This window comes from Pleurodeles waltl, chromosome 9 (genome assembly GCF_031143425.1).
Source record: "Pleurodeles waltl isolate 20211129_DDA chromosome 9, aPleWal1.hap1.20221129, whole genome shotgun sequence".
Taxonomy (NCBI): Eukaryota; Metazoa; Chordata; class Amphibia; order Caudata; family Salamandridae; genus Pleurodeles; species Pleurodeles waltl.
This window is the reverse complement of record NC_090448.1, coordinates 572,006,415-572,078,503: the sequence shown is the minus strand read 5'-3', so window position 1 is coordinate 572,078,503 and position 72,089 is coordinate 572,006,415.

Below are 72,089 nucleotides of genomic sequence, written 5' to 3'. Positions count from 1 at the left end.
ACTGCAAATCCCAAAACATACTGCTGACAACTGGTCAGCAGGCAAACACTAGTTCCGCCAAGGAAACAACCCAATGCAGATGGTACCTTCTAGAAGCCTAGGAATCAACAAAATAACACAAAAGAGTCACAGACAACAAGAGACAACTACTGCCATGCAAGGTGATATTAATGGGGCAAGCTACATCAACATGATCCCAATCATTTTCTCTTTCAGCTGATCAGGGGTATGGGATCCAGCAATGGATTATGACACCATTTGGCAACCCAAGCACTGCAGCAGAGCATGCCTACAATGATGCACATGCACCATAGTGGAGAGGACCTTCGGCATCCTCAAGTCGAGATTCATGTGCCTTGACATCACTGGTGGCAGCCTCCTATACTCACCAGAAATGGTCTGCAAGATAATTTTAACATGTGTCATCCTGCACAACATTTGTGTATGAAGGAACATTCCCCTATTAGAACCAGAGCCACAAATGCATGAAGAGGAGGAAGAGAAGGATGCTGGCCTGCAACATGAGGGGAAACAACAAAACACAGCTGCTGGATTGCGTAGGCGCCAACATATTGTGAACAATTTCTTTTGAAACAACTCACCATCACCACTGTATCAACATATATAAATAAACACCAATAATAATCACCATATCATGGTCTCGGTAATCATTTCTGCTCACCTTTATCTCTAACTATCAGAATAAGAGTGTAGCCTCATGGAGCTGACATACCGATCAGGACACAGAAATGTCCAAAGCAATTGTGATGCGTATTATACAACAGTCACATTCACACACACTGTAAATGACATATATCCTGTACATTTCACCTTTGAAGGGCAAAAGCAGAGGACCACACCTATTTCACACATACATGTTGGCAACATGGTTCATCGCAGCATATGGCACACAACTACGACACCATCAGTCAATAAGGGAAAAAAAACCTCATACATGAGGCAGTGGATGTGCTATTGCATTGGTAACAGGAATGTATGACCAGACCCTTGTCAGCAGTAAGTCATACAGCACCTATCTTTGCAAGCACTATCTGTGACTAGAATTCCATCTAAGCAGAACATAGACAGCACAAGTTCCACACATATGACAAGCAATGCGCACATGACATTCCATGTACATGTCAGCCCATGACCTAAGTCCTGACACACCCATGCTCCTGGTCTCACCCCACCTGTCTTAAAAGGTCCCTCGAATGGTAATATGTGTACCCAGATATTCCCTCCTCTACACACATGCAGACTAACAATAACAACAATAGTAATCCAGTGTGCTTCACCCTTTCATATGGTATGCCATAGTCATTGTACATCTGTCTGCATGGACGTCAGGTTAAATTATGCACTCGCTTGTAGCCTCTAAGCCCTGTTATCATCTGTAGTTTGCTTCCCATGTGAAAGGTACTGTTGGCCATTTGAACTAGAATCTCACCTGCAGGACTTGTGAGAAACTTAAGCAGCACACACCTGTGAGCACCTCCGTGCAGACCAGTCATTTGAACATGCTCTGCCCTTGCAGATGCTTGGAATAGCATAGAAGCTGCCATTTTGTTGATTACACTGTTATGCATTTCTAGCCAAATAAGCTGTGTAACACCTTCCAAAACACAGGACAAACACAGTTTTCCATGTCAACTGTCTTGTTCTTCCTCCGACCAGTCTTAGTCAGACCACTGAGTATGTACCTTGTAAAATTGCTGGATCCTGGTTGACCCCGCATCCTGTCAGCCTGACTGGCACCTGTCTGTGCGTTACCCTAAAGATTCCTTGTGGCTGCATATGTATCTTACTTGCTTTCCAAACCCTCACATTCCTCCGGGGGTATTTTGTCAGGTGGTTCTTCAATGCATACTCAAATAAGTTACTTAGCATAATCTGCTTATTTATCGTACCATAATTGGGAACTTGTCTCCAAATACCCAAATCATGGCCTATCACTTGTCTGGGTCTCATGTATGCATGAGCGACAAAGTGTGACAGTGTACCATGGCCGTATGCAGGGATTGAGTATGGTGCCTCCAGCAGAACAAGCAACGTCAGATAATGTGCATGAAAAGTCCACACATGTTAGGACCCTGACAGTTCACACACGGAATCACATTGCTCACAACATATTGATGGGCTGTGCGTGCTGAATAGCTGCAAGATTAATCAACACAGAGGCTATGATGTTAACAGATGCAGTGGGAACTTTACAGGCCAACTTGTGTACAAATGTTGTAATGACACCTGCCGGAACCTGAGATATGATCTCACTCAGCACACCAAGGCTGCCCTGTTGACAGTCTCATAACACGTCTGCAGTGACAGGGTGGGACCATGCCCATGTAGGTTCTTATGTCCTCATCGGCTTTACTTCCATTGATCCCCGAAGGTTACTCAGTAGATACAGGAATAGCCGCCACTGACTCATGATGAGACCTGGACGTAACTGTGACAACATAGACCCCTAAAAATATACAGGATCAACATTGGACCACAAACATGAACCAGACACCTCTGTGCAATTGATCACTGGAAATATGTGGCCACGTGCTGCTTTGTCTGCTGGTCTACCACTGCCACAGGAGAGTTGTGACTCAGTAATATGAACACAACTGTGGCATGATATTACATTTGTGGTTCACCTTTGGCTTTCCGTGTCAATAACATGGCACCCACTTAGTCTGTACATGTGCCTGACTCACGGTGGGTTCACCAACAAGTGCCTAGGAGGCAGTATCCAAATTTCCTGGAAATGTAATGGGCAAGTTTTGGACCATTGACATGAACAAGCGTCTGCCATCTATCCGGTGCATGCTTTGTCATTTGTGGTGTTTATGGTACCCAAAAACTAGGAAGTGCACACAACAGATGTTGCTACATGTATGACTAACACATGTCCTCTCTCATTTCCACACTGACTTGCATCTGAGGGTTTGACACATTGACTTTACATTCATACAAGCATATTTGCAATGATGCATCTTGTGAGGAACACACAGTGGGTCAACAACTACATTAGTAGCCAATGCACACACATTGAGCCATAGGCATTGAGATATTGTACTTATGTGTGTCACCTTGCTATCCTCTCCTGATGCCAAACATGCCAAATTTGTGCAATACAGATATGTAGGCCACACGTTTGGCCATCTAGTGCGTCAGTCAAGAGTGAAAATCCTGTAAATGAAGTAGCGGATCATGGTCCGCAGTAGTATGATGTCTCACATGTGCCCATACACCGTCAGGACCAAAGTGGGTGCAATCAGCCTACCTCAGTTTTGTCACAAATGTAATATAACATTAAAATGGGAAAATGACCCAAACCCAGTTAATGACCTGAAATGTTGACACATATGCGTCAAAAAAATGACACACAAGCGTAAAACAATTACGCTTATGCCGGAAAAACGACTCATAATGCCCTGAAAAAACCATTGCCTCTTCCACACTGTACCTCAGAAAATTGATTAAGTGTAAAACTATTTCCAAACATATGAATGCGGGCTCATTTCTACTCCTGTGCGTTCAAAAAAATGACGCCCAGACTGTATGTGTCAAAATTTGTGGACGCATAACGATAAAAGTGGCCGCCATTTCAGGCAGGAAGTGATGTAATAGGATATCCTGTTTACAGATTATGTACAGTGGGTGTACTTTCACTTTGCAGTCTGTGATGCTTCCTGACAATGTCGCTGTGTTGAGAGTTTTGTCTGGTAAAATTGTGTTTTTGTCTCCTGTGTGGTCTATGTATTGTCTTTTTGTGAATACAAAATTGTTGCTGTATCCTGTCTGAGTGTTTTTTGTGTACAATTGTGTTGTATAGTATTGCCTTTGTTTTGTTGGGAGTCTGTTGTGGGTAGTATTAGTTTGGGGCTAGTTGGGCTGTGTTAGTTGTTTTGTTTAAGTTTTTCCTATTCTACTTTCCTCCTATTCTCCTTTGTTCCCTTTTATCCCCTATTTATCTTTTGCTGCTAAGATGTTGGGTAGGCCTCGTCTTGGCAAGATGGGTGAGGAGGAGCTTGGTGGTCTGCCCACTGTTCAATCCTGGGGAGTGCAAAGCCACAGTCTCTCAAGTCTCTACAGTGGGTGGTCTCCCCACTGTTCAATCCTGGGGAGTGCCTAGCCACAGTCTCACAAGTGGATGACAGTCTCCACTGGTTCTGGAGGGGGCATGGTGCCCAGAGTGCTTCATCCTGTTAAGGACAGAGGTAGTGGATGTCAGTCTCCACTGGTTTCACACTTTCACGACTCTTGGACTTGATCCCCTTCCTTTGCAGGTCCTCAGGTCCAGGAATCCATCTTCAGTGCTTTGCAGTCAGTTGTTGTCTTTGCAGAATCCCCTATCTCAACTTCACTGTCTTTCTGGGGTAGTAGGGTAACTTTACTCCTACTTTTCAGGCTCTTGGGGTGGGGTATCTTGGACACCCTTAGTTTTTTCTTACACTCCCAGCGACCCTCTACACGCTACACTAGGCCTGGGGTCCATTCGTGGTTCGCATTCCACTTCTGGAGTAAATGGTTTGTGTTGCCCCTAGGCCTATTGTCTCCTATAGCATTCTATTGTGTTCTACAGTGTTTGCACTACTTTTCTAAATGTTTACTTACCTGATTTTGGTTTGTGTGTATATTTTGTGTATTTTACTTACCTCCTAAGGGAGTATATCCTCTGAGATACTTTTGTCATATTGTCACTAAAATACCTTTATTTTTAGTAACTCTGAGTATTGTGTTTTCTTGTGATATATTGCTAAGTAATATAAGTGGTATAGTAGGAGCTTTGCATTTCTCCTAGTTCAGCCTAAGCTGCTCTGCTATAGCTACCTTCTATCAGACTAAGCTGCTAGAACACCTCTAATCTACTAATAAGGGATAACTGGACCTGTCACAGGGTGTAAGTACCACAAGATACCCACTATAAGCCAGGCCAGCCTCCTACATTGGTGGTGCAGCGGTGGGATAAGTACTTGCAACTGCTTTACCTCTTTGTCATTTGGTGTTTTTCATAAGAAAATCATATACCAAATAGTTTAGTATAAATACATTGAACCAAAACAGTTTACTTTTCGGCTCTAAAACCTTTTACTAAGTTTCTGAAAAGTTCTGAAAACATTTAAAAGTTTTCCAAAAGTTTGAAAAAGTTTTTCTCTGTACTTTCAAAAGTTGTAAAACTTTTTCTCTCACTATCCTTAAACCTTTTTCTATCATGTCTTTAGTAGAGGTCAATCCCAAAGTTCTTCAGGCAACTTATGAGAGTTTAAACTACAAAAGTTTGAGGGGTTTCTGCCTGGATAGAGGTTTAACCATGGGTAAGAATCCAACAAAAGAGTTTCTCTTTAACCTGCTCTTACAGGATGACCAGAACCAGTCTGGCCCATCTCAGGAGCGGGTAGAAAAGGGGGAGGCTTCCCAGTCAGACTCAGAGGAGTTCCCTGAAGATGCTGGGGAGGGTTCTTACAAAGTCCTGTCCCCTAGCAGGCCACCTAGTGACACTGGTAGTGTTAGAGGGTAACACATCAGTAGGACATATTTCACTCCTAGAGGCCAGGTTACTAGACTCCAGACAGTTAGGGACAGGTCTCTCTCTGCCAATTCCCAAATCTCCTCTGTGTCCAAACATTCCCAAGCCTCCCACCCTGAGGATAACTTAATGGAAAGGGAACTCAGAAAGCTGAAGATGGAAGAGACCAGACTGAAGCTTAAACAGCAGCAGCTGGCCTTAGACAGGGAATCCCTGGATATAGAGAGGGAAAGACAGGGATTGGGGTTAGTTCCCCATGGTGGCGGCAGCAGTGTTTCAGATAGTAATCCTGTTAGAGAGCAAGATTCTAGAAACCTGCATAAGATAGTCCCCCTTACAAGGAGGGGGGTGACATTAATAAGTGGTTTGCTGCACTTGAGAGGGCCTGTATGGTACAGTTGGTCCCTCAAAGGTAGTGGGCTGCTATCTTGTCGCTATCTTTCACTGGAAAGGGTAGGGATAGGCTCCTTACTGTCAGAGAAAGTGATTCCATTGATTACAAAGTTTTGAAGGATGCACTCTTGGAAAGATTTGGCTTAACCACTGAACAATACAGGATTAAGTTCAGAGACACCAGAAAATAGTCCTCTCAAGGCTGGACAGATTTTGCTGACTGTTCAGCGAATGCCTTGGAGGGTTGGTTACATGGCAGTAAAGTATCTGACTATGAAAGCCTGTATAATCTGATCCAGAGAGAGCATATTCTTAACAATTGTGTGTCTGATTGTTGCACCAGCACTTGGTAGACTCAGATCTGACCTCTCCCCAAGAATTGGGAGAGAAGGCAGACAAATGGGTCAGAACAAGAGTGAACAGAAAAGTTCATATAGGAGATGACAAGGATGGCAAGAAGAAAGATGGTGAGAAACCTCAGGATAAACATGGGGATAAAGGTAAAACTAAAGATCCTTCTTCAAATCCTAAACACTCTTCAGGGGGTGGGGATAAATCAACTTCTTCCTCTTCTTCACAACCCACACACATTAAAAGGCCTTGGTGCTAAGTGTGTAAAAATAAAGGCCATAGGCCAGGGGATAAGTCCTACTCGGGTAAACCCCCCTGAGCCTACCACCATTAATACATCAAACTCTAGTGCCCCTATGTAGGAGGCTGGCCTGGCTTGTAGTGGGTAGCAAGGGGTACTTACACTCTGTACCAGGTCCAGTTATCCCTTATTAGTGTAGAAGAGGTGTTTCTAGCAGCTTAGGCTGATAGAAGGTAGCTATAGCAGAGCAGCTTAGGCTGAACTAGGAGACATGCAAAGCTCCTACTATACCACTGGTGTCATATGCACAATATCATAAGAAAACACAATACACAGATATACTAAAAATAAAGGTACTTTATTTTTATGACAATATGCCAAAGTATCTCAGTGAGTACCCTCAGTATGAGGATGAGAAATATACACAAGATATATGTACACAATACCACAAATATGCAGTAATAGCAAAAGGAAGTAATGCAAGCAGTGTAAAGTTACAGTAGATTGCAATAGGAGCACATAGGTATAGGGGCAACACAAACCATATACTCCAAAAGTGGAATGTGAACCACAAATGGACCCCAAACCTATGTGAGCTTGTAGAGGGTCGCTGGGACTGTAAGAAAACAATGAGTGTTAGAAAAATAGCCCACCCCAAGACCCTGTAAGGTAGGTGTAAAGTGCACCTACAACCCCCAGAGAGCAAAGAAGTCGTGATAGGGGGATTCTGCAAGGAAGACCAACACCAGCAAAGCAACAACAGTGGATTTCTGGACCTGAGTACCTGTAAGAGAAGGGGACCAAGTCCAAGAGTCGCAACAGTGTCGAGAGTGGGCAGATGCCCAGGAAATGCCAGCTGAGGGTGCAAGGAAGCTGCCACCGGATGGAAGAAGCTTGGTGTTCTTCAAGAACGAAGAAGACTAGGAACTTCCCCTTTGGAGGATGGATGTCCCACGTCGTGAAGAAGCTTGCAGAGGTGTTCCCACGCAGAAAGACCGCAAACAAGCCTTGCTAGCTGCAAGAGTTGCGGTTAGGGTTTTTTGGATGCTGCTGTAGCCCAGGAGGGACCAGGATGTCGCCACTTGGATGAGGAGACAGAGAGGGCACCCAGCAAGTCAGGGAATCCTCACAGAAGCAGGCAGCATCCGCATAAGTACCAGAACAGGCACTTGTAAGAGGAGTGAACTGGAGTCCACCCAAAGTCAGAAAAGGGAGTCCCACGACACCGGAGGACAACTCAGAAGGTTGTGCACTACAGGTTAGAATGTCGGGGACCAAGGCTTGGCTGTGCATGAAGGAAATCCTGGAAGAGTGCACAGGAGCCGGAGCAGCTGCAAACCACGCGGTACCCAGCAATGCAGTCTAGCATGGGGATGCACGGACTTACCTCCACCAAACTTGGACTGAAGAGTCACTGGACTGTGGGAGTCACTTGGAAAGAGTTGCTGAGTTCCAGGGACCACGCTCGTCATGCTGAGAGAGGACCCAGAGGACCGGTGATTCAGTCTTTTGTTGCCTGCGGTTGCAGGGGGAAGATTCCGTTGACCCACGGGAGATTTCTTCAGAGCTCCTGGTGAAAGAAGGAGGCAGGCTACCCCCAGAGCATGCACCACCAGGAAACAGGTGAGAAAGCCGGCAGGATGAAGCGATACAAGGTCGCAGTAGTCGTCTTTGCTACTTTGTTGTGGTTTTGCAGGCGTCCTGAGCAGTCAGCGGTCGATCCTTTGGCAGAAGGTGAAGAGAGAAATGCAGAGGAACTCTGGTGAGCTCTTGCATTCGGTATCTGAAGAATTCCCCAAAGCAGAGACCCTAAATAGCCAGAAAAGGAGGTTTGGCTACCTAGGAAGGAGGATAGGCTAGTAAGAAAGGTAAGAGCCTATCAGAAGGAGTCTCTGACGTCACCTGGTGGCACTGGCCACTCAGAGTATTCCAGTTTGCCAGCAACACCTCTGTTTCCAAGATGGCAGAGATCTGGGACACACTGGAGGAGCTCTGGGCACCTCCCCTGGGAGGTGCAGATCAGGGGAGTGGTCACTCCCCTTTCCTTTGTCCAGTTTCGCACTAGAGCAGGGCTGGGGGATCCCTGGACCGGTGTAGACTGGCTTATGCAGAGATGGGCAGCACCTGTTCCCATCAAAGCATTTCCAGAGGCTGGGGGAGGCTACTCCTCCCCAGCCTTCACACCTATTTTCAAAGGGAGAGGGTGTCACACCCTCTCTCAGAGGAAATCCTTTGTTCTGCCTTCCTGGGCCAGGGCTGCCTGGACCCCAGGGGGGGCAGAAACCTGTCGGAGGGGTTGGCAGCAGCTGCAGTGCAAACCCTGAAAAGGCAGTTTGGCAGTACCAGGGTTCTGTGCTAGAGGCCCGGGGGATCATGGAATTGTCTCCCCAATGCCAGAATGGCATTTGGGGTGACAATTCCATGATCTTAGACATGTTACATGGCCATGTTCGGAGTTACCATTGTGACGCTATACATAGGTAGTGACCTATGTATAGTGCACGCGTGTAATGGTGTCCCAGCACTCACAAAGTCCGGGGAATTTGCCCTGAACAATGTGGGGGCACCTTGGCGAGTGCCAGGGTGCCCACACACTAAGTAACTTTGCACCCAACCTTCACCAGGTGAAGGTTAGACATATAGGTGACTTATAAGTTACTTAAGTGCAGTGGTAAATGGCTGTGAATTAACGTGGACGTTATTTCACTCAGGCTGCACTGGCAGGCCTGTGTAAGAATTGTCAGATTTCCCTATGGGTGGCAAAAGAAATGCTGCAGCCCATAGGGATCTCCTGGAACCCCAATACCCTGGGTACCTCAGTACCTTATACTAGGGAATTATAAGGGTGTTCCAGTATGCCAATGTGAATTGGTAAAATTGTCACTAGCCTGTTAGTGACAATTTGTAAAGCAGAGAGAGCATAACCACTGAGGTTCTGGTTAGCAGAGCCTCAGTGAGACAGTTAGGCATCACACAGGGAGCACATACATATAGGCCACAAACTTATGAGCACTGGGGTCCTGGCTAGCAGGGTCCCAGTGACACATAACAAACATACTGACAACATAGGGTTTTCACTATGAGCACTGGGTCCTGGCTAGCAGAATCCCAGTGAGACAGTGAAAACACCCTGACATATACTCACAAACAGGCCAAAAGTGGGGGTAACAAGGCTAGAAATAGGCTACTTTCTAACATCCTAGCAGTAGTGGTAATAGTGGTCGGACTGCTGGCAACAGTCAAAACAAGGGTGTAGTTGGGTTCACTTATGGGTCCATCATAGAAACTGGGGTAGTCAGTCCCAAGACAGTTTCTGTCACACCTGGTGGCATTGGCCTGGCTGCTTGTCCCCTTACAATAGATAAGTACAGGCAGACAGTTTCAATAAATGGTGTTGAAGCTCAGGCCTACAGGGACACATGTGCCAGTATCACTTTGGTGACTGAAAACCTAGTGTCTTCTGAACAACACATCATTGGACAACAGTACAGGATTATTGATGTCCATAACTCCACTAAGGGGGTCATTCTGACCCTGGCGGTCATGGACCGCCAGGGCCAACGACCGCGGAAGCACCGCCAACAGGCTGGCGGTGCTTCCCGGGCAATTCTGACCGCGGCGGTAAAGCCGCAGTCAGAAAAGGGAAGCCTGCGGTTTCCCGCCGGCTTCCCGCCGGCTTCCCGCTGCCCCAAGCAAGCAGCGCCGCCATGGGGATTCCGACCCCCTTACCGCCATCCTGTTCCTGGCGGTTTTCACCGCCAGGAACAGGATGGCGGTAACGGGTGTCGTGGGGCCCCTGGGGGCCCCTGCAGTGCCCATGCCAATGGCATGGGCACTGCAGGGGCCCCCTAACAGGGCCCCACATTGATTTTCAGTGTCTGCCTAGCAGACACTGAAAATCGCGACGGGTGCCACTGCACCCGTCGCACACCAGCAACTCGGCCGGCTCCATTCGGAGCCGGCTTCCTCGTTGCTGGTGCTTTCCCGCTGGGCTGGCGGGCGGCCTTTTGGCGGTCGCCCGCCAGCCCAGCGGGAAAGTCAGAATGACCGCTGCGGTCTTTTGACCGCGGTACGGTCTTCTGGCGGTTCCCGTTTGGCTGGCGGCGCCCGCCGCCAGCCAAACTCAGAATCACCCCCTAAGTTCCTTACCTTAGCTATAATTCAGTTTTGGTGGGGTGGAGTTACTGGCCCTAAGCAGGTGGTAGTATCACCTAGCTTACCTGTAGACTGTCTCTTAGGTAATGACCTAGAGGCCTCGGGTTGGGCTTAGGTAGAATTTAATACCCATGCAGCCATGATGGGTATCCCTGAGGAATAGCTTTCTCTCATTTCAGCTGAAATGAAAAAGCAAAGGAGAGAAAAAGGCCTGAAAACTCAGGATCCTTCTCCAACAACAGGTAAAAAGGGCATCAAAGTATTCCCTGCCCACCCTGCCATTCAGGATACCATTCCTGTGGCGGGAGAAACCTCTCCTGGGGTGGCACCTGTACCAAGGAAACCATCAGCTAGCACAGCTGAACTCCCTGAGGTAGAAGTACCTCTGTGTGGGATAACTAATATTGGTGAGAAAAAGTGCACCATTTTGGTTAACATGGAGCATCCCTCCAACCCTCCCAGAGAAACTTTAGTGCAGCAACCCTGCACTGCCTCACAACACTTAGGACAGCAGCCCTGCCCTAGTGTGGAGCTCATAGGACAGCATCCCTGCCCTGCTCCAACTCAAGAGAAACATCAACCATGTTCTCTCTCACAGCCATATGAACAAAGTTTTTGCCCAGCTATGGCTTTACTGAGACAGCATCCCTGTCTGGCATTCTCATCATTTGATATAGGTCCAGTGGACAATTCCCACTGCTTTACACTAAGACATATTAATAGGAACTCTGAGAATATAACTTCACATTGTTGGCTAGCTAAAAAACTTCAAACAGGGTGGTTTACATATCCACAGGGAAGTAACGATATAGTGGATGCTAAAGGGAGTAACCAATCTATTGCAGAGCTACTCTCCACTTATCATCAATTAGACAATAAAGACTCAACTGGCCAAGGTTAGCCTTATTGTCCTTGGTTTGGGGGGTGTTGTCTAGGAAGGTAGCCTTTATCGAGCCTTGTTACCCCCACTTTTGGCCTGTTTGTGAGTATATGTCAGGGTGTTTTTGCTGTCCCACTGGGGTCCTGCTAGCCAGGTGTAGGAAGGTAGCCTCCTTCTAGCCTTGTTGCCCCCACTTTTGGCCTGTTTGTGAGTATATGTCAGGGTGTTTTCACTGTCTCACTGGGTTCCTGCTAGCCAGGGCCCAGTGCTCATAGTGAAACCCTATGTTGTCAGTGTGTTTGTTATTTGTCACTGGGATCCTGCTAGCCAGGACCCCAGTGCTCATAAGTTTGTGGCCTCTATGTGTTCCCTGTGTGGTGCCTAACTGTGCTGCTTGGTAAATCCCAACATGGATTTTGCATCAGGCTTGTATCTCAGAAGTAGAGCAACCTTGATGCATAATCTTAGCAAAGCTAGGCCACAGTCTCTGAAATGGAAATCCCAAGTTTTCAGCAGGACAAGGCCGCAGGCTGTGGCCAAAAATAGCTTCACAAGGTTGAATAGCCTTCGAATTTCAGACTAAGGAGCGTCCTTATTTGGCCCAATACTTTTGACACCTTGGCCTGCTGAAGATTTCTACATTCACATTTAATCAGGATTTGGGAGCTGGGATTTCTCCAGCAGGCAAGGCTGCATGCTGTGGCCAAAGCACGGACCATGAAGCTGGATACCGTCTCTGTGTGGTCCAGCTGAAAAGGATTTGTTGTTGCTGAAAAGCTTTCAGCAGGGGAACTCTTCAGCCGAGCAGCAGTCCTTCTTAGTCAGTGTCTGCTTGGCAGGTTTGTCTAAGTCATTTGTGGGTCTTTGTGTAGAAAGGTTTATAAGTCCCAGGTTTCTCATGATGTCAGGAATAGTACACTTTGGATCAGTCTAGGGTTCAAGGACCACAGTAACAGGGGTTATCATCTCAACTTTTGCATTTCCTGTGTGCCCTACTGCAAACAATCCTACAGTGCCCTTTTTGTTCTGCCTAAATCCAGCATGCTGAAACTCTTCTCCCCTTGTGCAGAGGCAGTGTGCCGACCACAAAGGTGTGGCCAGGGAAATGAGAAACCCCTTCTCTGTGGTCACTTCAAACTCATTTTGTGGGTAGCTCCTTCTCCACTGTGATTGGAGCCTGGCTAATTGGAGATGTAAAGAAGGGTCCTATGCAGGTGTCATCTAAGATCTACCTTTGTCAGGGAACCAATCAATCAATTAATTTGTAGAGCACTGCACTATCACCCATTGAGGTATCTGGGTGCTGGGGTGCAAGGTCTATGTCAAAGAGCCATGTCTTGAGTTCCTGCCTGAAGTCTATTAGGAAGGGTTGTGTGCAAACGTGAAGAAGCGGGGTGTTCCAGGCCTTGGTGGCAGCAGGGGGGGGTGTGAGAGGGCCAGTGAGGAGGAGAGCAGGTATCTGGCAGGTTTGCAGACGTTCAGTCAGTGGTTGATAAGGGTGGTGCCAAGATTGTCAGCATGGTCTGTGGGTGTGGGGGTGGGTCCAAGTTCCAATGGCCACCAACTGTGGTCCCAGATGGATGTGTTTCTCCCACATTTTAGGACTTCTGATTGTCAGAGTTGAGTTGAAGAAGATTGCTTTTATCCAGTTGGCTAAAAGGTCATGATGTCGTGGTAGTGAGCGAGAGGATGATCTGTGTGTCATCCTTGTAGGTTATAATATTGAGACCGTGGTGTCTGCCGATGTCCACCATGGGGGGGCATGTAGATATTGACATTGTTGATCATTTTTATAAAGTGTGCAAATACCAAATGTACCTTGGTGCTAAGTCCACAGATACAGAGAGAGGAAAAGAGAAACAAAGCAGCTAATAATGGCCAAACAAAACGAATGAGAAAAAAACATGTTTTCAGGGGCTTCCTTAAACTGAGATGACTAGGCTGACTTTGAAGTTGAAAAGGCAACTTATTCTAAATTTGGGATGTGACATCAAATAAACTTCTACCTCCTCAGCAGCTTCTTCGGAATTTGGAAACACTACCAAACCTACAATGTGCTGAACGGAGACTTCTTCTGGGAACATACTAGGTACAATGTTGTGTAAAATAGGCTGGGCCTTTCCCATATAGTGATTTGTGTGCTAGGCAAAAGGCTTTAAGAACAACACTCTTCATTGCAGGGAGCCAGTGAAGGTCCTGTAATGCCTCAGACATCTACTCAAACTATGGGATTTTCTTTAAAAGTTGAGCTGCCAAAATTTGCTTTCTCTGAAGTTTTCTTAGGGAGCGCTGCTGAATGCCTAAATGTAGGCATTACAGTAATCCAATCTTGACAATTAAAAAAGTAACAACTGATTTTTGCAAATCATATGGTATGAGAGGAAGAACATTGTTAAGAACATGAAGCAGAAAATAAAAAGAAGAAAGTTTATTAGCCTGTGCTTCAAAAGAAAGACTGCATCAAAGAATATGCCCATATTTCTAACCAAAGGTACTGGGGAAGGAAGAGGGCCAAGCGATTGATTCCAAAATGTAGTATCTTTGCCAAAAAGCAAAATCTCTGTTTTTTCAGAGTTCAGAATGAGACCTTTATTAATCATGAAGCCTACTATGGCACCTAAGTAGTTTTTTAAATGATGTGCCATTTCATCAACGTCCTACAAAATTGATTGAAGATGTTCTGTCTCATCGGCGTTGGGCACCAGGGTAAAACCAAATGAGCGAATGGTACAGTCAAAAGAGTAATGTAAATATTATATGTCGTGGCTGATTTTAAGCAAATTTTGATGACTTAATGGTATGACCAGACTACAGGTAATAAGTCTGTAATGTCAAGATCTGGGTCATTGCGCTTGGTGGTTCTGAGCTCTGGGGTCTACTTGCTGGATTGTCTTGAGGTTATGCTGGTTCTGGCTGGCTTCAGCGGGGCAACTCTCTTGATGCATAGGCGATCCAAATGGAAAAGTTCTATACGGCCTGTTCTGGTGGCACCTGTTGACGGTCTGTTGATTGGCTGAGATGGTGTGGGGGATTCGGTGACCAGCTGAGTGAGCATGATGTTGATCATGTTTTTCAGGAGAGTGGTGGAGTTGGTGTCATTGGCGTCAACAACATGGAAATTGAAGTCGGTGGGTAGGATGTAGTTGTTGGAGTCGATATCTAGAGGCCTCAATGAGGTTGAGGATTGTGTCACAGAAAGCAGACCGGGGTCCTGGGGGTCTGTACATGATGGTGCATCTTGTAGTTGTTTTGGCGTCTGTTTGTAGCTGGAGGTTGAGGTGCTCCATGTAAGGAGAGGGATTGTCGTTGTTGACGATGCATCAGATGGTGTCCTTGAAGATGATGGCAATGCTCTGTTGTGTTTATTGGTAAAATCTTTATGTAACATCTTGTAGCCGTTGGACATGGTGGTGGCTATGTTGGGGTTTGGGCAGGGGTTGAGCCAGGATTTGGTGATGAAGGTTAGTAGGTGGACTCTTGCTCCTAGGCGAGACGTCTGGGTTGGGATGACAGCACTTTTGTTTTGTAAGTGACTAGGCAATTCCTACAACAAATTACAACTGTCAGCCCAACCCTTCCGACTCACAAGCAGTACCTCACCAAGAGTGAGAGTCGTGAATACAAAGACCCTCACAATCTTGCAATAAACATGAGAGATAAAATCCTTAAAATCCTAGCATGGAGAACCTAATCCCTAACCTAACGAGAGCTAGGTATGTTAAACCTAATCTTCCAGTACCAGGTCCATGAGAAGTGCATTCCAACCCTCACTAATTTGGAATGAGGTCTCGAGATCAGACTCTGTGGTGACACGAAGGCTGGGTCTGCATCAAGGTGATGTGCAGCATAGATGGCATTGATAGCATCTGGTAGGAATCCCTCCTATAACCTTGTCTGTGTGAGATGTATTTCTACAGATCTTGCAGGACCCCTGATTCGGGTGTGTTCCTAAATAATAGATAAGGAGGCAGGTTTATGGTGGCAATTATGTAAACAATTCCCACCAAAAGTACATTATGTTCCTGTCACACATACGTGGGAAAGCGACAAGATGTTAATACCTACGTCCATTACTTGGTTTTGATGTGAATAGTGATGCCTTCACAAAGTGGCACTGATAATACAAATCAAAACATTGCTCTAAATCTAAATGAAGGCAGCCACTTTGAAGGAAATAATGAAATAAATGGGCTAAGACAGAGCAGAACATTAAAACTAAATAGGATCCAGTACACTTTCCCCATTGCCGAACAAGGATGACGCCATAATGACAACGCCATAGAAGGTATATGAGTCCAAGCTAAAAGGCTCCAAGCAAAAATCACATTAAAATCTTAATAAAAACGAGTTAGACATAGCTAAAAACATACAAAGAGGTAAAAATGTCGACCATGACAAGCACAGCAGACCAATTTGGCATAATACATTTGAAGCATTGGAATATCAGTTAACACTAGTCGTGATCTTGAAGAATGTCTCCAAAATCATCGAAGGAAAGCGCATCCAAGAATGACTCCACATCATCAGATGTCAGATCAATGACAGGATTGGCAGACGTATCCACGGAGCAGAAGTGTGCAGCACCCTCAAGCGCAGAACCACCCGTGAAGACAGCATCACCCCTAGTGCATGAAGGAGCCAGATAGTTGATAAGGGGTGGCTTATAGGTGGCCTTTGCAAATCAGCCTCAGTCTCATGTGGCATGACTGTGAATTAACCCTCATCAGAAACTTTAGTAGCTCTAGGTCCTTCGGAGGCACTGGCAGAACAGGAAGACACACTGGTGGTAGACACTTGAGGAAGGTTGCACACACCACAAGACTGGTCAAAATGATAGTGACCAATTATGTTTCAATTCTTCCAGCAACGGAGCACCAAAGAACTGCACCATGCAATTAATGCACAGCTAGGCTGATGATAGTAGCTTCATCCTTCTGCTTAGCTTAGAAGGCACAACCACTGCATATTAGGAACAGCAGAAGCAGCAACATACCACCAATCAGCGCCAAAATCACCAGAAAGCTGCCAAACACACTTAAGAAGACTGAATGGATAGCCGATGGAATGACTCCGAAGACAGTCTTGACAATGGAAACAAATCCAGATCCAACAGCCTTAAAGAAGTGCACAATCCTCGAAGCATTGAACATTCTGGAAACCAGCTCTCCAAAGTGCTTGGGGAAGTTGGTACTTTGTAAGGATTGTATCTCGGCTGATGATCTTGCTATCTGGAGAGCATATGTCTCTCTGGCTGATGTCAACGCTACTTGTTTTTAGAACAGTAGTGCCTTTAGTCTGCTCAGCTTGTCTGAATTTACATTAGTAGTATCAATGTGTGGCCACATTTCTGCTACTCTTATCTCATGTGTGGAGGGAATAGAACATGTCCACAACAAATTACAATTTGAGGCAATTCCTAGTCTCATACTGCTGAAGCTCTGTTCATTCAGGACCACATAACTTCTATTCAAAAGTATAGTAAATACCGGATGAATCAAAGGGACAGGAATACCCTTCAGGGAACAGGCGAAGTTTGTGACCCTCGCATTGCAAAGGCTGTGAAGAGACAACAGCATGAAGATCATTGAATAACTAACAGTAGTCTCACATTCGCTTCTGCTCAGAAAGACCTCTGTTTCACTGTTCAGACGTTTGAACTCAAAAGGCAATTCCCACTCTTCTTTAATAAAGCTATCTCCTAGCCTCTCGTATCTTTTCACAGCAGAATGTTTCAAACATTTCAAGAAGTGAAAGGTGGAAATTGGCAGATTAATTACTCCATGTACAAGCCATACTGTTAAAGGACTTTCTGCTACTGTGAAAGGCAGCTTTTCTATTTTTTCTATATTAAGCACAGTGTAACAAGCTTCCTTTTTATCCATTGTCTGTTGCTCACTGGACAGATTAAAAGCAGAGAACAAGTCACTACTGTTAGCTTTCTGAGTGGCCCCAAGATGTCTTTAGCAAACCAGACAGCACTGGTAGGCTTCAACCTCATTTCCTGCAGCCCGAAGACACAGATTGGGACGTAAAGCAGCGGGGAAGAAACAGACGAGGGTGCTGAGATGTCCGAATGTGTTGCCGTTACCGTTCGCTATAGACATCTTGGGGCCACTCAGAAATCTGACCTAGGAATGCATTCCACCCACTGATTACCAACGGCTTTGCGATATCAGCAGTCTCTATAGGACTGGCATGGATTGGATGAAGGATGCCCGGGTTTAATTTTTTTTTTGTTGCTATATTCGTTATATTCGTCAAGTGATAAGATCATTGGTTATGTTTTCCTAGGGGGGAGGTCCCTCCAAAAGAGTCTTTTGAGAAGATTATCCAAATGAGACTGTGGTCTCTTTTCTCTTACTGGCAATACACTGTAACATAATTTGTGTTGCAGGCAATAAGCCATTTGATATATTGCCATTGTGGGTGGAACCTGCGTTTCTCTTTATCATCAATTGGAAATGGAACTGCCCTGAAGAAGGCGGCCTCCATATCCGAGGAATACTGCTGAAACGCGCGTAGGCTTGGTTCCTGCTAACTTATGTGCAAATTTTGAAATAATGTATAATTGTTTTATCTTGTGATTGCACCGTTTGGTTTTTCTTCATTCTATTTGCAAGGACTTTTGCATTAAATGGAGGATCTGTTGAATTGTGTGATTGTATAGAATTTATTGACATCCGTTATTCATACAAAAGATTGTACTAAATTGAATTGTATTGGGGTACAGTCAAAAGTTCAAATGTTTATACTGAACTGTATTTCGATCTAGTTGTAAGATAAAATGTTTTTTATATTTATGTTATGTTGATTATTGTGGTATCACATGTCTATGGTCTTGTGTTAAGTTGCACTGTGTCCTTGTCAATGTCATTGGTGTGTGTTATTTGTGTTTCGGTATGTTTAGTGTATTTTTTAATATTTATAAATAAATTAGCTTTGTATTGATTAGATATATATATTCTTTTGAAACTGTAAATATTGTTGTCTGCAGGTTCTACAACACATAAAAGTTTGTGATATTTTCATTTTTTTCTTGGTTTGACATACACATTTAATAAATATCCTTCTTGAATCTATTACATTGATGTTTTTTTTTCATATATTACCTTTTTAGTATTCGGATTAGGTAGTAGCTCAATATTTGTTCTTGTACTTCAAGTATATTTCCCTGAATGGGCTACTGATTATACCAGGGACCCTCAATAGTTTCTTTCCTTTGACATCAAAGAGGAAGCCAGAGCCTGAAAAGATCTCTGTAGGCCAGACATAGCACCGTGAATGCCTTCCAGGAATGCATTGTATTGCTGCACCTCTGATGCCAGCTCCTGGATGGCATTCACAATGGTCGTCTGACCTACAGAGATGCTTCTCAGGAGGTTAATAGCCTCCTCAGTGAGGGTAGGAGGGCTAACGGGGGCAGGAGATGAGGTGCCTGGGGTGAAGGAGACGCTCACCCGCCAGGGTGAGTGGCACGGGCTACTCGCTGGGGAGCTACTGGGAAGGCGGTGATGGTAGGAAGTGGCAGAAGATGTTAGAAAATGGGTGGGCCAGTAGGGTCCGCCACCACCAGGGAGCTGCCATCGGAGGAGGTGTCGGAGTCACTACCTCCAGTGGTAGTTGCCTCCACTATGGTCCCCTTGGCGTCAGTGGACTCTGCCTCCTGGAAACCGCGGGCTGCAGCATCTCCACTCACCGGTGCCTCAGCTCACTCGCCAGATGATGCTTCAGCACACAAGGACACAGGATCACGGGGGGACAAAACAGGAAAGAAGTATGTCAAATCAATATCAAACATAACTGTTGGCACACATTCATCCGCACCCATCTCAGGAACTAACCTCCAGCAGACACAATATTTCACCTGAATGTGTATCTGACTGCTAGACATGATCCCACAGTACACTACATGACCATCCTGGCCCTCCACTCTGATACACCTTGCAATGAGACACAATGAGAGACAATGCCAAGACAGCAAATCTGCTAATTCATGAGGCTACATCTAAACCACTAGCCCAAACAGGGGACCCCTCATGGGCCTACATTCCCAGCCATATCGTCCTAAGGACACTATCCCACAGACGTAGAGGGGGGCATGACTGCAGAGACACACCTGTTTATGGGCCTGATACTACACTGCATGCACCCCATGGCACCTAACTACACTCAGCATAGTAGCATCACAATAGTGTTGGTACTCACCCCATTGTGTCTGCTGTGCTGCCTTCAAGTACCCATCCAAATTGGGATAGACCACCACCAGTATGCGGGCCATTAGTGGGGTCAGAATTCAACGGACACCTCTCCCACATTGGGAGCCATTCCAAGCTGGGCCTCTCCGGTCTTCCGGGCCCAGCGCCGCAGGTCCTCCCACCACTTCCGGCAGTGGGTGCTCTGCCGGTTGTAGACCCCTAGGGTCTGCACTTCCTTGATGATGGCTTGCCACAATCCTTTCTTGTTATGGGTGCCGACCTGCATGGGACACACAGGGCAAAGAAACAATGTGGGTGCCCCATACACAAATGCCGTACCAGTTAGACCTAACATGGCCCAGGGAGACACACATTTTGACAATAGCCAAGACAACAACTGCCAGACACATCACAGGTAAGCATTCACACAGCCAACAAAATGCCTACAGGCATCCGCCATATTCTCACACATTCATGGAGGTCAAATAGCAACTTACCTGAGCCTCTGGTCGCTCATACAGCTTCGCATACAGGGGTAGGGCCCCGTCCACCAGTTTCTCCAGCTCCTCCGCAGTGAAGGCCCGGGCCCATTCCCGTATAACACATGACATCCTAAGCTCAGAGTTAGGACACAGGAGCTCACGCAGTGGAGTTCGTCCCTCTCGAGGGGCAGGAGTCAAGTGGCAAGGGCATTGCAAAATGGCGGTCTTTACCGCGGCGATGTGCACCGTCACCGCCAGCAGTGATCGTGATTGGCCTTGCTTCCCCATAGAAGGCAATGTTATCCAATGAAGAGGTGCACAGCGGTGTACACCGCCTACCGCCATGATGATTAACGCCAGCGGAATGGAGTCACTTCCTACACTACACTACCTGTAGGGCAGGGGGCTGCCGTTTTGCATCTCACCTTCATAGTCTGTCCGGGGTCCTAATCCATGGCTTCATTCCCGCTCCCCTTCGTTGAGTACGGGTATGATCAGTGATCCATCTCATGGAATCATAGTAGGAAGTGTGGCTACACTGTGATGCACTGAATATACACACCTCACCTGACATTAGCTTGACAGGATTACCAAGTTCTCTGTGTCTGTGTGAGGGACAATAGTGTTGCATGTACAAGATGAATGGTGGAATATTGTCATTGAAGTGTTTGTCGCAATACAATGTGTCTCTCTTCCACCCCCATAGGTACAGACCCATGTGGCGAGGGAGGGCCTTATGTGTTTAGAGACCCCTGGTTGATCTGGCCACCATGGAAGAACGTCACATCATCATCACTTACCAGCTGAATCAAGCCCAATCCTGGAACTCTGTACACAAATGGAACTTCTTCTGATACCAGCTAATATGAATCCACATGCCATCCTTACAACTGTGCAGGTACAATCTGTGCTACATTTTCTGTCCACAGGCTCATTCCATGTGACAGTGGGCATGGCAGCCGGTGTATCTCAGCCATTGTTCAGCCACATCCTGTCTTATGTTTTCAATTCCTTTGTGTAACACCTGCAAAGTTATATCCAGTTTCCCCAAAGGGCTGATTTCACCTCCATCAAATCTGGATTCTATGCTTTTGCTAATATCCCCCATGTGATAGATGCCATTGATGGTACCCACATAGCCTTCATAGCCCCAAGAGTAAACGAACAGGTGTTCAGAAATCGTAAAAGCTTTTACTCCATGAATATCCAATTGGCGTGTACTGCTGATCAGTCCATTACTCATGTCAATGCAATGTTCCCAGGATCAGTCCATCACTCCTTCATCCCGAGAAACAGCAGTGTGCCACATGTGATGGGACAACTACAGGGGAACAGAGCTTGGCTCATAGGTGAGTGTGTGTGACACAGGATCAGTTACATAGCTGACAGGGAGGCTTTATACAAGTAGGTACTGTATGTTTCAACCCTCATTTACCCACTTTTCCAGGGGATTCTGGCTACCCAAACATGCAATGGCTCCTGACACCTGTGAGGAATCCCAGGACAGATGCAGAGATCCATTATCATGAGGTACATTGTTGCACTAGGAGGGTGACAGAGAGAACCTTAGGACTCCTGAAAGCAAGATTGTGTGCCCCCATCTCTCTGGAGGATCCCTGTGCTATGTCCCTGACAAGGTATGCCAGATAGCGGTGGCCTGCTGCATGCTGCACAACTTGGCTTTGAGGAAAGCTATTCCACTACTGGATGAGGAGGATGCTGTCCAACCACCCCAGCCACCTCAGAGGATGGATGAGAGTAATTGGGAAGAGGAGGAGGAAGACATAAACTCCAGGACACAGCTAACCCAGCTATACATCCAGTGACTCTCAGGTACTGTTCTATGGTGCCAATAGGTTTACTGCATTGTTTCAGGGTGACATGGGAAAAGTGCTGTGGTGTCCCTTACCTGTGATGTGTAACCTCCATGAATGAAGAAGGAGATGTGTGTTACAGCAAAGGAATGTACAGTGTGACATACTTCAAACACTACAGTCTGTTAGACCCCCTCATGCAATAAAACAGCATTATGATAGAAACAGGCTAATATATCCATGTTTACATTTGATTGCTCATATTGATGAAGGACAGATATTATGAATGCACAATTGTATTTATTAAAAGTCAAAACATCCATGAGTGATGGGATCGCGGAAGGGAGTGGGCACATGGTGAACAATGTACTCAGGTAGCACAGGGGCATAGTCCATGGGCCCATTGGAAGATGGTGAAATGGCAGTGGCATGTTGACAATGTATCTCAGTGGCTCACAAGGGAGACAGTTCAGGGCAGAGTCACTTCCTGGTGGTGGTCTTGGTCTTGCTGGTGTTGCACAGGGATGTCTGGGTCTGAGGCCACGTTTGCGAGGGGGAAGCTGGGCTGCAGGGGAAGGGGTGCTGGTATCCTGTGCGTTCTTTGACAGTGCCACCAGCCCACTAGCAGCTGCAGATGTGTATCCCCCTCCACCTGTGTCCCCTGCACAGGTATGGCAGTCTCACTTGCACTGGGACATTCATCATCCTGCCTGGTGGTGGGTGGAGAGTCGGGCCTCTGTACTTGTGGGCAGCCAGTCCGTGGCCTGGAGACACTGGTGTTGGGGGGTTCGGCCAGAGCTGATGGTGGTGGCTGAGTTGTAGGGGTGTCAGTAGTGTCCTGAGTGGGGCTTCTGAGGGTGACTGTCCAGGACTGTGGGATGGGCCACAGATTTCCTCTGTGTCCAGACATCCCTCTGCACTTTCCTGAGTGGGGCCTTCATCTTCAGGTGGAGGGCTGGCACGCCTTGGCATCTCTGTCCGGGTGGGATGGGTGGTGGTACCTGTGTTTGAGAGAATAGAGATGTGGGTGTCCTGCACTTACTTGTCCCTTGCAGCACTGCTTATGGGTTATTGGTGGTTCCATTCCCATGTGGTAACCTGCAGGGTCCCTTGATGTTTATTTGGATGCATTTAGTGTGTTGCATTCTAGGTGTTGTAGTGCTCCTGCCATTTCATGCATGGGTTGGTGACTGTGCACAGGCGGCTGGATGGTGATCTGTGAGCGGGTTGTGGGTATGCAGGGAACATGGGTAGGAGTGTCTGGTTGTTGTGGGCTGGGTAGGGGATGGGGCATGGTGGTAGTGAGACGGATGGGGTGATACATGCATTCCAGGTGTAGTTGACTTACCCGAGTCCAGTCCTCCATGGAGTCCAGTGAAGCCATCGGGTGCAGGATAGCCAAGACCCTCTCCTCCCAGTTGGTGTGTGAGGTGCCATGATGCCATGGAAAGCACCTTCCCCCACAGGTCGTTCCATCTCTTCCTGATGTCAGCCATTGTGTGTGGATGGATTCCCACTGTGTTGACCTTGTTGACAATGCTCCGCCATAGCTCCATCTTCTTGACCAGGGCACCTACTGCACCTGTGCCCCAAATAGCTGCGGCTCGACCCTGAGTATTTCATACACCATGGTCCTCAGCTCCCTGTCGGTGAAGCAGGGGTGCTAGGGTGTGTGTTGTGGGTGGGGTGTTGTGTGTGTGACTTGTGTGGTGGTTCTTTGGGTATATGTGTGTTGTGGTGTTGATTTCTTTGGTGCTGTTGGTGTTGCAAAAGATTGTGGGTTGTGTATGTGTGTGTTTTATGGTGGCGTGGATGTGTATCAGGTGTGTGCCTTTCAAATTTGTCACTGTGTGCTTCTGTTGTTGGCGGTTCCCAGTTCTGTCCACGGCAGTCATTACAGCCACTGGTCGTTCGGCATCCACTGTCCACCCCGCTGATTTGTGCATCATTATTTGGTGGGCGGGGGGTTTGTAGGAATGGTGGTGGTGGGTGCTTTGTCCTGCCTTTCCGCCATCATTGGCCCTGGCAGTGAGTGGAGGTTGTCAATTTTTAGGCAGTATGTGTTTTTTGCATCGTTATTCGGCAGTGTGCAGTCCACCGCCACTGGCTGTCTTTTGTTCACAATCACCACGGCGGTCGGCGGTGATTACCGCCAAGTTCATAATGAGGACCTAAGTTATTGAGTGTGTATATTCTGGTGGACACAGTATTCATGCCATAGTCAACGATAGCTGAAGCCTTTTCCATATTCTCTTTATCTGTCTGCCTTAAATATGCAGGCACTTCCATTTGAGAAAACTTCCATATTTAATTATAAATGGCATACAGAAAGCCTTTAGGGTGTGGCTTTCTGGGACCTAGCAAGAAATCTTGCAAGTCTATACACCCCTGATAAGAGATTAAGATGTTCCTTGACTGCTGCTAAGGTGCTAGTCTGTAACCATTGTTGGTGCAGTTTAACCACACTGTGGCCCATATTTATACTTTTTGACGCAAAACTGTGCCAATGCAGTTTTGCGTCAAAAATATTACCACCAGCTAACCCTATTTTTTAGCGCTGTGCGGGCGTCAAATTTATACGTTGACGCACGGCGGCGCAAACCACAGGTGTGAGGCATTTTTTTTTTACTCAAACCGCTGCGTCACGTCGTAAAGGAAAACGACGTTAACGCTGCGGAAATGTCTGTGAGCCGGTTTATGACACCGCAAACCGGATATATGGCGTTTTTTTACGCAAACACAGCAATTTGTGCAGAGGAGAGCCAAAATGGATCCCAGATGCTTGCACAGACCCCAAGAAGATGACAACAGACCAGGAACCAGCCAGGAGGACCCACACAAGGCCCAGGACAGGGAGAAGAAGAAAATAAAGTGTTGCTTCAGTGCAGAGGAACAGGAAATTCTTGTGAAAGAGGTGACGGAACACCAGCACCAACTGTTTGTCACCTCAACGTTGCCAATCAGTAAGAGAGAGGCAATATGGCAACAAATTGTTGACAAGATCCACAGTGTGGCAGAAGTACGCAGAACAGTCATCGAGTGCAAGAAACGCTGGCATGACTGCAAGCGCAGAACCAAGTAAAAGATGGCCAGGAACAGGAAGGCAGCACTGCAGATTGGAGGTGGAAGTCCAGCACCACAGGATCCCCTGGACCACATGGAGGAGATGGTCACAGCCATCATCCCTGAAGGTCGTCACAGGGATTCAAGGACAGGACAGCAGACAACGCACATGCAGGGTAAGTTGCATGGGGAATTAAAATGCACTAATGTTAACTGCAACCGGGGGGTGGACATACCTACTAATACACAATGCATGTCAGCCATGATATTCAGGGAGTGGAATGGGTAAAGGGGTACGGCATGGGGCATGGCCCGTGCTGAGGAAACCTGGGGCACACCACTACACAACACCAACAACCTTTGCATGGGGGTATGCTGCCATGCCAAGGATGTTGCAAAGGTTAAGCCAGGCCAGGAGGGCAGGGAACAACATAAAACTGGCAGCCCGTCACACATCAGCCAGTATACTCCCTACATTACCTAGGGCCCAATTAACAACCTCTGGCCATACCTGCAAGTGGAATGTAACATTGACAACAGTTGCAACTACTACCTCTGCTGTGTGTGCAGTTCAAGTAGCTAATGACATTAACGTCCCCATGGATCAAACACACCCAAATTAGAGGGTTCAGGATGACAACCTTATCAAGCCCCTGAAATCAAGACAAATGTTCCAATCCTGTCAAATGTGATTGCCAAAAGTTGCCACAAACTTCACCCTTTGTCCTGAACATTAGGAGATACACAGCACTAATGTCATACCCACGCTGCACATGTCAGGGTCCACCCTGTGCCTGGGTCGCTATAGCTCCAATGACACCATGCAACATCCCAAATGTCATACTGCTCAGACAAGAGCATTGAGGGGGAGGACACATGTAACTGTTCACAGAAATACACCAGCACAGTCAGAGGAGGAAATAGGACACTGCTACGACTATCAGTGCAATCCAATGTACCACACATTCCCCAACATCAGCAGTACACATTTCCAATGCTGACATCCATATCCTGCCATAACAATGCTATACATAGTATATGCTACATCTCAACTATATACAGGTGGATGTGAAAGATCACAGACTGGGGCAGGGTATTGATTGTTACGTGTGGTGCTAGTGCCATCAGAGCACCCACAGCCAGTGAAAGGCCTCACCATGAGAATGGAAGCAGACGGAGGGTTGAGTAGGACAAGAAGGTGGCAATTCACTATTTGGCCAGAACCAACACCTAGAGGATATGATGCTGACAAGTCCACTAACTGACCACAATACATGTGACATGCAGGTGGGGCATTGGCCTGGGAGAATACCAATCTGAAAGGCAGGAACAATGAACAGGAGCCAAGATCACAATGTGAAAATAATCGGAAGGCAGGCATGTCACATTGCAAAGCCCACAACACTGACACACTAATTGTACCATACCTCACTGCAGAGGACGATGGATCTCCTGCGGATATGCCTGTCTAGGACTACCCTGATGACATGGATGACGAGCTGACAAACATTAGCAATCAGACCCTCCAAGAGGTCCTTGGAACCCTCCAGACCCCACCTTCAGTCACAAGGAGGAGCACAGAACTAGCAGCCTTCACAGAGGATCCACCCACAACACCAATTGTACGACCTGCCAGCTCCAACACAGCTGAGGACTCTGACAACACTGACACCAGCTTTAAGAGAACTGTAGTTGGAGTACAGCGGGAGCTGGCCAGGGAGGTGCGGGTGGAGATGGAAAATATGGCAGCCAGCCTAGAGGGGGTGCGTTCATGCATGATGTGAACTGAAGAACAGACAGCAGCTATGCAAGGGCGAACAACTATCTTGCAGGGAGTAGAAAAAAGGTTGAAGGAAATCAGCACAGCCATAATACAGTTGACCCAACACCTACAACAGCAATCCTCTCAACACATGCACAAATGCAACATTGAACCCCTCAGGGCCGACCTGACTGCCTACCACCGTGATGTGGCTGCTATTCTTAAGAACCAGCAGATCCTCCTTGCTGCAGTACTGCCTTTAAGACCCCCACAGGTAGCAGCTACTGGGATGTCTGACTCCACGTCTTCAAACACTGAGGTGTGTGTTGCCCCTTCACAACCACCACCACCAAGGGCAGAGGAGACTACACACACATCAGAAGATGAAGAAGTGGAACAGATCACCTTCACACGTAAGAGTACCCGGTATCACTAGTCCCTGCTACATGGCCACATATTACCAAGGTCCTGTGCTTTGTAACATGCCAGTCTTGCAACAAATGTACTCAAGCACTGTTCTGCAACCCACTGTTTATCTTGTCACCCTGGCCGGTGATTGTCTCTCACTAACTCATTGGCAAATCCTGTCCCTCTGCACTGTCTGACACTTCACCCCAGCATGCCCAATGACATGTCCTTTTGCACGTGTCTGATCACAGTGGAAGATGTCACAATAATGGACTCACAATCATGGACAATATACATATAGCACTACAGCACTTTTAAAATAAATAGCACTTACCCAACCACTTTGCCTCTGTGTAATGTGACACATAAACCGTGTGGTAGATCAGTGATGTTTGCCTCCTGTCAATGATTATAGATTGTCAATACAACTGCCCTGAAATAATGTGGGCTGATAACTATACACAGTGGCCTGGATTATACCATCATCTGCCCTTCCTGAGGGTTAATTCTGAGGGAAATAGAAACTATACAGTATAATGCTGTGTTGGACAGAATAACGCTTCCTCGAGGGATGTCTAAGCTAGAAAATACTGCCTTCAATTGTTGCTGAAAGTGAAAACATTTGTATTTGACATTTGCCCCATTTTAAACCTAACACACATCAAACTGCATGAAGGGATGTGTATGGGTTTCCATACAAATAAGTAACCATGCTGCACATTGTAACAATTGATATGTGTGTGTTAGGTACACTACACTACAAGAGAGCATACTACCACTCATCTTATAAGGAATTGCTTGGACATCAGGCTGCAGGCAGACTTAACACAGTGTCCCCAATACCAATTTTGGTAGCACAGTATGTGACATTGAAAACATACATCACAAAATAACCACACTTTGGGATCCATAGTAACCATGAGAGGTAAGTGCAATGAATGGCTGAATCTTAGCTGAGTAGCTTTGGGGTAGCTGCCAATGTATCAGCTCAGTTGGGATACGGTTGCAGCATGGGACACAAAAGCTAATACAGAAAGACACTGTTCACTCGTGGCAAGGCCCTGATCTACAAGCATTTGACACATACTGTAAAAGGTTACCTACATATTTATTAAAGAGTAAAAACAGAAGTTAAAACTAGGGGAAACACCTTACCTAACCTAATCTACTCTAACTAAACATTACCCACAACTGTCCCTAACTAACCTAAGCTAAAGTTACTTATCACATTTAACAAAATGATCTAAACATCAACCCCCACCTCCCCTTATAAGACGGTACACATGGAGGACAACAGATACTAACCTAAACACATACTATCCTATACTAAACAAATATATACTTTTTTGTAAAATTGTTTTTGTAATTTGTTTTTTTAAACACCAAAACCCCAACATTGCCTAACACACATAATAAAAAACTGTAGAAATATTCTGAAACCCCCACCCCCCACCCACTACTACTAACTAGACTAACAGCCTATACTAATCTAACACTAAGCCCCCTAAATCCACTAAGTTTAAGAACCAGGAAAGAGGAGGGAGGGGAGGGCTGCAAGCTGGGTGCCAACTGTGGCTCAATGTTGAGCAGCAGCTGCTGAATGGCTTGCCAGTTCAGCCTGTACCTATGAATGATGTCTTGTTGGCGGAGTCCCATAAGGGTTGTCCTGGTAGGGAATATCCTCTCCTGCCTTCTGCGTTGCCTTTGGGGTCCCTGCTGGTGTTGTGGAAGCTGCTGTTGTTGTTCCTGTGCTCTGCGTCTGCGTGCATGCTAGATGAAAAGCACCTCCATGTCTTCCTTTTGGAGCTCTGCTGTTGCTTCTGTGTGTTTTCATTAAATACAGATGTGTTTGCCCCATTTTAACGCCTGCCCTGACCCAGGCATTATTTTTTTACACAAATCGGGTCATGTGTCATTTTCCGCCTCTGCCTTCCGGACATGCGTCATTTTTCGTGGTAGCATAAATAAGGCGCACAGGTGTTTAAGTCATTTTTTGGACGGGAACGCCTACCTTGCATGTCATTAACGCAAGGCGGTTTCCCGCATCCAGGAAATGACGCACACATTGTGGGATTTTGGCATTAGCGGCCTCGGGCGTCAAAGTTTTAATATGGTGCATGGTTTGCGCCGAATGTGCGTCAAAATCTTTGACACGCATTTGGTGCAAACAGAGTATAAATATACCCCTGTATGTGGTAACTATACCCGAGTGTTGACCTGAGACATAGCAAAGGTCCGGCCGGCTAATCTTGAAACCCCCTGAGGAATTAACAAAACACACCTAACACCCATTTGTGTCTGTTGCCCACAATAACCACCCACTTGAAAGTGTTTAATTACAGGTACCATCCTGAACCTTACAATCTAATTCTTCCTCTGTGACATTCAGGAAATATTGCCACTTGATGAATTTGGCAGGTGTGGAGATACTGGGTGCATTCATTCCTTTTATTTTTGCTTAACCTGGGCAATATGTCTATTGAACTGTGTCGTTTAAAAAGATCATGTGGACAATAATAAGACATGCTCTAAACAAATCTTCCCTAACCTGAATTTGCCAATCTTGTCTTCCCCATACACTTTTCACATTAATAATGCTTTTCCACCACTCATAACCTTCAACAGCAAGTCGGGAAACAAAGGATTCTGAATAGATCAATTTGGTGTCAGCAAAGTTGTTCTAATTTTTTAAGGTGGTAATTTGAAGTAATATGACTCTGCATTTGCAGTGTCATGCCCAGAAAAGTGTGCACATTTGTCTGCATAGGTTTTGAGGGTCCCCACAGGTGAAGCTCAGCTGTGTTCCCACTGTGTGTGATTAAATACTGATCTATGTCTAGTTGCTTGGTGTAGATAGTAATGTCCCCAATGATTGTAACAGAGTATTTCCCCATAATTCGCTGAGTTAATGTACACATCATCACTTTCAAATACAGTGTAATCCTGCAGCTCAGCAAACATGGAATCAACTGTTTGATCATCCCAGTCATCAGAAACAACACCAGGTGTAGTTACATCAGTCATTGAAATATTGAAACTGATGGAATTTATATAACTCAGTAGGCCCATATATATATCAAACTGAAGTTTATTCCAAACAATCCCATTTGAAACTGGTAATGCTGAAATGTTCACTAGGGACAAGTCTCTTTGCACCTTATGTGAGGAAAGATCTGGCTCGACAGAGGAGCGCTTAGGAAGATAATGACCATTTATCAGTAGAAAGAACACAGTCACAAAACAAATCCATAATAGAAAGGCAAGCAATGTCAATTAAATCCACAGATAATAACATGGATAAAATAGTTATTTTTAAGCCATATATACAGCTTACATGTCTTTGAAACAGTTTCAGTTGCAGGTGCAGATAAAGTTGAAGAAAAGTCATCAAGGTCAATGAAGTAACCAGCGGCAGTCTCTGAAAACACAGGTGCCGGTACTTTACTGGTGGATGAACCCACTTCACATGGAGGTTCATAATAGACAATGCCGTCTGTTTGTGGTGAGCTGGAGTAGAAGACAGTCACATCTTGGACAGTTCTTGTTGGTTAAGTGGTAACAGGAGCAGAAGGTCATTCTCCACCCTCCCCATGCTCGAGGAGGCATATGTAGCATTGTTGTACATGCTGGTGTATTCAGAAGAGTTGTTGTAAGGAAATGGCTCCCTGTTGCAGTTACCCCCCTACTTTTTGCCTGAAACTGATGCTGACTTGACTGAGAAGTGTGCTGGGACCCTGCTAAACAGGCCCCAGCACCAGTGTTCTTTCCCTTATAATATACCATTGTTTCCACAATTGGCACACCCCTGGCACACAGATAAGTCCCTTGTAAAAGGTACCAGTGGTACCAAGGGCCCTGTGACCAGGGAAGGTCCCTAAGGGCTGCAGCATATGTTGTGCCACCCTAAGGGACCCCTCACCTAACACATGCACACTGCCATTGCAGATTGTGGGGGTCATTCCAACCCTGGCGGTCAATGACCGCCGGGTTGGAGGACCGCGGGAGCACCGCCGACAGGCCGGCGGTGCTCCCAAGGGCCTTCCGACCGCGGCGGTAAAGCCGCGGTCGGACCGGCAACACTGGCGGTCTCCCGCCAGTGTACCGCCGCCCTTTGGAATCCTCCAAGGCGGCACAGCTAGCTGCGCCGCCGAGGGGATTCCGACCCCCCCTACCGCCATCCAGTTCCCGGCGGTCCGCCCGCCGGGAACCGGATGGCGGTAGGGGGGGTCGCGGAGCCCCTGGGGGCCCCTGCAGTGCCCATGCCACTGGCATGGGCACTGCAGGGGCCCCCGTAAGAGGGCCCCTACAAGTATTTCACTGTCTGCTTGGCAACAGCACCCGTCGCACCTTCCCACTCCGCCGGCTCGATTACGAGCCGGCATCCTCGTGGGAAGGGAGTTTTTCCCTGGGCTGGCGGGCGGTCTTTTGGCGACCGCCCGCCAGCCCAGGGAAAAACTTAGAATACCCTCTGCGGTCTTTCGACCGCGGAGCGGTATTTCGGAGGGGGGAAATCTGGCGGGCGGCCTCCGCCGCCCGCCAGACTTGGAATGACCCCCAGTGTGTGTTGGTGGGGAGAAAAAGGCAAAGTCAACATGGCATCCCCCTTAGGATGCCATGCACACAAAATCCTGCCCGTGGCATAGGTAAGTCACCCCTAGCAGGCCTTACAGCCATAAGGCAGTGTGCACTATACCACAGGTGAGGGCAAAGCTGCATGAGCAATATGCCCCTACAGTGTCTAAGTCTGTTCTTAGACATTGTAAGTACAGTGTGGCCATATTAAGTATATGGACTGGGAGTTTGTCAAAAACGAACTCCACAGCTCTATAATGGCTACACTGAATACTGGGAAGTTTGGTATCAAACTTCTCAGAATAATAAACCCACACTGATGCCAGTGTTGGATTTACTAAAAAATGCACACAGAGGGCATCTTAGAGATGCCTCCGTATTTTACCCAATTGTTCAGTGAGGACTGACTGACTGTGCCAGCCTGCTGCTGAGAGATGAGTTTCTGACCCCATGTGGCGAGGGCCTTTGTGCTCTCTGAGGACAGAAACAAAAGCCTGCTCTGGGTGGAGGTACTTCACACCTCCCCCTGCAGGAACTGTAACACCTAGCAGTGAGCCTCAAAGGCTCAGGCTTCATGTTACAGTGCCCCACGGCAGTCCAGCTAGTGGAGATGCCCGCCCCCTAGACACAGCCCCCACTTTTGGCAGCAAGTCCAGGGGAGATAATGAGAAAAACAAGGAGGAGTCACCCACCAGTCAGGACAGCCCCTAAGGTGTCCTGAGCTGAGGTCACCCCTGCCTTTAGAAATCCTCCATCTTGATTTTGAAGGATTTCCCCAATAGGAATAGGTATGTGCCCCCCTCCCCTCAGGGAAGAGGCACAAGGAGGGTGTAGCCACCCTCAAGGACAGTAGCCATCGGCTACTGCCCTCCCAGACCTAAACACACCCCTAAATACAGTATTTAGGGGCACCCCAGAACCTAGGAAATCAGATTCCTGCAACCTGAAGACGAAGAAGGACTGCTGACCTGAAGCCCTGCAGAGACACCAACTGCTTTGGCCCCAGCCCTACCGGCCTGTCTCCCCACTTCAAGAAAAACTGCAACAGCGACGCGGCCCGCAGGGTCCAGCGACCTCTGAAGCCTCAGAGGACTACCCTGCATCTAAAAGGACCAAGAATTCCCAAGGACAGCGGCCCTGTTCCAAGGATTCCTGCAACCTGAAGACGAAGAAGAACAGCTGACCTAAAGCCCTGCAGAGAACAGGGAGACACCAACTGGTTTGGCCCCAGCCCTACCGGCCTGCCTACCACTTCAAGAAAAACTGCAACAGTGACGCGTCCCCCAGGGTCCAGCGACCTCTGAAGCCTCAGAGGACTACCCTGCACCTAAAAGGACCAAGAACTCCCGAGGACAGCGGCCCTGTTCCACAAAGACTGCAACTTTGCAACAAAGAAGCAACTTTTAAAGACCACACGTTTCCCGCCGGAAGTGTGAGACTTTCCACTCTGCACCCGACGCCCTCGGCTCGACCTGCAGAAAACCAACACTACAGGGAGGACTCCCCGGCGACTGCGAGTCCGTGAGTAGCCAGAGTTGATCCCCCTTAGCCCTCACAGTGACGCCTGCAGAGGGAATCCAGAGTCTCCCTGCTTCAAAGAACCCGACGCCTGGAAAACACACTGCACCCGCAGCCCCCAGGACCTGAAGGATACGACCTCCAATGCAGGAGCGACCCCCAGGTGGCCGTCTACCTTGCCCAGGTGGTGGCTACCCCGAGGAGCCCCTCCTTGCCTGCCTGCATCGCTGAAGAGACCCCAGGGTCTCCCATTGAAACCTATTGCAAACCCGACGCCTGTTTGCACTCTGCACCCGGCCGCCCCTGTGTCGAAGTAAGCCTCAGTAAGTCCTACTAGTGCAAGGGGTTAGCCCTTCTCTGCACAAAGTCCTCAGACCATATAGGAAGAAGTTGGCACAGAAACTGAAATAAAAGACAAAGGTGGTCATTACAACCCTGGCGGACGGTGTTAAGGCCGGCGGTAAAATAATTGCAATTACGACCGTGGCGGAAACCGCCAACAAAGACAGCCACTTTAACACTCCGACCGCCATGGCGGTACAAACAAACAGTGCGGCGGTCACCGCTAACAGACAGGCTGGAGATAATGTACCGCCCACAGGATTATGACAGGCCAATCCGCCACCTTTTCCGGGGCAGATTCACCGCAGATAAAAACACGGCGGAAACAGGAATTTCGAAGGGAAAACGCTCACCTCTACACACCCCAGGAGGAACGAGGACACCATGGACCCGGAACTCCAAATTCTCCCTGCGATAGTCTTCCTGCTCCTCTACCAGGAGCACGAACGCCGGCGGCGAAGACCACAGTGAGTACTGCACCTACGACACAGGGGAGGGAAAAAATGGGGACAGACACACGCAACACCCCCACCCTCACCCACTACAACACACACAAATGCATATCAATACATCACAGTTACACCCCCCAAACCTCCCGGAAGAATGCAAAGACAATAGAAAATGAGTGTAACCATTGTAATATATTAAAAGCAAGTAGGCAGAAATATATATATATATACACCATGTACAAAATAAATACCAAGCATAGTAGTCCAGGTAGTGCACTAAGATAGTCGGTGGAACACTGGAACCACACGGTATGGGCGAGGCACACACAAGATCCCCGACCATGACGGAGAGAACACTGCAGGGGCATCTGATACCAAGAAAACAGGCAATCAATCAATCAATCATTAAATTTGTAAAGCGCGCTATGTGGCTGTTAGGGTTTCAAGGCGCTGAGGAGGGGGGGGCAGCTGCTATTGGTCGAAGAGCCAGGTCTTGAGGAGTCTCCTGAAGGTGAGGAGGTCCTGGGTCTGGCGCTGGGGGGTCGGGAGGGAGTTCCAGGTCTTGGCGGCGAGGTAGGAGAAGGATCTGCCGCCGGAGGTCTTGCGTTGGAATCGGGGAACGATGGCGAGGGAGAGGTTGGCAGAGCGGAGTTGGCGGGAGGGGACGTAGAAGTTGAGTCTGTTGTTCAGGTAGGCGGGTCCGGCGTTGTGTAGTGCTTTGTGCGCATGGGTGAGTAGTTTAAATGTGATCCTCCTGTCCACGGGGAGCCAGTGGAGGTCCTTCAGGTGGTGGGAGATGTGGCATTGGCGGGATATGTCGAGGATCAGGCCGGCGGATGCGTTCTGGATGCATTGGAGTCGTTGGATGTCTTTTTCTGGGATGCCTGTGTAGAGTGCGTTGCCGTAGTCCAGTCTGCTACTGACGAGGGCCTGGGTCACTGTTTTTCTGGTTTCCGTCAGGATCCACTTGTAGATTCTACGGAGCATGCGAAGGGTGTTGAAACAGGAGGAGGAGACTGCGTTGACCTGTTTGGACATGGTGAGGGCGGAGTCGAGGATGAAGCCGATGTTGCGTGCGTAGTTGGCTGGAGTGGGGGGGGTCCCAGCGCGGTGGGCCACCAGGAGTCGTCCCAGGCCGAGGGGGGGCGTCCGAGGATGAGGACTTCCGTCTTGTCGGAGTTTAATTTCAGGCGGCTGTTTCTCATCCACTCGGCAATGGATTTCAATCCCTCATGGAGGTTGGCTTTGGCGGTGTGTGGGTCATTGGTGAGGGAGAGGATGAGCTGGGTGTCGTCGGTGTAGGAGAGGATGCTGAGGTTGTGCTGAAGGGCCAGTTGTGCGAGGGCTGCCATGTAGACGTTGAACAGCGTCGGGCTTAGCGAGGAGCCTTGGGGGACGCCGCAGATGAGGTTGGTGGCTTCGGAGCAGAAGGGTGAGAGTCGGACTCTCTGGGTTCTACCGGAGAGGAATGAGGAGATCCAGTTGAAGGCTTTGTCTTGTATTCCGGCTTCGTGGAGACGGGTTACTAGCGTGCGGTGGCAGACCGTATCGAAGGCAGCGGAGAGGTCTAGGGGGATGAGGGCTGAAGTCTCGCCGTTGTCCATTTGCTGTCTGATGTCATCTGTGGTGGCGAGGAGCGCAGTTTCGGTGCTGTGATTGCATCTGAATCCGGATTGGGAGGGGTCTAGGATGGAGTTGTCTTCGAGGTAGTGGGTGAGCTGGGTGTTGACGATCTTCTCGATGACCTTCGCTGGGAAGGGGAGGAGGGAGATCGGGCGGAAGTTTTTGAGGTCGTTGAGGTCAGCCTTGGGTTTCTTGAGGAGGGCTTGGATGTCGGCGTGCTTCCAGCTGTCCAGGAAGGTCGCAATATCGAAGGATAGGTTGATGATCTTACGAAGTTGGGGGGCTATGGTGGAGTCGGCTTTGTTGTAGACGTGGTGTGGGCAGGGGTCTGAGGGGGATCCTGAGTGGATGGAGTTCATGGTCTTTCGGGTTTCGGCGTCGTCTACGTGGGTCCAGGTGGTGAGGCGGTCGGCGTCGGAGGAGTTGTCGGGGGTGGGGTCTGGCGGAGGTGTGGTGTTGAGGCTGTCGTGGATGGTGGCGATTTTCTGGTAAAGGAAGGTGGAGAGTGCATCGCAGAGTTTCTGGGATGGTGGGACGTCGTTGACGTTGGCGCTGGGGTTGGAGAGCTCCTTCACGATGCAGAAGAGCTCCTTGCTGTTGTGTGCGTTGTTGTTTAGGTGTTCTGTGAAGTGGGAGCGTTTGGCGAGTCGGATAAGTTGGTGGTGCTTGCGGGTGGCTTCCTTGTGGGTTGCCAGGCTGTCGGGTGTGCGCTCGAGAAGCCATCGCAGGGGGAGTGAAAGGGGGCACCTCAGCCGCTTGAGTGCACAACGCCAAATCCACGAGGGGGCCACATGCCCACTGTTCCATCCTGGGGAGTGCAAAGCCACAGTCTCAAAAGTCTCTACAGTAGGTGGTCTGCCCACTGTTCAATCCTGGGGAGTCAAAAGCCACAGTCTCTCAAGTCTCTCAAGTCTCTACAGTGGGTGGTCTGCCCACTGTTCAATCCTGGGGAGTGCAAAGCCACAGTCTCTCAAGTCTCTACAGTGGGTGGTCTGCCCACTGTTCAATCCTGGGGAGTGCAAAGCCACAGTTTCTCAAGTCTCTACAGTTGGATGACATCAACAAGTGGTTTGCTGCACTTGAGAGGGCTTGTATGGTACAGTTGGTCCCTCAAAGGCAGTGGGCTGCTATCTTGTGGCTTTCTTTCACTGGTAAGGGTAGGGATAGGCTCCTTACTGTCAGAGAAAGTGATGCTAATAATTACAAAGTTTTGAAGGATGCACTCTTGGATGGATTTGGCTTAACCACTGAACAATACAGGATAAAGTTCAGAGATACCAGAAAAGAGTCCTCTCAAGACTGGACAGACTTTGTAGACTGTTCAGTGAAGGCCTTGGAAGGTTGGTTACATGGCAGTAAGGTGACTGACCATAAAAGCCTGTATAATCTAATCCTGAACAATTGTGTGTCTGATTTGTTGCACCAGTACTTGGTAGACTCAGATCTGACCTCTCCCCAAGAATTGGGAAAGAAGGCAGACAAATGGGTAAGAACAAGATTGAACAGAAAATTTCATACAGGGATTGACAAGGATGGCAAGAAGAAGGATTGTATGTCTTCTGACAAGGGTGTAGACAAAGAAAAAAAACATTCTGAGTCTTCAGGAGGCCCACAAAAATCCTCTGGGGGTGGCGGGTCCAAATCCTCTTCCCATAATCAAAAGAAGCCGTGGTGTTATTTATGGAAAAGTAAAGGCCATTGGGCAAGTGATTCCACTTGTCCAAAGAAAAACACCAAGGCTCCCACTACCACAACCCCAACTGCGTCCTCTAGTGCCCCTAGTAATAGCTGTGGTGGTGGGAAGTCTACTACAAATAGCCAATCTAAGGGTGTAGCTGGGCTCACCATTGGTACTGCAGTTGGGGTTGGTCTTGTTAGGAAGACCACAGAGGCTATTTTAGTCTCTGAAGGTGGTATTGACTTTGCCACCTTGGTTGCTTGTCCCCTTAATATGGGTAAGTACAAGCAACGTACCCTAATAAATGGTGTTGAGGTTGAGGCCTACAGGGATACAGGAGCCAGTGTCACTACGGTGATTGAGAAACTGGTTCACCCTGATCAACACCTACTTGGTCAGCAGTACCAAGTGACTGATGCTCATAACAACACTCTTGGCCACCCCATGGCTGTTGTGAATCTCAACTGGGGGGGGGGGGGGTTACTGGTCCAAAGAAAGTTTATTAAACCTCTCAACCAGACCATTTGTTTGTGGATGATAAGGAGTTGTGAACTTGTATGTTACACCACACTACTTCCACATTGCTTTGAGGTATGCAGACATGAAGTTACTACTTCTGTCTGACACCACTTCCTTATGGAAACCCACCTTAGAAAACATTCCCAGGAGCACCTTTGCCACTGCAGGAGCTGCAGTGGTCCTTGAGTGGATGGCTTCAGGGTACCTAGTGGCATGGTCCACTACCACAAGGATAAACCTATTGCCTGAAGCTGTTGGAGGGTCAAGGGGGCCAACTATGTCAACCCCTACCATTTCAAAGGGCACCCCAACCACAGGAAGTGGAATTACGGGGGGCTTTGGAATGCCACCAGTCTTGCCACTGGCTTGCCTGGTCACACAAGAGCGGCAAAACTCTTTGGTGTCCTCTGACATATGAGGCCAGTGAAACAGGGGAAAAAGCCTGTCCCAAGTTTTACTTTGGCCCAAATGCCCAGCCAAAGGAATGTCATGTGCCAAGGTAAGAAGAAACTCTGTATTGAAAAGGGATGAACAATCTCCTGGCAGCTCCAGGTTTAGCGTCCCTTGACTCAGTATGCAGGAGGTTGTTTTCCCAATACACCTTATGGCTATCACTGACATCCCCATTGTGCTGCTTGACAGCTTGCTGTCTCAAACCCTCTAGTGTGGGACAGGTCTGCTGTGCCACACTCAGGTTTTCCCTAGCAGGCCCCCCTGCACCTAAGAGCTCAGCAGTGTCTGCTGCCAGCTCATCTGGTGTAGGTTCTGCACAGGGAGAGGATTCCTCTTCCTCAAAAGGGGAATCCTATGGTGAGTGAGGGATAGTGGGCAAGGATTTACCCTTCCTATCCCTAGCTTTTGGGAGCACTTGGTCCATTGTTCCAAGATCCAAGTTTCCCTGTCCTTTTTGCTTTTTGGCCTGATGTAGGAGGCTGGCCTGGCTTATAGTGGGTACCTTGTGGTACATACACCTTGTGCCAGGTCCATTTATCCCTTATTAGTAGATTAGAGGTGTTCTAGCAGCTTAGGCTGATAGAGGTAGCTATAACAGAGCAGCTTAGGCTGAACTAGGAGTCATGCAAAGCTCCTACTATACCACATATCTCACTTAGCACTATATCATAGGAAACACAATACTCAGAGTTACTAAAAATAAAGGTACTTTATTTTAGTGACAATATGCTAAAAGTATCTCAGAGGACATACTCCTTTAGGAGGTAAGTAAAATACACAAAATATACACACAAACCAAAATCTGGTAAGTAAACACTGTAGAACACAGTAGAATGCAATAGGAGACAATAGGCCTAGGGGCAACACAAACCATATACTCCAAATGTGGAATGCGAACCACAAATGGACCCCAGGCCTAGTGTAGTGTGTAGAGGGTCACTGGCAGTGTAAAAAAACACTAAGGGTGTCCAAGATTCCCCACCCTAAGACCCTGAAAAGTATGATTAAAGTTACCCTACTACCCCAGAAAGACAGTAAAGTCGAGATAGGGGATTCTGCAAAGGCAACAACTGACTGCAAAGCACTGAAGATGGATTCCTGGACCTGAGGACCTGCAAAGGGAGGGGACCAAGTCCAAGAGTCACACAAGTGTCCAGGGGGGGCAGGAACCTACTAAACCCCGGAAGAAGGTGCCAAAGGGCTGCCTCTGGGTGGAAGAAGTGGAAGATTCTGCAACAACTGAAGGAGCCAGGAACTTCTCCTTTGGTCAGAAGATGTCCCACGGCGTGCTGGAGGATGCAGAGTTGTTTCCACGCAGAAAGACAACAAACAAGCCTTGCTAGCTGCAAGAGTTGAGGTTGAAGGTTTTGGGTGCTGCCATTGCCCAGGAAGGACCAGGAGGTCGCTCCTTGGAGGAGACAGAAGGGGTGCTCAGCAACATAGAGAGTCCATGCAGTAGCAGGCATCATCCGCAGAAACACCTGAACAGGCATTCAGAAAATCTGAGCATGACAGTCGACTCAGCACAAAAACAGAGGGTCCCACGAAGTCGGAGTCCAACTCAGCAAGTTGGGCAATGCAGGAAGGAGTGCTGGGGACCTGTGCTAGGCTGTGCACAAAGGAAGTCTTGCAAAAGTGCACAGAAGTCCGAGCAGCTGCAGTTCATGCAGTATACAGGATTACTGTCTGGCGTGGGGAGGCAAGGACTGGCCTCCACCAAATTTGGACAGAAGGGCCACTGGACTGTCCAGGACACTTGGATCCAGCTCCTGTGTTCCAGGGACCACACTCGTCAAGATGAGAGGACCGGTGATGCAGAGGTTTGCTGCCTGTGTTGGCAGGGGGAAGATTCCGTCGACCCTCAGGAGATTTCTTTTTGGCTTCCAGTGCATGGTGAAGGCAGACAGCCCTCAGAGCATGCACCACCAGGAAACAGTCGAGAAATCCGTCAGGATGAGGCGCTACAATGTTGCTGGTAGTCTTCTTGCTACTTTGTTGCGGTTTTGCAGGCGTCCTGGAGCAGTCAGTGGTCCATCCTCAGCAGGAGTCAAAGAGGGAAGTGCAGAGAAACTCCGGTGAGCTCTTGCATTCATTATCTGAAGAGAAACCCACAGGAGAGACCCTAAATATCTCTCTGAGGAGGATTGGCCACAGGGAGAGGTAAGCACCTGTCAGGAGGGGTCCCTGACGTCACGTGCTGGCACTGGCCACTCAGAGGTGTCCATTGTGCCCTCATACCTCTGCATCCAAGATGGCAGAAGTCTGGGACACACTGGAGGAGCTCTGGGAACCTCCCCTTGGGAGATGCTGGTCAGGGAAGTGGTCACTCCCCTTTCCTTTATCCAGTTTCACGCCAGAGCAGGGCTGGGGGGATCCCTGAACCGGTGTAGACTGGCTTATGCAAGGAGGGCCCCATCTGTGCACTTCAAAGCATTTCCAGAGTCCAGGAGAGGCTAATCCTCTCAGGCCCTTAACACCTATTTCCAAAGAGAGAGGGTGTAACACCCTCTCTCAGAGGAAATCCATTGTTGTGCCTTACTGGGACTGGGCTGCCCAGGCCCCAGGGGGGCAGAAACCTGTCTGAGGGTTGGCAGCAGCGGTAGCTGCAGAGAAAACCCCGGAAAGTTAGTTTGGCAGTACCCAGGCTCTATGCTAGAGCCCCGGGGATGCATGTTATTGTCCCCCCCAATAACAGAATGGTAATGGGGTGACAATGCCATGATCCTAGACATTTTACATGGTCATGTTCGGAGTTACCATTGTGACGGTACATATAGGTATTGACCTATATGTAGTGCATGCGTGTAATGGTGTCCCCACACTCACAAAGTCTGGGAAAATTGCCCTGAACAATGTGGGGCACCTTGGCTAGTGCCAGGGTGCCCTCACACTAGGTAACTTTGCACCTAACCTTCACTAAGTGAGGGTTAGACATATAGGTGACTTATAAGTTACTTAAGTGCAGTGTAAAAATGGATGGGAAATAACGTGGACGTTATTTCACCCAGGCTGTAGTGGCAGTCCTGTGTAAGAATTGTCTGAGCTCCCTATGGGTGGCAAAAGAAATGCTGCAGCCCATAGGGGTCTCCTGCAACCCCAATACCCTGGGTACCTAGGTACCATATACTAGGGAATTATAAGGGTGTTGCAGTGTGCCAATCAGAATTGGTAAAATTATTCACTAACCTAAAGTGACAATTTTAAAAGCAGAGAGAGCATAAACACTGAGGTTCTGGTTAGCAGAGCCTCAATGATACAGATAGGCACCACACAGGGAACACATACAGGCCACAAACGTATAAGAACCGGGGTCCTGGCTAGCAGGATCCCAGTGACACAGGCAAAAACAAACATAAATACAGTAAAAATGGAGGTAACATGCCAGGCAAGATGGTACTTTCCTACACCACCCCCCTGTCCTTTTGGAGAACCCGACTTACCTGCTTGCAGGGGGTCCTCCGGCAGGAAACGGGACGTGGTGCTGCTGCCAACAGCAGTGTCTGCCAGCAAAACACTGCCAGGCCGCATCATTGAACATGATACAGTAGGCAGTGTTTTGCTGGCGTGGCGCTGCTGCTGGCAGCAGCACCACCTTACCACCGTCCGCCGCCATGACCGTTGATGGAATTCCACCAGCCTTCTGGCGGAATTCCATCTACGGTCATAATGCCATGGACGGTCGGTAGCCACGGTATGTTGGCAGCTATGGCAGTAGGCGGCATTTTCCGCCAAGGTCCTAATGAGGGCCTATGTCTTCCTCTGAGGCCACCTCTGGAGTCATGGGAACTCCCTATGAGAACATGACTTTCAAAGTACTAACAGGGCTTTGCTCAGAGAGAAGCTTGGAGGTAGTAAAGAACCCAAACAAGAATTTCCTTTTGAGTCTCTTTCTCCAGGATGACCAGGAACAGTCTGATAACCATGAGGAAGGAGGGGAGGAAGATTCTAACCCCTTACAGTCAGGGAATCATCCTGTAGATTCAGTAGAGGGCTCTTCACAAGATCTTCCACCTAGCAGACCTACTAGAGTAGCTGGCAGTGGGAGGGGTTCACACACAAGTAGGGCTCCCTCCACACCTATACGTCAGGTCACTAGAGTCAGCAAAGCTAGGGAAAGATCTACCTCTGCCAGTTCTCATGTCACCTCAGTTTCTGAGGGGTCCCACACTTCCAATCCAGGTGATCACTCACTAGACAGAGAGCTCAGAAAGCTGGGGTTGCAGGAGGCCAAGTTGAGGCTATAGATGCAACAGCTTGCCCTAGATAGGGAGGCCGTAGCTGTGAGAAAGGCAGGGGTTGAGTCTAGTTCCCATGGTGGCAGCAGCAGCAGTTTCAGAAGTTATGGTGTTAGGGAGAATACTTTTGATTCCAGGAACTTTGCACAAAATTGTTCTTCCTTACAAGAAGATGGGTGACATCTACAATAGGTTTCCTGCACTTGAGAGGGCCTGTAAATTACAGTGGGTCCTTCAGATGCAGTGGACTGCTATTTTGTGGTTGTCCTTTTCTTGCAAAGGAAGGAATAGACTTCTCACTGTCAGGGAGGAAGATTCAGGAAATTACAATGTTTTGAAGACAGCACTCTTGGATGGATTTGGCTTAACCACTGAACAATACAGGATAAAGTTCAGAAAGTCCAGAAACGAGTCTTCACAGGATTGGATAGATTTTGTGGACTGTTCAGTGAAGGCTTTGGGAGGTTGGTTAGATGGCAACAAAGTGTCTGACTAAGAGGGTCTTTATAATCTGATTTTGAGACAACATATTCTTAACAATTGTGTGTCTTACTTGTTGTCCCAGTACTTGGCAGACTCAGATCTGACTTCTCCCTAAGAATGGGAAAAAAGGCAACCAAATGGGTCAGAACAAGGGTGAGCAGAAAAGCTCATACAGGAGGTGACAAGGACACGAAGTAGGCTGGTAAGTCACTTGTCAATTGTGGGGACAAAGATAAAAAGAAAGCGTCTTTATCAGGCCCTCAAAAATCATCGCGGGTGAGCAAAAATCTTTTTCCATCCAACAGAATAAAAAGCCTTGGTGTTACATGTGTAAAAACAAAGGTCATTGGGCAAGTGATCACACTTGTCCCAAGAAAAACACCAAAGCTCCCACCACCACAACCCCCACTGCTTCCACTAGTGTCCATAATAATAGCAGTGGTGGTGGGAAAAACACTACAAATAACAGGTCCAAGGGTGTTGCAGGGCTCACTCTGGGTATTGTAGTGAGGGTTGGTTTAGTTAGGGAAACCACTGATGCTATTTTAGTCTCAGATGGTGGCATTGACCTTGCCACCCTTGTTGCTTGTCCCCTTAACATAGATAAGTACAAGCAACAACCCCTAATCAATAGAGTTCAGGTTGAGGCTTACAGGGACACAGGTGCCAGTGTCACTATGGTGATGGAAAAACTGGTAGCCCCTGAGCAACACATACTCGGTCATCAGTACCAAGTTACTGACACCCATTATAACACTGTTAGCCACCCCATGACTGTTGTGAATCTCAACTGGGGGGGTTAGGGTCCAAAGAAAGTTGTAGCATACACTAACCTGCCTCTAGAATGTCTACTAGGCAGTGATTTGGAGACTTCAGCTTGGGCTGAAATGGAATTGGAGGCTCATCCAGCAATGCGTGGCATTCCTGGGCACATCTTTGCTCTCACAACGGCTCAGGCCAAGAAGCAAAGAGGACAGGGAAACCTGGATCCTGGATCCTGGAACAGTGGACCAAGTGTTCCCCAAAACTAGGGGTAGAAAAGGTAAACCCTTATCCACTATCCCTCCCTCCACTGAAGATTCTTCTTTAGATAGGGAGGAGTCTACTCCCTGTGCAGAACCTACACCAGAGGAGCTCCAAGCTGATACAGCTGAGCTTTTGGATGCTGAAGTGCCTGCCAGGGAGGAGTTGAGTGTGGCACAGCAGACCTGTCCCACACTAGAGAGTTTGAGACAGCAAGCTGTCACACAAGAAACAGGAGATGTCAGTGACTCTCACAAAGTGTATTGGGAAAACAATCTCCTTTATACAGAGGCAAGGGACCCACAACCTGGTGCTGCCAGGACACTGGTCATTTCCTTACAGTACAGGGAGTTTCTTCTCACACTGGCACATGACATTCCCCTTGCTAGACATGTGGGGTAAAGCAAGATCTGAGACAGACTAGTCCCTCACTTTCACTGACCTCATATGTCTGAAGACACAAAATAGTTCTGTCACTCTTGTGTCACTTACCTGTGGTTGGGATGCCCTTTGAAAGGGGAGGGGTTGACATAGTTGGCCCCCTTGACCCTCCAACTGCTTCTGGCAATATGTTTATCTTGATGGGGGTGGACCATACCACTAGATAACCAGAAGCAATTCCTCTGAGGACCACTACAGCTCCTGCAGTGGGAAAGGCCCTCATGGGAATATTTCCCAGGGTGGGCTTACCAAAAAAGGTAGTATCAGACAGGGTAGTAACTTCATGTCTGCATACTTAAAAGCAATGTGGAAAGAGTGTTGTTTAACTTATAAATTCACTACACCTTACCATCCCCAGACAAATGGGTTGGTTGGGAGGTTTAATAAAACTCTCAAAGGTATGATCATGGGACTATCTGAAAAGCTTAGAAGGAAATGGATTGTCATATTTGTAGGAGGCTGGTCTGGTTTGTAGTGGGTACCTTGGGCACGTACACCTTATAACAGGTCCAGTTATCCCTTATTAGTGAAACATAGTAGTGTTCTAGCAGCTAAGGCTGTAGAGGTAGCTATAGCAGAGCAGCTTAGGCTAAACTAGGAGACATGCAAAGCTCATTCAATACCACTTATAGTTACACAGTACTTATACACAAGTAAAGACAATACTCAGTGTTACCAAAAATAAAGGTATTTATTTGGGTGCACAGTACCAAAAATATCTTAGAGGCAATACTCCTTCTGGAGGTAAGTATTATACACAATATATACACTAGACACCAAAATAAGGTAAGTAATTAGACATAGGATAGTGCAAACAATAGGAAATGCTATAGAATGCAATGGGATAAAATAGGTCTGAGGCAACGCAAACCATATACTAAGAAAGTGGAATGCGAATCACAAATTCCCCCCTAGACAAGTGTAGTATGTGCAGAATCACTGGGAGAGTTCAAATACAGTAAAGGAAAGTAAATTACTCCACCCCAGAGTCCAGAAAAGCAGGAGTAAAGTACTGAAAGTTTCCTTAGGAGACACTACACCTCGTGACTGGAATTAGTGCAGTAACCAACCAAGTCTGCAAACAACAACTGCTGGATTCCTGGACCTGAAGAGATGCAAAAGAAGGGGAGCAAGTCCAGAAGTCAAAAGAAATTCCAGGGGGTACAGGAACTCTTGGCAACCCAGAAGAAGGTGCGAAAAAAGAGTCCTTAGTTGGACAAAGACTACAGAAATGCACCCTAGGAAGATGCCAGCCGGTTCCTGCATGATGGAATGGATGTCTAACGACGTGAAGATGGATGAAGACTTGATTTTGTGTTGGAAGTCTCCAACAAGCCTTGGTTACGACAAAGTTGCATTTTGCGTCAAAATGGCACTGACTGGACCCAGGAGGGGACTGGGGGCATCAACTCTGTGTGAGGAGGAAGAGGGGGCTATCAGCATTTTAGAGAGCCCTTAGGATGCAAGACCGCACCCACGGGAGTCCCAGGACATGGGGACAAAGGAGGTGAAAAACACAGTTGGTGCAGAACTACAAAGAAGGGTCCCACGCCGTCGGAGGTCAACTCAGTGAGTTGAGCATCACAGGATAGAGTGCTGGTGACCTGGGCCATGCTGTGCATGAAGGAATTTTGCAAATAGTGCACAGAGGCCTTAGGAGGTGAAGATGACGCAATGTACAGGGCACTGTTGATATCAGGGAAGGCAAGGTCTCACCTCCTCCAAATTGCATCAGCAGGACCTCAGGACAGTCTGTGTCGATGGGGTCTACCCTCGATGTTCCAAGTAGGATGCTCGTCGCTGTGAGAGGAGTCCAAGAGAACCGGTAGTCAACTTAGAAGGTCCCTGCGTGAGCAAGGGAGTGACTCCGTCACCCCACAGGATATTTAGTTAGTCCTTCTGGGGCAGGGTGAAGACAGAGAGTCCTCAGAGCGTGCACACCGTGGAAACTGTTGCACTTGTTGGCTGGACCTGAAGTTGCAGAAGAAAAGTATCCCTTGTGGATACTTTGTTGCTGTTACAGCAGTTCCTGGATCAGGCTGCGGTTGGTCCGAGGTCAGAGGATGAAGTAGTAGTTGCAGAGGATTCCTGCTGGAAACCTGCAAGTAGAATGTGAAGAGAACCCACAGGAGAGACCCTAAATAGCCCTGAGATGGGGATTGGCTACCTCATTAGGTGAGGACCTATCAGGAGGGGTCTCTGAAGTCACCTGTTTGTCCTGGCCACTCAGAACCCTCCAGAGTGCCCCCACACCTTGCAAAGCAAGATGGTTGAAGCCTGGGACACACTGAAGGAGCTCTGGGCACCACCCCTAGGGTGGTGATGGACAGGGAAGTGGCCACTCCCCTTTCCCTTGTCCAGTTGTGCACCCGATCAGGGGACAAGGGGTCCCTGAACGGGTGTAGATTGGCTTATGCAAGGAGGGAACCATCTGTGCCCTTCAAAGCATTTCCAGAGGTTGGGGGAGGTTTCCCCTCCCTAGCCTGTGACACCTATTTCCAAATGGGGAGCGTGTAACACCCTGTTCTCAGAGGAAATGCTTTGTTCTGCCTTCCTAGGACGTAGCTGCTCAGACCCCAGGAGGGCAGAACCCTGCCTGTGAGGTGGCAGCAGCTGTAGCTGCAGTGCAGGCCTCAGAGAGCTGGTTTGGCAGTACTGGGTGTCCATAGTGGAGCCCCAATGATGTTTGGAATTGGCTCCCCAATATCAGATTTGGAATGGGGAGGACAATTCCATGACCTCAGACACCTTACATGGCCATATTCGGAGTTACCATTGTGAAGCTACATATAGGGATTGGCCTATATGTAGTGCAAATGTGTAATGACGTCCTCGTACTCAAAAAGTCCCAGGAAATGGCCCTGAACTATGTGGGTGCACTTTTGCCAGGGCAAGGGTGCCCTCACACTTAGGCCCTCATTACAACCACCATTCTGACGGCCGCCAACATTCCGTGACCGCGGCGGTAATCCGCCAATATTATGACCCAAACATAGAAATCCGCCACTATACAGACACCCACACAAGTCCACCAGAGCAAAGGTCAGTGATAAACTGGCGATAGCAAAACCCACACCGTTACGCCAACAGGAATAATCCTACAGTATCACGACCCACTAATCAATGCAGTGGTCTTTCAACCACAGTAAACCATTGGCGGTACACACCTCTGCGCTCAAAATACACGCACATTTACAAAACACCACCACATTGGACAATTCAAACTACACACACCTGACACACATACACACACCACAACCACACACCCACAACAATATAAAACACACACCCACATTACCCACAACCCTTTACGACCAAAATTAAAAAATTGCGAATAGAGAGAAACACAAGCCAGGAGCACCCACTCAATCTGAGCCACAGAACACCAGCTCCCCTACACCATCCACGCAACTAACAGCACACACCACAACACATCACCGCACACCTCACCCAACACATGCTCACACATGTCACTCACGCCACATCCGTTGCACCCCAAAGACACCCCAGGTTCTCAGAGGAGGAGCTAAGGGTCATGGTGGAGGAAATCATCCGGATAGAGCCACAGCTATTCGGATCCCAGGTGCAGCAGTCATCCATTGCAAGGAAGATGGAGCTATGGTGGATAACTGTGGACAGGTCAATGCCGTGGGACAGCATCCAAGAACAAGGAATGACATCAGGAAGAGGTGGAACGACCTACGGAGGAAGGTGTGTTCTGTGGTCTCAAGACACCAGATTGCAGTACAGAGGACTGGCGGTGGACCCCCACCTCCTCCCCCACAACGAACAACATGGGAGGAGCAAGTCTTGGCGATCATGCATCCTGAGGGCCGTGCAGGAGTAGCAGGAGGACTGGACTCTGGTAAGTCAAATCTTTAGTACTTTATACCCCCACCTACATACCATCACAAACTCCCACCCCCACCCCCACCACTCCACCAACTCACATATACCCCACTAGCACAACCCAACCATCCCAATACCAAGCCCTGCATGCAACAACAATGCATGGACACCCATCACAGACCTGCATAGACACCCATCACCACAGCATGCCCAATAGAGAGACTCACCGAGCCCACAACATCACCACTCACACAAGTCCAAGACGACAGGGAAATCACAGTCATAGAGGGAAACACAGCTATGCACAAGATGGCAGATACATTGACAATGCATTTTGAGCCCAACAGGACCCCTACCCAACGTCACCGGAGAGGAGGTGCCAGCCGCATCCAGCCCCCCCCCCCAGAAGAAGCCCACAGTGATGACAGCAGCTCTGCACGCCTGGATCACAATGACCAACCTGGCCCATCTGTGACCTCCGGACAGTCGGTTACCCTGCCACAGTCCCAAACCATCACTGAGCCTCCCCCCTCAGTAAACACCACCACAACACCCACCAAGTGGGCCCATGGCACTGTCCCCAGGACACGTCAATCAGCAGTGTGTCCACCACTACAGTGACCCCAGGCAAGCCCACAAACACAGGACGATCAGGGACCTGGGGTCAGTGGCAGTGGGCACACGGTTCAAGGGACAGAGGCACAGGACAACAGGTAAGCTGGGAGGACTGCTGTGCGACAGGGGTAGGACAGGCCCAGGGAACCCACTCTCCACGAGGAACTCTCAAACATCCTGGGAGCATACCACCATTTCCAGGAGACCATGGGCCAGGAACTGGCCAAGTTGCAGGAGACCCAGCGGCTGCAGGAGGGACAGTACCTGGGGATCAGGGAGGACCTAACAAAAATATACACCATCCTGGTCACCATTGCAGGGGTGCTGGTGACATGGGCAAGACCATGAGGGAGGCAGTGGCACAACAACGGGCGCCTGACACTAGCCAAACCGAGGAACAGCTTTCCTCCTCCGCCGGAGCTAGTGGACAGGATGCCCCGCCACAGGACCAACAGTCCACCAGCACCCCACCCCCTGCAGAAGGAGAACCCCCTCCCGCAAACGGTCCCTGCGATTCAGGCAGAAGACAGAGAATATTGCCAAGACCCCCGCCAGGAAATAAGATCCCCCCGATTGTCACCCTTCAGTCCCACCTTGTCACCCTGTCCACCTTGAACTGACATTGCTCCACTTCCTATGTCCCCTTGGACAATGCACCTGTGATACCAAAAGACTGGAATCTCACTGGCCATTCCTCCACCATCATCCCAGCCCCTTGCCCATACCCCTATACTTATTGGCACAAAAGTAAACACCTTTGAAACAAATACCATATTGGAATCAGTATCATGAATCGATAAATGTATTAGTACAACATTATCAAAGCATTACAATGTACATGTACAGTGAAATGTACTACAGGATGACCTTTGGTGGGCAGCGGTACATATATCAGGATCCAGAATGGGGCACATAGATCAGAGATTAGAGAATCCAAAGGGTACAGTCAGTGTCCATAGACAGAGGGTAAGAGGCTGCCATGTACAATGTCGAAAATATTACTGAAAAGTACATTTGAGTTGCAGTCTCATACCTGTGTGTCACTGGAAGTACTGCGGTTTATAATGTTTGTTCTGTTGTCCACATCTTCTTCATCTGCCTTCCCTTCCTCACTGTCCACAGGTACCACCGCTGCCACAAGACCATCTCCGGGCTCATCCTCCTGCAGAAAAGGCACCTGGTGTCTCAAGGCCAGGTTGTACAACATACAGCATGCCACCTGCCACACCTTCTTTGGGTGAGCAGTCCAGGGATCCACCTGTCAGATGGAGGCACCGGAACCTGGCCCTCAGGAGGCTGAAGGTTCTCTCAATAATCTAAAAACCTGGGATTCCTCACTGGGGTCAGTAGCCATGACAGGTTGGGGTAACCAGAGTCACTTGTAAATATTGAGGGACAACTGTTAGATACACACTAACCCTTAGGGACAACCTCACACCAGACACCTACTTATAGTGAGTGGGGACCTTGGGCTCACCTATTAGCCACACCCAGTACCTCTGGAGTTGGCCCATCACATAAGGGATGCTGCTATTCCTCAAGATATAGGTGTCATGCACAGAGCCAGGATATTTGGCATTCACATGGGAGATGTACTGGTCCGCCAAACACACCAGCTGCACATTCATTGAGTGATAGCTTTTCCTATTCCTGTAAACCTGTTCATTTCTCCGGGGGGAACAAATGCCACATGTGTACCATCAATGGCACCAATGATGTTGGGGATATGTTCCAGGGCATAGAAGTCGGCTTTCACTGTGGCCAAATCCTCCATCTGGGGGAATACAATGTAGCTACGCATGTGTTTCAGCAGGGCAGTCAACACTCTGGACAACACATTGGAGAACATTGGCTGAGACATTCCTGATGCCATGGCCACTGTAGTTTGAAATGAACCACTTGCCAGGAAATGCAGCACTGATAGAACCTGCACTAGAGGGGGAATACCTGTGGGCTGGCGGATAGCTGACATCAGGTCTGGCTCCAATTGGGCACACAGCTCTTGAATTGTGGCACAATCAAGTCTGTATGTGATGATAATGTTTCTGTCCTCCATTGTCGACAGGTCCACCAGGGGTCTGTACACCAGAGGATGCCGCCATCTCATCATCTGCCTCAGCCGTTTTAGCCTATGGAGCAGAACGGTGAGCAGAAGGTCATATTTCCACATGGAATGCACAACTGTTGCTGAAGTTAGGTCACAGAAGCAGTATGTGAAGTCGAGAGTCAGTTGATGGGCCAATGTCTACTGTGACGCAGTTAGGTGCCATGCCATGTGCCCCCCTGAAATGGCGGCTGTCTGTCCTCTGAGATAGGACAAGTGGAAATAAGGTAATTCCGCTGGCATTGTGCGCTGTTGCGGCAGGTGGTCGATGACCGCCGCGCAACTTCGCATTGGTTATCATTGGGCCCTATGGGTTCCAGGAGCCAATGACGATGAATGCCGGCGGTGACGGTACGCACCGCCACGGACCTGGCTGCCATTTCTAACTACTCACTCACTTGCTACCTGACCGTCAACAGGAGAGGACCTACACTGCAAGTGCTGCTGTGACCTGAGTCTGGAAGCGACAATGGCTACAGTGTCTGGGGAAAGGGCCCCTGCCTTCACTGTGGAGGAGTTGGAGAAACTGGTGGATGGGGTCCTACCCCAGTATACGTTACTCTACGGTCTTCCAGACAAATAGGTGAGTACACTGAAAGCATGATGTGTGGGCAATGCTTGTTTGGAGTGGTGTGGATGTAAGCCACATCTTGGGGGTTGCTGAGGCGTCCTGGCCTGAGTGCTGCATGAGAGGTGGTCAGTGTATGTGCGTCAGGGCATGGGTGGGAACTGGGGGGCAATGAGTATGCCAGTCCGGATCGGTGAGTAATCTCCTTTCCTCCTGTCTTTTCCCTCTAGGTCAGCGCCCACCAGAAAAAGGGTATTTGGCGTGCCGTAGCCAAGGAGGTGCGGACCCTGGGGGTCTATCACAGGAGGAGCACCCACTGCCGCAAGAGATGGGAGGACCTGCGCCGCTGGACGAAGAAAACGGCAGAGGCCCAGCTGGGGCTGGCCTCGCAACGTGGAAGGGGTGCCCGATGCACCATGACTCCCCTGATGTTATGCATCCTGGCGGTGGCCTATCCGGAATTGGATGGGCGCTTGAGGGCATCACAGCAGCCACAAGGGGGTTAGCACAGATTCTGAATCCTGACTTTGCACGCTTTAGGAGCAAGTTGGGTGGCGTATGTGGGCTGTGGATGACCCTAGGCCACGGCGATCATGGCAGGGTAGGTCCCTTGTGTGCAGGCTCTGACGCACACCAAACCCAATGGTATAAGTGGGCATATACTACTGGGCAGGGTCCTGTGGGTGTCAGGTGTGCAGATGCTGGCATTAGCCATTGTACCCCATGGGCTTTTGACTACTTTAGTGAATGGTTGGGCATGGCCTAGTGCATAGGGCAGCTCCCTGTGTGTTGTGTACGCCAATGGTAGTGTTGTTGCTGGCACTGACCAAGTGTATCCTCTGTCTCTCCTCTCCTTTTTGTTTTGTCACCCTGACCTTGTGTGCATGATCTGGAGGAGGAGCAGAGGCACCGGAGGGAGCTGCATCCTACATGACCCATGAGGGCAAATCCACTGAGGGTGAAGGCACCAGTGGGACGGAGGATGATGGGAGCACCATGACGGGGACAGGAGGGGATACCAGTGACAGCGACTCTTCCTCCAATGGAAGCTCCCTGGCGGTGGCGGACACCTCTGTGCCCACCCCAACAACAGGTGCAGCCGCCATCCCCTCTACCAGCACCACCCTCCCAGCAGCCCCTCGGCGGGTTTCCCTTGCCCGCTCACCGAGGAGGGTGGGCATCTCCTTTGCCCCAGGGACCTCAGGCCCTGCCCCAGTCTGCCCTGCTGCCCTCAGTGAGAAGGCTATTGACCTCCTGAGATCCCTCACTGTTGGGCAGTCAACCATTCTGAATGTCATCCAGGGTGTCGAGAGGCATTTGATACAAACAAATGCATACCTGGAGGTCATTCACTCTGGAGTGGCAGCCCAACAGAGAGCATTTCAGGTTCTGGCCACAGCACTGATGGCAGCCATTGTCCCTGTGTCTAGCCTCCCCCTCCAACTGCCTCTACCTAGTCCAAATCCACTCAACCCCAGCCTATCCCAAGAACACCTTTAGACCGGCATTCACCCAAATCAACACACAGAAGTGGCTCAAGCAAACACAAGCACCAGAGTTCATCCCACAGGCACTCACACAAGCACCATTCCCATGCAGACACACCAACATCAACTGGCTCCACTGAGTCCCCTTGTAGGAAAGTACCATCTTGCCTGGCATGTTAACCCATTTTTACTGTATGTATGTTTGTTTTTGCCTATTTGTCACTGGGATCCTGGTAGTGAAGACCCCAGTGCTCATAAAGTATGCCCTGTATATGTTCCCTGTGCGGTGCCTAACTGTATCACTGAGGCTCTGCTAACCAGAACCTCAGTGTTTATGCTCGCTCTGCTTTTAAAATTGTCACTGCAGGCTAGTGACTAATTTTACCAATTCTCATTGGCACACTGGAACACCCTTATAATTCCCTTGTATATGGTACCTAGGTACCCAGGGTATTTGGGTTCCAGGAGATCCCTATGGGCTGCAGCATTTCTTTTGCCACCCATAGGGAGCTCAGACAATTCTTACACAGGACTGCCACTGGAGCCTGAGTGAAATATCGTTCATGTTATTTCACAGCCATTTTCCACTTCAAATAAGTAACTTATAAGTCACCTATATGTCTAACCCTCACTTGGTGAAGGTTAGGTGCATAGTTACTTAGTATGTGGGCACCCTGAACCGGTGTAGACTGGCTTATGCAGAGATGGGCACCATCTGTGCCCAACAAAGCATTTCTAGAGGCTGGGGGAGGCTACTCCTCCCCAGCCCTTCACACCTATTTCCAAACGGAGAGGGTGTAACACCCTCTCTCAGAGGAAATCCTTTGTTCTGCCTTCCTGGGCCGGGGCTGCCCAGACCCCAGTAGGGTAGAATCCTGTCTGAGGGGTTGGCAGCAGCAGCAGTAGAAACCCCGGAAAGGCAGTTTGGCAGTACCCAGGTTCTGTGCTAGAGACCCGGAGGATCATGGAATTGTCACCCTAATACCAGAATGGTATTGGGGTGACAATTCCATGATCTTAGACATGTTACATGGCCATGTTCGGAGTTACCATTGTGACGCCATACATAGGTAGTGACCTATGTATAATGCACGTGTGTAATGGTGTCCCCGCACTCACAAAGTCCGGGCAAATTGCCCTGAACAATGTGGGTGCACCTTGGCTAGTGCCAGGGTGCCCACACAATAAGTAACTTGGCACCTAACCTTCACCAAGTGAGGGGTAGACATATAGGTGACTTATAAGTTACTTATGTGCAGTGAAAAATGGCTGTGAAATAACGTGGACGTTATTTCACTCAGGCTGCAGTGGCAGTCCTGTGTAAGCATTGTCTGAGCTCCCTATGGGTGGCAAAAGAAATTCTTCAGCCCATAGGGATCTCCTGGAACCCCAATACCCTGGGTACCTAAGTACCATATACAAGGGGATTATATGGGTGTACCAGTGTTCCAATGAAAATTTGTAAATTTAGTCACTAGCCTTCAGTGACAAATTTAGAAAGCTGAGAGAGCATAAACACTGAGGTTCTGGTTAGCAGAGCCTCAGTGATACAGTTAGGCACCACACAGGGAACACATACAGTATAGGCGACAAACATATGAGCACTGGGGTCCTGGCTAGCAGGATCCCAGTGACACATATCAAACACACTGACAATATAGGGTTTTCACTATGAGCAGTGGGCCCTGGCTAGTAGGATCCCAGTGAGACAGTAAAAACACCCTGACATAGACTCACAAACAGGCCAAAAGTGGGGGTAACAAGGCTAGAAAGAGGCTACCTTCCTACACATCCCCCACCCCCCACCAAACGAAGGACAATAGGACTAACCTTGGCCAGTTGAGCCTTTATTATCTAAGTAGTGATAAGTAGAGAGTAGCTATCCAATAGCTTGGTTACTCCCTTCATGATCCACTATATGGTTGCTTCCCTGTGGGGATGTAAATCACCCTGTTTGAAGTTTTTTAGCTAGCCAACAATGTGAAGTTATATTCTCAGAGTTCCTATTAGTATGTTTTAGTTTAGAGCAGTGGGAATTGTCCACTGGACCTATATCAAGGGATGAGAATGCCAGACAGGGATGCTGTCTCAGTAAAGCCAAAGCTGGGCAAAAACTTTGTCCATATGGCTGTAAGAGAGAACAGGGTTGCTGTATCTCGTGAGTTGGAGCAGGGCAGGGATGCTGTCCTATGAACTCCACACTAGGGTAGGGCTGCTGTCCTAAGTGTTGTGAGGCAGTGTAGGATTGCTACACTAAAGTTTCTCTGGGAGGGTTGGAGGGATGCTCCATGTTAACTAAAATGGTGCACTTTTTCTCACCAATATTATCCCACAAAGAGGTACTTCTACCTCAGGGAGTTCAGCTGTGCTAGCTGATGGTTCCCTTGGTACAGGTGGCACCCCTATAGAGGTTTCTCCAACCACAGGAATGGTATCCTGAATGGCAGGGTGGGTAGGGGATACTGTGATGCCCTTTTTACCTGTTGTTGGAGAAGAATCCTGAGTTTTCAGTCCTTTTCCTCCCCTTTGCTTTTTCATTTCAGCTGAAATGAGAGGAAGCAATTCGTCAGGGATACCCAGCATGGCTGCATGGGTATTAAACTCTACCTCAGCCCAACCTGAGGCCTCTGGGTCATTACCTAAGAGACAGTCTACAGGTAAGCTAGGTGATACTACCACCTGCTTAGGGCCAGAAACTCCACCCCAACTAAACTGAACTATAGCTAAGGGAAGAAACTTAGTGGAGTTATGGACATCAATAATCTTGTACTGTTGTCCAATGATGTGTTGTTCAGGAGACACTAGGTTTTCAGTCACCAAAGTGATACTGACACCTGTGTCCCTGTAGGCCTGAGCCTCAATACCATTTATTGAAACTGTCTGCCCGTACTTATACATTGTAAGGGGACAAGCAGCCAGTGTGGCAAGGCCAATGCCACCAGGTGTGACAAAAACTGTCTTGGAACTGACTACCCGAGTTTCCATGATGGACCCATAAGTGAACCCAACTTCACCCTTATTTTGACTGTTGCCAGCAGTCCCACCATTATTACCACTACTGCTAGGGGCACTAAAGTTTGATGTATTAGTGGTGGTAGGCTCAGTGGGTTTACCTGGACAGGACTTTTCCCCTGGCCTATGGCCTTCATTTTTACACGCAAAGCACCAAGGCCTTTTGATATGTGTGTGTTGTGAAGAAGAGGAAGAATTTGATTTATCCCCACCCCCTGATGAGTATTTAGGATTTGAAGAAGGATCTCAGGTTTTACCCTTATCCCCATGCTTATCCTGAGATTTCTCACCATCTTTCTTCTTGCCATCCTTGTCAACTCCTGTATGAACTCTTCTGTTCACTCTTGTTCTCACCCGTTTGTCTGCCTTCTTTCCCAGTTCTTGGGGAGAGGTCAGATCTGAGTCTACCAAGTACTGGTGTAACAAATCAGACACACAATTGTTAAGAATATGCTCTCCCAGAATAAGATTGTACAGGCCTTCATGGTCAGAAACGTTACTGCCATGCAACCACCCATTCAAGGCCTTCACTGAACAGTCCACAACATCTGTCCAGTCTTGAGAAGACTCTTTTCTGGTGTCTCTGAACTTAATCCTGTATTGTTCAGTGGTTAAGCCAAATCCATCCAAGAGTGCATCTTTCAAAACTTTGTAGTTATTGACATCACTTTCTCTGATAGCAAGGAGCCTACCCCTACCCTTTCCAATGAAGGATAGCCACAAAATAGCAGCCCACTGCCTTTGAGGGACCAACTGTACCATACAGGCCCTTTCAAGTGCAGCAAACCACTTATTAATGTCATCATCCTCCTTGTAAGGGGGACTATCTTGTGCAGATTCCTGGAATCTTGCTCTATAACAGGATTGCTATCAGACATACTGCTGCTGCCACCATGGGGAACTAACCCCAACCTCTGTCTTTCCCTTTCTATGTCTAGGGATTCCCTATCTAAGGCCAGCTGCTGCTGTTTAAGCTTCAGTCTGGTCTCTTCAACCCTCAACTTTTTTAGTTCCCTTTCTAACGAGTTATCCTCAGGGTTGGTGGGTTGGGAATGTTTAGACACAGAAGAAATGTGGGAAATTTCAGAGGGAGACCTGTCCCTAACTGTTTGGACCCTAGTAACCTGGCCTCTAGGGGTGAAAGATGCCCTACTGGTGTGGGACCCTCTAACACTATCAGTGTCACTAGGTGCTCTGCTAGGGGGCAGGACTTTGAAAGAACCCTCCCCAGCTTCCTCATGGAACTCCTCTGAGTGAGACTGGGAAGCTTCCCCATTTTCTAACCTCTCCTCTGATGGGCCAGACTGGTTCTGGTCATCTACAATGAGCATGTTAAAGAGAAACTCTTTTGTAGGATTCTTACCTATACTCAAACCTCTATCCAGGCAGAGACCCCTCAAACTTTTATAGTTTAAACTCTCATATGTTGCATTAACAGTTTTGGGAGTGGGCTCAACAACAGACATGATAGTATAGGTTTAAGGATAGTGAGGGAAAAAGTTTTAGAACTTTAGGAAGCACAAAAATCTTTTTTTCAAACTTTGGGAAAACTTTAAGAAGTTTTCAAAAACGTTTCAGAACTTTGTTAAAAGTTTTAGAATAGAAAAGTAAACTTTTTTTGGTTAAGTGTACATATTTTGAACTATTTGGTATAAGATTTTCTTATGAAAAGCACCAAATGACAAAGTGGTAAAGCAGTTGCAAGTACTTATCCCACCGCTGCACCACCAATGTAGGAGGCTGGCCTGGCTTATAGTGGGTACCTTGTGGTACTTACACCCTGTTCCAGGTCCAGTTATCCCTTATTAGTAGAATAGAGGTGTTTCTAGCAGCTTAGGCTGATAGAAGGTAGCTATGGCAAAGCAGCTTAGGCTGAACTAGGAGAAATGCAAAGCTCCTACTACACCACTTATATCATATAGCACAATATCTAAAAAAAAACACAATACTCAGAGTTACTAAAAATAAAAGTACTTCATTTTTATGACAATATGCCAAAAGTATCTCAGTGAGTACCCTCAGTAAGAAGGTAAGTAATATACATAAGTTATATGTACACAAACCCAAAATAGGTAAGTAATAATAAGAAAAGTAATTCAAACAGTGTAGAATTACAATAGGATGCAATAGATGAACATAGGTCTAGAGCAACATAAACCACATACTCCAAAAGTGGAATGCGAATCACGAATGGACTCCAGACCTATGGGAGCTTGTAGAGGGTCACTGGGACTGTAAGAAAACAGTCAGGGTGTCCAAGATACCCCACCCCAAGACCCTGAAAAGTAGGAGTAAAGTAACCCTACTACCCCAATAGGACACAATAGTCGTGATAGGGGGATTCTGCAAGAACCACAAACACCAGCAAAGCACTGAAGATGGATTCCTAGACCTGAGGACCTGCAAGGCAAGGATACCAAGTCCAAGAGTCGCAATAGTGTCCGGGGGGGGCAGGAGTCCAGGAAACCCCAGATGAAGGTGCAACCAGGCTGCCTCTGGATGGAAGAAGCCTAGGATTCTGCAACAACGAAGAGAGCTAGGAACTTCTCCTTTTGATGGAAGATGTCCCACAGTGTGCCGGAGAAAGCAGAGGTGTTTCCACACAGAAATACCACAAACAAGCCTTGCTAGCTGCAAGGGTTGTGGTAGAGGTTTTTGGGAGCTGCTAGGGACCAGGAAGGACCAGGATGTCGCCACTTGGAGGAGGAGACAGAGGGGGCGCTCCGCAACTCAGAGAGCCCCCACAGAAGCAGGCAGCTCCCGCAGAAGTACCAGAGCAGGCACTTAGAATATTTGTGAACCGGAGTCCACTCAGAGTCACAAATGAGGGCCCCACGATGTCGGAGTCCAACTCAGAGGGTTGAGCACTGCAGAACGGAGTGGTGGGGACCCAGGCTAAGATGTGCACAAAGGAATCCTTGGAGAAGTGCACAGAACTCGGAGCAGCTGAAAATCACGCAGTACACAGGTTTGCAGTCTAGCATGGGGTGGCAAGGACTTACCTGCACCAAACTTGGCCTGAAGGATCACTGGACTGTGAGGGTCACTTGGATATAGCTCCTGTGCTCCAGGGACCACGCTCGTCTGGATGAGAGGGGACCCAGAGGACCGGTGATGCAGTCTTTTGGTGCCTGCATTAGCAGGGGAATATTCAGTTGACCCACAGGATATTTCTTCTTGGCTTCCAGTGCAGAGTGAAGGCAGACAGCCCTCACAGCATGCACCACCAGAAAACAGTCCAGAAAGCCGGCAGGATGAGGCTCTACAATGTTGCTGGTAGTCTTCTTGCTACTTTGTTGCGGTTATGCAGGCGTCCTGGAGCAGTCGGCGTTTGATCCTTGGCAGAAGTCAAAGAGAGAAGTTGAGAGGAACTCTGGTGAGCTCTTGCATTCGTTATCTGGTGAAATGCCCAAAGGAGAGACCCTAAATAGCCCACAGAGGAGGATTGGCTACTGAGAAAGGTAAGCACCTATCAGGAGGGGTCTCTGACGTCACCTGTTAGCACTGGCCACTCAGAGCTGTCCATTGTGCCCTCACACTTCTGCATTCAAGATGCCAGATGTCTGGGACACACTGGAGGAGCTCTGGGCACCTTCCCTGGGAGGTGCTGGTCAGGAGAGTGGTCACTCCCCTTTCCTTTGTCCAGTTTCGTGCCAGAGCAGGGCTGGGGGGATCCCTGAACCAGTGTAGACTGGCTTATGCAGAGAGGGCACCACCTGTGCCTCCCCACGCCAAACAGCAAACCTGTGTACTGAGTGATTTGCAGCTGCTCCGGCTTCCGTGCACTTCTCCAAGGATTCCTTTGTGCACAGCCTAGCCTGGGTCCCAAGCACTCTGTCCTGCAGTGCTCAACCCGTTGAGTTGAACTCCGACGTCGTGGGACCCTCCTTTTGTGACTCTTCACAGATCTTCTAAGTGCCTGTTCCTGTACTTCTGTGGGTGCTGCCTGCTGCCTGCCAAGATGGTGGGAAATCTCAGGATAAGCATGGGGATAAAGGTAAAACTAAAGATCCTTCTTCAAATCCTAAACACTCTTCAGGGTGTGGGGATAAATCAACTTCTTCCCCTTCTTCACAATCCACACACATTAAAAAGCCTTGGTGCTATGTGTATACAAATAAAGGCCATAGGCCATGGGATAGGTCCTATCCAGGTAAACCCCCTGAGAATACCACCACTAATACATCAAACTCTAGTGCCCCTAGCAGTAGAGGTAATAGTGGTGGGACTGCTGGCAACAGTCAAAATAAGGGTGTAGTTGGGTTCACTTATGGGTCCATCATAGAAACTGGGGTAGTCAGTCCCAAGACAGTTTCTGTCACACCTGGTGGCATTGGCCTTGCCACACTGGCTGCTTGTCCCCTTACAATGGATAAGTACAGGCAGACAGTTTCAATAAATGGTGTTGAGGCTCAGGCCTACAGGGACACAGGTGCCAGTATCACTTTGGTGACTGAAAACCTAGGGCCATATTTATACTTTTTGACCAGCGCAGTTTTGCGTCAAAAATATTACCGCCAGCTAACGGCATTTTGGTGCGCCGTGCGGGCATCAAATTTATACTCAACATGGAGTAATTTATTTTGACGCACACCGCAGCGTCAAATCGTAAAGCAAAATGACGTTAACGCCACGGAAACGACTGTGGGTCGATTTACGACCTCGCAAACCAGAAATGCGCCGTTTTTTGATGCAATAGCGTAAAAAAAAAACGCGAACACTGCCATTTCACCAGAGGAGAGCCCAAATGGATGCCAGATGCCACTACAGACCCCAGGAAGATGATAACAGACCAGGAACCAGCCAGGAGGACCCACACAAGAACCAGGACACTTATAAGAATAAAAGAAAGTGTCTCTTCAGTGCAGAGGAACAGGAAATTCTGGTTAAAGAGGTGACGGAACATCAGCACCAACTGTTTGTCACCTCAAAATTGCCAATCAGTAGGAGAGAGGCTATATGCCAACAAATTGTCAACAAGATCAACAGTGTGGCAGAAGTACGCAGAACTGTCATCGAGTGCAAGAAACGCAGGCATGACTGCAAGCGCAGGACCAAGGAAAAGATGGCCAGGAACAGGAAGGAAGCACTGCAGACTGGAGGTGGGAGTCCAGCACACCAGGAGGCCCTGGACCACATGGAGGAGATGGTCGCAGCCGTCATCCCTGAGGAGATCGTCACAGGGATTCAAGGACAGGACAGTGCAGACTACCAGGAGACAACGCACACGCAGGGTAAGTCACATGGGGAATTGAAATGCACTAATGTCAACTGCAAGCGGGGGGGAATACCTACTACACATTGCATATAAGTCATCATATACATAGAGTGGCATGGGTAAAGGGGCACGGCATGGGGGCATGGCCTGCACAGACAGAAGCTGGGGCACACCATTACACTACACCAAAAACAGTCCCAAGGGGCCATGCTGCCATGCCAACGATGAAGGAAAGGGAAAGCCACTCCAGGAGGGAAGGGCACAACGTCAAACTGACATCCCGGCACACGTCAGCCACCATACCCCCCACATTAGCTAGGGCCCTGTTAACAACCTCTAGCCATACCGACAACTGGAATGTAACTGCGACAACAGTTGCCACTACCACCTCCGCTCTGTGTGCAGCTCAAGAAGCCAATGGCAGTGACCTCCCCATGGATCATTCACACCTAAATTAGAGGGTTGGGGATGACAACTTCAACAATCCCCTGAAAAAAGACAAAGGCCCCAGTACTGTCAAATGTGAATGCCCATAGTGGTTGCAAACATCAGCCAATGTAAACAACAATAGGAGCTACACAGCACTAAGGTCACACCCATGCAGAATATGTCAGGGTCCATCCTGTGCCTGGGTCACAATGTAACATCCCAAATGTCATACTGCTCAGACAAAAGCATTGAGGGGGGGACACATGTAACTGGTCACTGAAATACACCTGCACAGTCAGAGGCGGAAATAGGACACTGATACGATTATCAGGGCAATCCAATGTACCACACATTCCCAGCATCAGCTGTACACATTACCAATGCCAATATCCATATTGTGTCATAACATTGCTATGCATAGGATATGCTACATGTCAAATACATTTAAGAGGATGTGAAAGATCAGAGACCGAGGCAGGTCCAGATTGTTAAGTGTGCTGCCAGTGCCATCAGAACACCCACAGCCAGTGAAAGGGCTCACCATGAGAATGGATGTAGACGGAGGGTTGAGTAGGACAAGAAGGTGTCAATTCACTATTTGGCCAAAACCAACACCTAGAAGAGATAATGCCGACAAGTCTAATAACTTAATAACATACATGTGACATGCAGGTGAGCCATAGGCCTGGGAGAATGCCCATCTGAAAGACTCGAGCAATAAACACGAAACAAGATCACAATGTGAATTCATCACAAGGCAGGCATGTCACATCACTCATGCCACAACACAAACACACTAATTGTACCCTGTTTCATTGCAGAGGAAGATGGATCTCCTGCCGATATGCCTGTCCCAAATTACCCTGATGACATGGATGACGAGCTGATAAACATTCCCCATTAGACTATCCAAAAGGTCCTTGAAACCCTCCAGACCTCACCTTCAGTCACAAGGAGGATCACAGAACAAGCAGCCATTGCAGAGGATCCACCCACCACCCCAATTGTAAGACCTGCCAGCTCCAATACAGCTGAAGACTCAGACGACAAAGGCACCAGCTTTGAGAGACCTGTACTTGGGGTACAGCGGAAGCTGGCCAAGGAGGTGCGGGTGGGGAGGCAAACTATGGCAGCCAGCCTAGAGGGGGTGCGTTAGTTAATGATGTCATCTGCAGATCAGGCAGCAGCTATGCAAGCCCTAACATCTATCTTGCAGGAACAGCAAAAAACCCAGCTGTAATACAGTTCACCCAACACCTACAACAGCAATCCTGTCAACGCGTGCACGAATGCAACATTGAACCGCTCAGGGCCGACCTGGCTGCCTACCATTGTGATGTGGCTGCTATTCTCAAGAACCAGCTGATCCTCCTTGCTGCAGTACTGCCCTTAAGACCTTCACAGGTAGCAGCGACCAGGATGTCTGACTCCACGTCTTCTAACACTGAGGTGTGTGTTGCCCCTTCACAACCACCACTACCAAGAACAGAGGAGGCAACACACACATCAGAAGAAGAAGACATGGAACAGATCACCTTCACACAGAAAAGTACCCGGAAGCACTAGTCCCTGCCACATGGCCAACAATTACCAAGGTCCTGCGCTTTGTAACATGCCAGTCTTGCAACACCTCTATTTAATGACTGTTCCGCTTACCACTGTATATCTTGTCAGCCTGCCCAGTGATTGTCTCTCTCCTACTCATTGGCAAATCCTGTCCCTCTGCACTGTCTGAAACATCACCCCAGCATGTCAAAAGCATTTCCGTAACCCCTTGTACAGGATCACAATGTAAGAAGTCACTCTAAAGGACTCACAATCATGGATAATGTACAGATAGCACTACAGCACTTTTCAATAAATAGCACTTACACAACAAATCTGTCTCTGGGTAATGTGACATATCAACTGTGCATTAGATAACTGAAATGCGCCTACTGTCTGCTATTGGCCTTCAAAGGAGAAATGTACATGATATATGTCATTTAGAGTGTGTGTGTACGTGACCATTGTATGTTACGCATCACATTAGCTCTGGGATTTTCAGTGTACTAATCAGTGTATCAGCAATGCTCCATGAGGCAACACTCTTATTCTGATAGTTAGAGATGAAGGTATGCAAAACTTATTAGCCAGACCATGATATGGTGATTATTATAGGTGATTATTTAAATTAGTTCATTAAAGTGGTGATGGTGATTATATTTTTAAACAATTGTTCACGATATGTTGCCGCCTGCGTATACCAGCAGCCGTGTTCTGTAGTTCTCCCCTCATGTTGCAGGCCAGCATCCTCCTCTTCCTCCTCTTCAGGCATGTGTGGCTCTGGTTCCAGGAGGGGAATGTTCCTTTTGATGCAAATGTTGTGCAGAATAGCACATGTTAGGATGATCTTACAGACCATCTCCGGGGAATATAGGAGGCTACCACCAGTGATGTCGAGGCACCGGAACCTTGACTTGAGGATGCCAAAGGTCCTCTCGACTATGGTGCGTGTCCTCCTATGTGCGTCATTGTAGGCACGCTCTGCTGCAGTACTCGGGTTGCCAATAGGTGTCATTATCCATGGTTGGATGCCATACCCCGATAAGCTGCAAGAGAAAATGAATGGGATCATGTTGATGTAGCTAGCCCCATTGAAATCACCTTTCATGGCAGTAGTTGTCTTGTGTTGTCTGTGACTCTTTTGTGTTATTATGTTGCATCCTAGGCTTGTAGGATGTACCATCTGCATTGTGTTGTTTCCTTGGTTGAACGAGTGCTTGGCTGCTGACCGTTCGTCAGCAGTATGTTTTGGGATTTGCAGGACAGTGTGCCCTCCCTAGCATTGTGACTTGTGATACAGGTGTCCGTGTGTCTTCACTGGGGGTGAGATGATAGTTCCATACACAGATTCATTTTGACAGTGTTGTTAACACGTTCATAGTTCATATCAATGTACCCTGGACATCCCATACCTTTAGACTTAAGCAATGGATATATGTAAACATCATTGGGACACTTACAATTTGCAAGGTGACATTTAGGCAATCCACTCCACACGTTGTGATCTTTGACGTCTTAACATTAGACTGTACACTAATTTCCGATGTGTGACAGGTTCAATGGTGACCTAAGAAACATGGCTAGCGATGTCACAACCTCAGTGTGTTCCTGTTCACATGTTGCTGTTGTGTATGTGTTGTGTGTCCTAGAGGGTTGCTGTGCAGTGTGTATATAAGTAGGTTTTTGTACTTACCAACAAGTAGTCCATTGCCATATCGTCCATCCTGGAAGTGTGTGCATTGATGGTGCAGTGACAGAAGATGAATGAGTCATGGACACTCCCAGGATATTTAGCCACGATGTTGGTGATCAATCCTTGGTGATCGACTATGGCCTGCACATTGATAGAGTGTGTGTGCTTCCTGTTGCGGTAGAGGTGTTCAGTTGCAGAAGGTGGCACAAGGCGTACATGTGTGCAGTCGATTGCACCAAGGACGTGTGGGAAGCCACTAATGAGGTAGAGCCCCTGTTTTGTTTGCTGCTGCTTCTGCAGTGTGTTAGGGAAGCAGATGTGGCGGGGTGTAAGTCCAATGATGGCATCCAGTACTTTGGGCAAAAAGGCAGAGAATGATGCTTGTGATATTCCGGCAACCAGGGCACCAGTTGTTTGAAAAGAGCCACTTGCCAGCATGTGAAGTACGGCAAGCAGCTTGGTTTCTGTTGGGATGGTGCGGGGTGTCAGCAAAGTGGGTGCCAACTGCGGCTCAATGTTTCACAGCAGCTGCTGAATGGCCTGCCAGTTCACCCTGTACCTCTGGATGATGTTGTGTTCCCTGAGGCTATAAAGGGTTGTTCTGGGGCGGAATATCCTCTCCTGCCTTCTGCGCTGACTTTGGGGTCCCTGCTGGTGTTGTGGTAGCTGCTGTTGTAGCTGCTGGGCTCTGCGTCTGCGTGCACGCTGGATAAGAATCACCTCCATGTCTCCTTTTTGCTGCTCTGCTGTTGCTTCTGTGTGTTCTGATTAAATACAGGTGTGTTTGCCCCATTTTAATGCCTGTCCTGACCCAGGCGTTACATTTTGACGCAAATCGGGCTGTGCGTCATTTTCCGGCTCGGCCTCCCGGGCGTGCGTAATTTTTGCCCGAAAGCATAAATACGACGAACGGCCGTTTAAGTCATTTTTTGGACGGGAATGCCTATCTTGCATATCATTAACGCAAGGCGGGTTGCCGCATCCAAATAATTACGCACACGGCGGACTTTTGTCGTCCGCGGGCTCGGGCGTCAAAGTTTAAATATGGGGCAACGTTTGCGCTGAATGTGCGTCAAAATGTTTGACGCACATTCGTCGCAGGCGGAGTATAAATATGCCCCCTAGTGTCTCCTGAACAACACATCATTGGACAACAGTACAAGATTATTGATGTCCATAACTCCACTAAGTTTCTTACCTTAGCTATAATTCAGTTTAGTTGGGGTGGAGTTACTGGCCTTAAGCAGGTGGTAGTATCACCTAGCTTACCTGTAGACTGTCTCTTAGGTAATGACCTAGAGGCCTCAGGTTGGGCTGAGGTAGAGTTTAATACCCATGCAGCCATGCTGGATATCCCTGAGGAATTGCTTCCTCTCATTTCAGCTGAAATGAAAAAGCAAAGGAGAGAAAAAGGCCTGAAAACTCAGGATCCTTCTCCAACAACAGGTAAAAAGGGAATCAAAGTATTCCCTACCCACCCTGCCATTCAGGCTACCAATCCTGTGTTGGGAGAAACCTCTCCTGGGGTGGCACCTGTACCAAGGGAACCATCAGCTAGCACAGCTGAACTTCCTTAGGTAGAAGTACCTCTCTGTGGGATAACTAATATTGGTGAGAAAAAGTGCACCGTTTTAGTTAACATGGAACATCCCTCCAACACTCCCAGAGAAGCTTTAGTGCAGCAACCCTGCACTGCCTCACAACACTTAGGACAGCAGCCCTTTCCTAGTGTGGAGCTCATAGGACAACGTCCCTGCCCTGCTCCAACTCAGGAGAAACAGCAACCCTGTTTTCTCTTACAGCCAAATGGACAAAGTTTTTGCCCAGCTATGGCTTTACTGAGACAGCATCCCTGTCTGGCATTCTCATCCCTTGATATAGGTCCAGTGGACAATTCCCACTGCTCTAAACTTAAACATACTAATAGGAACTCTGAGAATATAACTTCACATTGTTGGCTAGCTAAACAACTTCAAACAGGGTGGTTTACATCCCCTCAGGGAAGTAACCATATAGTGGATGATAAAGGGAGTAACCAATCTATTGCAGAGTTACTCTCCACTTATCACCACTTAGACAATAAAGACTCAACTGGCCAAGGTTAGCCTTATTGTCCTTCTTTTGGGGGGGGTTGTGTAGGAAGGTAGCCTCTTTCTAGCCTTGTTACCCCCACTTTTGGCCTGTTTGTGAGTATATGTCAGGGTATTTTTACTGTCTCACTGGGATCCTGCTAGCCAGGGCCCAGTGCTCATAGTGAAAACCCTATATTGTCAGTGTGTTTTATATGTGTCACTGGGATCCTGCTAGCCAGGACCCCAGTGCTCATAAGTTTGTGGCCTATATGTGTTCCCTGTGTGGTACCTAACTGTATCACTGAGGCTCTGCTAACCAGAACCTCAGTGTTTATGCTCTGTCTGCTTTTAAAATTGTCGCTGCAGGCTAGTGACTAATTCTGCCAATTCTCATTGGCACACTGGAACACCCTTATAATTCCCTTGTATATGGTACCTAGGTACCCAGGGTATTGGGGTTCCAGGAGATCCCTATGGGCTGCAGCATTTCTTTTGCCACCCACAGGGAGCTCAGACAATTCTTACACAGGACTGCCATTGCAACCTGAGTGAAATAACGCCCACGTTTTTTCACAGCCATTTTTCACTGCACATAAGTAACTTATAAGTCACCTATATGTCTAACCCACACTTGGTGAAAGTTAGTTGCCAAGTTACTTATTGTGTGGGCACCCTTCAACTAGCCAAGGTGCCCCCACATTGTTCAGGGCAAATTCCCTGAACTTTGTGAGTGCGGGGACACCATTACATGCGTGCACTACACATAGGTCACTACCTGTGTGTAGCTTCACAATGGTAACTCCGAACATGGCCATGTAACATGTCTAAGATCATGGAATTGGTATTGGGGGGACAATTCCATGATCCCCCGGGTCTCTAGCACAGGTACTGCCAAACTGCCTTTCTGGGGTTTCCACGTCAGCTGCTGCCAGCCCCTCAGACAGGTTTCTGCCCTCCTGGGGTCTGAGCAGCCCAGTCCCCTTTGGAAATAGGTGGGAAGGGCTGGGGAGGGGTAGCCTCCCCCAGCCTCTGGAAATGCTTTGTTGGGCACAGATGGTGCCCATCTCTGCATAATCCAGTCCACACCGGTTCAGGGATCCCCCAGCCCTGCTCTGGCGCGAAACTGGACAAAGGAAAGGGGATGACCACTCCCCTGAGCAGTACCTCCCAGGGGAGGCGCCCAGAGCTCCTCCAGTGTGTCCCAGACCTCTGCCATCTTGGATTCAAAGGTGTTTGGCACAATGGACTGCTCTGAGTGGCCAGTGCCAGCAGGTGACATCAGAGACCCCTCCTGATAGGTGCTTACCTCTTTCAGTTTCCAAGCCTCCTTTCTTAGTTGCCAAACCTCCTTTTTTGGCTATTTAGAGTCTCTCCTCTGGGCTTTTCCTCAGATAACAAATGCAAGAGCTCACCAGAGTTCCTCTGCACTTCCCTCTTCGACTTCTGCCAAGGATCAACCGCTGACTGCTCCAGGATGCTGCAAAACCGCAACAAAGTAGCAAGACGACTACCTGCAACATTGTAGCGCCTCATCCTGCTGGCTTTCTCAACTGTTTCCTGGTGGTGCATGCTCTGAGGGCTGTCTGCCTTCACCCTGCACTGGAAGACAAGAAGAAATCTCCCGTGGGTCAACTGAATCTTTCCCCTACCAACGCAGGCACCAAACTCCTGCATCACCGGTCCTCTGGGTCCCCTCTCATCCTTACGAGCGTGGTCCCTGGAACACAGGAGCTAGGTCCAAGTGTCTCCCACAGCCCAGTTGCCCTTCTGTCCAAATTTGCTGGAGGTAAGTCCTTGCCTCCCCACTCCAGACAGCAAACCTGTGTACTGCGTGATTTGCAGCTGCTCCGGCTTCTGTGCACTTCTCCAAGGATTCCTTTGTGCACAGCCTAGCCTGGGTCCCCAACACTCCGTCCTGCAGTGTTCAACCCGCTGAGTTGGACTCCAACATCGTGGGACCCTCCTTTTGTGACTCTGAGGTCACAGATATTCTTAGCGCCTGTTCCGGTATTTCTGTGGGTGCTGCCTGCTTCTGCGGGGGCTCTCTGAGTTGCTGAGCGCCCCCCATGTCTCCTCCTCCACGGGGCGACATCCTGGTCCTTCCTGGTCCCCAGCACCACCGTAAAACCTCAACTGCGACTCTTGCAGCTAGCAAGGCCTGTTTGCAGTATTTCTGCATGGAAACACTTCTGCACCATCCAGAACGCCGTGGGACATCTTCCAACCAAAGGAGAATTTCCTAGCCCTTTTTGTTGTTGCAGAATCTTTGGCTTCTTCCACCCGGAGGCAGCACTCTTGCACCTTCATCCGGGGTTTAGTGGGCACCTGCCCCACCCCCCCGGACACTCTTGTGACTCTTGGACTTGGTCTCCTTACTTTCCAGGTCCTTAGGTCCAGGAATCTGTCTTCAGTGATTTGCTGGTGCTTGTGGTTCTTGCAGAATCCCCTATCATGACTATTGTGTCTTTCTGGGGTAGTAGGGTAACTTTACTCCTACTTTTCAGGGTCTTGGGTTGGGGGTATTTTGGACTCCCTTACTGTTAACTCACAGTCCCAGCGACCCTCTACAATCTCCCATAGGAGGGGTCCATTCGTGATTCACATTCCACTTTTGGAGTATATAGTTTGTGTTGCCCCTAGACCTATGTCTACCTATTGCATCCTATTGTGATTCGACATTGTTTGCACTACTTTTCTTACTGTTACTTACCTGTTTTGTGTTTGTGTACATATAATTTGTGTATATTACTTACCTCCTAAGTGAGGGTATCCTCTGAGATACTTTTGGCATATTGTCGCTAAAATAAAGTACCTTTATTTTTAGTAACTCTGAGTATTGTGTGGCCGAAGGGGGCGGCAACTCCACTAGCTGGGGTGCCCTGGGGTGCTGTAACAAAGGGGGTGAGCCTTTGAGGCTCACTGCCAGGTGTTACAGTTCCTGCAGGGGGAGGTGAGAGGCACCTCCACCCAGTACAGGCTTTGTTACTAGCCACAGAGTGACAAAGGCACTCTCCCGATGTGGCCAGCAACATGTCTGGTGTGTGGCAGGCTGCTAAAACTAGTCAGCCTACACTGCTAGTCGATTAAGGTTTCAGGGGGCACCTCTAAGGTGCCCTCTGGGGTGTATGTTACAATAAAATGTACATTGGCATCAGTGTGCATTTATTGTGCTGAGAAGTTTGATACCAAACTTCACAGATTTCAGTTTAGCCATTATGGTGCTGCGAAGTTCGTGCATGACAGACTCTCAGACCATATACTCTTATGGCTACCCTGCAGTTACAATGTCTAGAGTTTTGCTTAGACACTGTAGGGGCATAGTGCTCATGCACTTATGCCCTCACCTATGGTATAGTGCACCCTGCCTTAGGGCTGTAAGGCCTGCTAGAGGGGTGACTTATCTATACCTATAGGCAGTGAGAGGTTGGCATGGCACCCTGAGGGGAGTGCCATGTCGACTTAGTCGTTTTATCCCCACTAGCAAACACAAGCTGTCAAGCAGTGTATCTGTGCTGAGTGAGGGGTCCCCAGGGTGGCATAAGACATGCTGCAGCCCTTAGAGACCTTCCCTGGCATCAGGGCCCTTGGTACCAGAGGTACCAGTTACAAGGGACTTACCTGGATGCCAGGGTGTGCCAATTGTGGAAACAAAGGTACAGGTTAGGGAAAGAACACTGGTGCTGGGGCCTGGTTATCAGACCTCAGCACACTTTCAAATCATAACTTGGCATCAGCAAAGGCAAAAGGTCAGGGGGTAACCATGCCAAGAAGGCATTTCCTTACACAACCCCCCCCCCAAACGAAAGAGGATGAGACTAACCTTTCCCAAGAGAGTCTTCATTTTCTAAGTGGAAGAACCTGGAAAGGCCATCTGCATTGGCATGGGCAGTCCCAGGTCTGTGTTCCACTATAAAGTCCATTCCCTGTACAGAGATTGACCACCTCAACAGTTTTGGATTTTCACCTTTCATTTGCATTAGCCATCTGAGAGGTCTGTGGTCAGTTTGAACTACAAAGTGAGTACCAAAGAGGTATGGTCTCAGCTTTTTCAGGGACCAAACCACAGCAAAGGCCTCCTTCTCAATGGCACTCCAACGCTGCTCCCTGGGGAGTAACCCCCTGCTAATGAAAGCAACAGGCTGGTCAAGGCCATCATCATTTGTTTGGGACAAAACTGCCCCTATCATATGTTCAGAGGCATCAGTCTGCACAATGAACTGCTTGGAGTAATCTGGAGCTTTGAGAACTGGTGCTGTGCATATAGCTTGTTTCAGGGTATCAAATGCCTGTTGGCATTCTACAGTCCAGTTTACCTTCTTGGGCATTTTCTTGGAGGTAAGTTCTGTGAGGGGTGTCACTATAGATCCATATCCCTTCACAAACCTCCGGTAGTACCCAGTCAAGCCAAGGAATGCCCTGACTTGAGTCTGGGTTTTAGGAGCTGCCCAGTCCAGAATAGTCTGGATCTTGGGCTGGAGTGGCTGAACTTGGCCTCCACCTACAAGGTGTCCCAAGTAAACCACAGTTCCCTGCCCTATCTGGCATTTGGATGCCTTGATAGAGAGGCCTGCTGCTTTCAGAGCCTTCAAAACCTTCTTCAGGTGGACCAGGTGATCCTGCCAGCTGGAGCTAAAGACAACAACATCGTCAAGATAAGCTGCACTAAACGACTTCAAGCCAGCAAGGACTTGATTCACCAACCTTTGGAAGGTGGCAGGGGCATTCTTTAAACCAAAGGGCATAACAGTAAACTGATAATGCCCATCAGGTGTGGAGAATGCTGTCTTTTCTTTTGCTCCTGGTGCCATTTTGATTTGCCAGTACCCTGCTGTCAAGTCAAAGGTACTTAAGTATTTGACAGCACCTAGTTTGTCTATCAATTCATCTGCCCTTGAA